Raw genomic sequence first — 72,089 nt, 5'->3', positions numbered from 1 at the left:
GCGTGGGGCACGCGTTTGCGTGGTGGGGTTTGTGCTTTTAGCGCGGTTCCAGCCCCACTCCATCACAACTTGCTGCCATACACCCGTTTTACGTCGATTTTTAGGGTCACGCGTTCGCGTGGGTGACGCGGACGCGTGGGAGGCGTAATTTCCAAATGACGCGGCCGCGTGGTTGATGCGGATGCGTGGGCATGTTTGTGCCAAAGGCATGCCTTCAGCCACGCTCTCGCGTGACTCTCCGTTTAATTCTCTTTTCTTCAAAACGTACTGGTGACACGGATGCGTCAGCGACGCTGCCGCGTTGTGTGCGTGTTTTTTTTTTTGTAGAATGCAAAATGCAATGCTAATGTGGATGTTATGAATAATTCCAGGTTCAATGAAATAAAATGAAACTTAAAAACAAACAAAGAAAATAAAATTAAAATTGAAAAAGGAACGATCATACCATGGTGGGTTGTCTCCCACCTAGCACTTTCAATTAAAGTCCTTAAGTTGGACATTTGGGAAGTCCTTTGTTATGGTGGCTTGTGCTTGTACTGATCTTTCAATCTCCACCAATGTTTGCAATTCCAGTATCCTCCGGGATCCCAAACTAGGCGCAGAAAGCCTTCAAGCAAGTTAAAGCAAGTGACAAGGCCCCAAGAGTGTTGATTGCCAAAATGAATTCCGGGGTCCCAAACCTTGCTTTTGCCCCCGTCTTCTTGTTGATCATTAGTGTTCCAACCGGGTGGTAGGCAATCTGAATTCTTACTAAAGCAGCCAAACAACTCTCTAGACCCATTCAGTTGAGCTTTACACTAACCTTTGCATTTAAACTTTGAGCTTTCCACCATATTGAATCTTGCATGACGACTCCTACCACTAACCATCTCCCTCTTACTCTTAAAGCCATAAAGAGCTCTAAGCTAACTATCTGTTTCAAGCAAAGCATATTCAAGTGAGCTAATTAAGCTTAGAGATGAGAGATTTACCCATTTGAATGAAGGGATGGATGGTGATGGCTTTGGGAAAGAGGTCTCCAGCAACTGTGGTAAGGTGATTTCCAGCTCCATTCCCTTGTGCTCTTCCTTGACAACTTCCACCTCTTTGCGAGCTTCTTCAATTCCAACCTCTTCCTCTTGGTATCTTTCTTCCAAATCAAACTCTTCTTTATGGCTTACCAAGGGCATGGGAGGTTATGCTTCCTCTTCTTTAATCTCCATCTCTTGATCAACCTCCGCAAAATCTTCAGCCATGATATGCCTTGGAGGTTGTATACCCTCTTCAACATCAAATTCAAACTTCTCGGTGGAATCCTGTACAGTTCTCGATTCCCATAGAGGTTCAGCATCTCCTAAATCTTCAACCATTTCTTCCTCTGCAACAATTATGGCTTTCTCCACTTGTTCCATTACAAAGCCATATTTCTCATTGTCCACCGAAGTTTCTAGTGTCTCCTTCATGCGACGCTCTTCTTTTGATTCTCCACATGCAGCCATGGGAGTACTTTGAGTGCTCAGATGTTGAGAAGCTAATTTATTTACTACCTCGGTTAAGGCAGTCGAGAGTTCCAATACTTCCCTTTGCATCTTCGCTTGCCCTTGAAGAAGACCACGAAGGATGTCATCTATTGGAGATTGGGGTGGATATGAGGGTTCATTATTTTGGAGAAAGGGTTCATAATAGGAAGGTGGTTCTTCTTGATAAGGATATGGAGATGGTGAATATTGAGGTGGTGGTTCTGGGTGTGGTTCTTATGGTGGTTGGTGTGGTGGATATAGGTTAGGGTCATATGGTGGTGTTTGGTGATAAGGGGCTTGTGAGTATGGTGGTCCAGAGTTGTGTTGAGGAGATGGTTCATAAGCATATGGCGACACTTGTTGGTAACTACAAGGGGGTCCACCATAGTCATCGTTTTGGTATGCATCACAGAATGGTTGTTGGTTATAGTGCATTGGAGGGGGTTGTTGCCAAGAGGGTTGATCAAATCCTTATGGCTCTTCCCATCTTTGATTCTTCCAACTTTGATGCCTATTTTCATTATAGTTTCCATTCCTTACAACAACATTGGAACCAAACTTAAAGCGATGGGGGTGAGAACTCAGAATAGCAAATAAAAATTAAAAACGAAAATAAAAACAAATTCAAATTAAAAGGTTATTGAAATTTAAATTTTGAATTTTGAATTTTTGAATTTTTAATTTTGAATTTTTAAATTTTGAATTTTGAATTTTTGAATTTTGAATTTTTGAATTTTGAAATTTGAAATTTAAAATTTAAAATATTGAAATTTAAAATTTGATTTTGAAATAAGATAAAGTTTTGAAAAAGATATGATTTTTGAAAAGGATTTGAATTTTGAAATTTAAAACTAAGATAAGATAAGATAAAAATTTTAAAATAGAAATCTGAAATTTTTTTTTTTGAAAATTTCGAAAATTCAATTAAAATAAAGAGAAAAGATATTTTTGAATTAAATGAGGAAAGAGAAAAATAATAAAATGACACCAAACTTAAAATTTTTATATCAAAACGAAGAAAACAACTAAGAACAACTTGAAGGTCAAGATGAACATGAAGAACAAATTTTCGAAAAATTTTCAATAACTAAATAAAAACCAATAACCTCTTAATTTATGAAAAAGAAAAAATAAAAACAAAAATAAAAACAAATAAACAAGCAAAAAGTAAATATTTACAATAAGCAATAATAAGGAACACGTTTGCAATTCCCTGGCAACGGCGCCATTTTGACGATCGGATTTTCTATCGGTAAAGAAATTCACAAATATATTATCGCATTGTAAGTATAGTTTCTAAACCAACAGAGAATCCTTTCGTGCAAAAGTTTTGGTTGTCACAAGTAACAAACCCCTTTGAAATTGATAACCGAAGTATTTAAACCTCGGGTCGTCTTCTCAAGGAATTGCAGGGAGGTGTTCTTATTATTGGTTATGAGTCTTGTAAATTGGGGGTTTTTAAAATAAGGAACAGGTAATTTAATTGACAAGAAAAATAAAACAATAATAATAAAATCTCTTGGCAAGGTATTAGAACTGGAAATCCTATCCTAGTTATCCTTATCGATGGTGATGACAATTGAGTTTTAATCCCACTTAGTTAACCTTTACTAAAGCAAAGGAAAGTCAAGTGGACTAATTAGTTTGATCCTCAAGTCCTAGTCGATCCCTGTGGGAAGACTAGTTTTAGAGCGATCTAGATCAATTAGTAATCTGCCGATTTCAACTACTGCTGAGTTTGACAACTCAAGTGTTACCAATTACTTAACCAAATCTAAAGGAAGAAAATATCTAAATTAAATTGAAAACATCATTAATAGAATAAAGCAATCATAAATCTGAAATACCTCAAATTACGTTTAAACATAAATTCAAATCTAACATGGAAAGGTTTATAAGCTAAATTGAAAAGATAAATATCAATTAAAGTAATAAAATAAAAGTAGAAAAATAAATTAAAGGAACATTGAACCTGTGATGAAGAAGAAATAATCCTAAATCCTAAAACTAAATCCTAAGAGAGAGGAGAGAGCCTCTCTCTCTCTAAAACTACATCTAAAAAATGAAAAGTGAATAATGGAAGACATCTGCATGAATGGATGCATTCTCCCACTTTATAGCCTCTAATTTGAGTTTTCTGGGCCAAAAACTGGGTCAAAAATAGCCCAGAAATCACCCCCAGTGATTTCTGGTACGTACAGGTTGCAGGAAAGTGACGCGGAAGCGTCATCCACGCGTTTGCGCGGATTGGGTTTTCTGCCAGATCACGTGTCCATGTGATCTACGCGTTCACGTCGCCTGGCTTCGGGGCAACTATGGTAAATTATATATCGTTGTGAATCCCCAGATGTTAGCTTTCCACGCAACTAGAACCGCGTCATTTAGACCTTTATAGCTCAAGTTATGGTCGATTTAGTACCAAGAGGTTAGGTTGGACAGCTTTAGCAGTTCCTTCAGTTTCTTGTGTTCCTTCCACTTTTGCATGCTTCCTTTTCATCCTCTAAGCCATTCCTGCCCTGTAATCCCTGAAATCACTTAACACACATATCAAGGCATCGAATGGTAATAAGAGAGGATCAAAATTAATAAAATTAAGGTCAAAGAAACATGTTTTCAATCATAGCACAAAATCAGGAAGGAAAACGTAAAACATGCGATTTCTATGAATAAGTGGGTAAGGACTTGATAAAATCCATGCAATGGAGCACAAGATAAATCGTAAAATAGTGGTTTATCAATCACCATCCTTGTCTACAAACCATATTTTGATAATTATGAGAGGCCAACCTATTAAGTTTACTTCCAAAAGCGTTAAGTACGTAATTTCTACTCCTAGGCTTGAAGTACGTCAAATAGGCTTGATCACATCAACCCATAAGTCCCAACCTATCTACTAATTAGATTAGTAGTGGGTTGGTATCAATGAGTATCAAATTGATCACCAAGGGTTCTCAAATCACCAATTCACTGAAACCCAATGACTCAAGGTCACTCAATTCCCTTAGCCTATGCCAAGAGCAAAGAAAACTACTCAAGAACTAAAGAAAACATTATATCAAACACTTAGTGTGCAAGAAAAGTAAACATCATAAAATGAAAGAATTAAAGGAACCCATAACTAACAAAAGCAAGAAATCAACAATAGCAACTAAGATCAACATAAAAGAACATGGAAACATAAAAATTGTATTAAAGAAAATTGAGATCCAACAAGGTTCATGAACATAAAAGCAACAAATTAAAGGAAATGATCAAGAGAAATTAAGAAGATTAAAATGTAATAACAAGGAATTAACAAGGGAAAACTAAATCAAAATAAGAATTGAAAGTGGATTTAAGAAAATTAATCCTAAACTATCCTAAATTCTAGAGAGATGAGAGAGCTTCTCTCTCTAGAATTCTACCTAAAACATGATGAAAATTAAACTATGACTAGTTGGTTCATTCCCCCTCCAATCCTTGGGTTCAATAGCATTAGAAATGAGTTGGATTGGGCCCAAAATGCTTCAGAAATCGCTGGCCACGATTTCACTTTTAGTGAACCACGTGCTCAATCGGCGCGCACGCATACATGGCGCGTGGGCATCCCTTGAACCGCCTCATTTGGACCTCTGTAGCTCAAGTTATGGTTGTTTGAGTGTGAAGAGGTCAGGCATGACAGCTTTACGGTTCCTTCATTTCTTCATGAGTTCTCCCACTTTGCATGCTTTTCTCCTCACTTCTTCCATCCAATACTTGCCTTCTAAACCTGAAATCACTTAACAAACATATCAAGGCATCAAATGGAATTAAAGTGGTAAATTTAGCTATTTTAAGGCCTAAAAAGCATGTTTTCATGTTTAAGCACAAATCAAGGGAGAATTGCAAAACCATGCTATTTCATTGAATAAATGTGGGAAAAGGTGCTAAAATCCCCCAAATTAAGCACAAGATAAACCACAAAATTGGGGTTTATCAAATGCATAGCTCTATAAGGAGAAAACTAAGATATGGCATGACAAGAAGATTGCCATCAGAGTTTTTGAGCTGGGTTAGAAAGTGCTTCTGTTCAATTCAAGGCTTAAACTCTTTCCCGAAAAGCTGAAATCCTGATGGTCAGGACCGTTTGTGGTAACTAGAGCATCACTGTATGGTCATGTGGAAATTCAGGAAGACAATTCTGACAGAAGGTTTACAGTTAATGGCCAGAGGTTAAAGCACTATGTTGGAGGCGAGATTGATTACCAAAGGTCCACTCATCTGCTAAACTAGCAGAACAGACCGTCAAGCTAGTGACGTTAAAGAAGCGCTTGTCTAGAGGCAATCGGATGTTTTCGTATCCTTTAGTTTGATTTCTGATGACTTGCATCATCTACCTCTTTCTCTTATCTAAAAGGGTCATAGAAATAGTGCAATCTCATTCAATTAATGCAATTTCATGAACTAAATGATGAATTCTATGGTACATTGCTTTGAAACGAGTTTTTTATGAATATCAGGTGAAAAGAGCAACAAAAGAAAAAGGAAACAAGAAGGAGCAGCTGGGCGTGTGTGTTGGGCGTGCCACTTGGTGCAAACGCCAATGATTTGAATGAGAGTGGCACACCAGTTAGCAAGTCCAGAGAACAAAGTGAAAGAAATTCAATGGGCATGGCACGCCAGCTAAGGGCATGGCATGCCAGTTATCAAACCCAGAGAAGAAGTCCATGAAGCTTTCAATGGGCCTGGTACGCCAAGGCTAGGCGTGGCACGCCAGGGAGATGAAGCACAATGGGCGTGGCACACCAAGGCCAGGCGTGGCACGCCAAGTGTATTTTCCAGAGGAGAAGGCTGAAGAGTTCATAGAGGGCATGGCACGCCAACACTGGGCGTGCCACACTAGTTCAACATTCCAGAGGAGGATGATCATACTTTTCTGAGGGCGTGGCACGCCGATTCTGGGCGTGCCACGCCAGTTCAAATATCCAAAGAGGAAGAAGAAGGAGATCACACTGGGCGTGCTACTTGAGCTCGAAGGTGTGGCACGCCAGGCTAGCTGTATGAGAAGGGCGTGCCACTTAGGAGCCAGGCGTGGCACGCCAAGCCAAGCTGAGGAGTAGTATAAATAGCCCCTTTTTGTAATTTTCCTTTTCTAGTAATAGGAGTAGTATAAATACCCCCTGAGAGTACTGAAGGGGGGTTAAAAAGGAGAGTAACTGATTAGTTTTAGTTACACACTTCACTTCATCTTCTTCCATCTCTTGTACTTTTCTCTAAGCTATGAGTAGCTAAACTTCCTCTCATTGGTAGAGGGAGCTCTGTTGTACTTGATAGATTAATGATAGTGAATTTCTTCTTCTCTTCATCTTCTCTTTGATTTTCTAGAAGGAATTTCGTTCTTCATGCTTAGTGTTCAATCATCTTGGAAAAGAGGTTGAATGCAAAATAGATTTCATGGGAACCTTGGAAAAGAAAACATGAAACCATGCTTGAAATCCCTTCTCACACTTGAGTAGATCTGGGTTTGGGGATTGGATATGGTGACATAAAATCCACCCATTATTTGGATCTATGAGGATGTGTGGTATAATTAGGGACTCTTCATAAGCAATTAGACTAAGGAATTGGCTGATTATCAAGATTTGAGAGATTAAATCACCAAGGAATTGGGGTTCAATCAATCATGATTGCAAGAGGTCAATGAGTTGCATGATTAAAGATGAGATGATCTAGATCTAATCCAAAGAGAGCAATATCTCCTAATCCCAATGAATTTCCCATATTCTTATCTTACCCATTCTTTAATTTCTGCTATTACCCATTTCCCATTTACAATTCAGTCATTTATGTTCTAGCACTTTACATTCTTGTTATTTATTTTTCTGCACTTTATTGCTTTTCTTTACCTTTAAGTCATTTACATTTATGCTAATTTAGAATTCTGCATTTAACAATCTCTATTGCTTAGCTTGACTAATTCACCCATTGATTAAAGTTGCTCAATCTACCAATCTCTGTGGGATTCGACCCTACTCATAGTGGGTTATTACTTGACGATACTTTGGTGCGCTTGCCAAGGAACGGATTCATTATATAGTGAGGGAATTCCAGTCATCAAGTTTTATAGCGCCGTTGCCGGGGATTGGTTTGAAATTGACAATGACTAAATTGATGGGTAATTATATTAAGCATTTTTTTAATTTACATTGTTAATTCCTTTAATTTCAATTTCTTATTCTCTTCATTCCTTTAGCATTTGTGTTTCCAGTTGTTCGTTGTATATATTTCCATTTTAGCATACTAATTCAATAACTATTTGATCAATTGTACCAATCAATCTAACCATAAGTCCTGACAAGAGTGATTCCTTCACTTGCCCTTTGCTTGCTTGTTTGCTGAATGTATGACAGGTAAAGGAGGAGAAACTTCATCCTCTTTTGATAGTGAACCTGGGAGAACCTTCCTTAGACTAAGGAGGGGAGCAAGAGGTAAAGGAATGGTTGGAGAGGAAGTAGTGGAGGAAGATCTAGACGTTACTATGGAGGAGGAAGTGCATAATCATGTTGGAGAAGGTGCTGGTAACCATGTTGGGCAGTAGAGAAGAGTTCTAGGCTCTTATATCAACCCAAACACAGGAAATTGCGGAAGTAGCATTCTAAAACCAACCATTCATGCTAACAACTTCGAGTTCAAGCCTCAACTCATCACCCTTGTTCAAAATAATTGCTCATTTGGAGGAAGTGCACAGGAAGATCCCAACTAACATCTAACCACATTTTTGAGGATCTGTGATACAGTGAAGGCTAATGGTGTCCACCCGGATACCTATAAGCTGCTGTTGTTCCCCTTTTCTCTTAGGGATAAAGCATCTAAGTGGTTGGAATTATTTCCTAAGAAAAGTTTGATAACTTGGGAAGAAGTGCTAAATAAGTTCTTGGCAGGATTCTACCTTTCCCAAAGAGTTAATAGGTTGAGAGCTGAGGTGCAAATCTTTAGACAACAAGATGGAGAGACTTTCTATGAAGCTTGGGAGAGATACAAAGAGTCGACAAGAAAATGCCCTCCGGACATGTTCAATGAATGGGTCCAGCTGCACATATTCTATGAAGTTTTGTCACAAGAATCAAAGAAGGAACTAGATCACTCTTCAGGAGGCTCTCTCAACAAGAAGAAGACAATTGAAGAGGCCATAGACATAATAGAAACTGTGGCCAACAATGAGTACTTCTATGCTTCTGATAGAAACTCAAAGAGGGGAGTAATGGAGCTCAACTCTATGGATGCTCTGTTGGCTCAAAACAAGGTGACCACAGCTCAACTAGCAGTTCTAACCAAGCAAATTGAGAAGAATAAAGTCTCAGCCATCCATGCTCAAGCACCTATGCAAGAAGGAGATAGCCCAGAGGATGAATGTGAATAGGTGCAAGCCAGTTATGTGAACAATTCCTCAAGACAACCATATGACCTCAATGCTAAAACTTACAACCCAAGTTGGAAGAACCACCCAAACTTTGGGTAGGGAAACCAATACCAATACAACAACCTCAGCCATCAATCAAACAACCATAGACCCTACCAAATTCACATAATGCCCCCTACCAATCCAATCAATAACCACACAACAACCACTCTCAAGATGTATCATCCTCAGCCCTACAATCATGTGATAACAGTAACAACTTTGCAAGATTGGAGGCTACAATGTCACAATTGGCAAGGAGTATTGCCACTGTTGCAGAGAGACAATTACAAGCTGAAAAGAAGATAGATTCAATCCAAGAGGAGGCTAGATCTAACATAAAGAACCAAGGGGTAGCAATCTCAAAATTGGAATCACAATTAGGATATCTATCCAAGCAAATATCAACGCCTACAAACACATTCCTAAGTGATACCATGACCAATCCTAGAGGGGAATGCAAGGCCATCACACTAAGAAGTGGAAAGGTGGTGAAGGAGAGACCCTCAAGCCATAATTTTCAAGAAGAAGAAGTTGCAAATGACTCAGAAATCAGGCAAGAACAAGAGATACATACTCTAGCCCCACCAAAGCAAGTCTTAAAGTCGTATGTACCAAAAGCACCCTACCCACAAAGGCTGAGAAAAAATAGGAAAGACAGCTAGTTTTCTAGGTTTTTTGAGATCTTTAAGAGGCTTCAAATCAACATCCCTTTTGCTGAGGCACTAGAGTAAATGCCACTTTATGCCAAGTTCTTAAAAGATCTAATGACAAAGAAGAGAAACTAGAGAAAAAAGGAAACTGTAGTGCTCATTGAAGAATGTAGTACCATCATACAAAATAAGCTCCCCAAAAGATGAAAGATCCTAGGAGCTTCTAAATCCCCTGCATCATAGGGATATTAGCATTGAAAAAGCACTATGTGATCTGGGGGCCAGCATCAATCTTATGTCCTTAGCCATGATGAAAAGAATGAGAATTGAAGAGGCCAAACCAACAAGAATGGCTCTTCAATTAGCTGATAGAACATTTAAATTTCCTCATGGGGTGGTGGAAGACTTGTTGGTGAAAGTGGGAGAATTCATATTTCCAGCATAATTTTTTGTGCTTGATATGGAGGAAGAGGCCAATGCATCAATCATATTAGGAAGACCATTCTTAGCTACAGTTGGGGCCATAATTGATGTGCAAAAGGGAGAGTGGGTCCGAAGGCTACATGAAGAAAAGATGGTGTTCAATGTTTTCACTGCAATGACCTACCCCAAGGAATCCATTAGAGAATGTATGATGGTGGACACAATGGAAAAGATAGTTCAAGGAGTCATAGAAGAAGATCAATGTGAAGAAGTAATGGAGCAAGATCCTCAAACATTAGGTGGTGAACTACCACAAGAAATCATAGAAGGCTCAATCATGTTAGACAAGGCAAGCAAGACGGAAGTGGAAGCACCAAAGTTGGAGTTGAAGACCCTGCCCCCAAACCTGAAGTATGTGATGAATGGATTTTTTTGACGGTATAGAATTTCACAAATGAATTCTTGTTGCAAGTATAGTTTCTAAACCAACAATAATCCTTTCATACAAAAATTTGTTTGTCATAAGTAACAAACCCCTAAAATTAATAACCGAAGTATTCAAACCTCGGGTCCTTCTCCCTAGGAATTGCAATAAAGTGTTCTTGTTATTGTTTATGAAGTATCTTTGGGGTTTTTGAGACAAGAGAGAAGAATTGTAAATGGCAAAGGAAATAAACTAACAACTAGAAAAGCTCTTGGCAAGGAATTGTGATGAGAATTGTCTATTTCTCCCACTTAGTTAACCTCTAGCCATGGAAGAAAGTCAAGTGGATGGATTAACTTGGTTCCACAAGTCCTAGCCTAATCATGATGAAAGACTAGCTTTAGTGGCATTCAAGTCAATTAGCAACTTCTAATTATTAATAAACATAGGAATTAGACAACTCAAGAGTCACTAATTACTCTACCAAAGCCAAGAGGAGAAAAATCTATTCTACAATCTAACCAAACATTTTATCAAATACTTGGAATGCATAAAAGGAAAGTGAATCTATACTACTCAATTGCAAGGAATTAAATAACAACAAATGAATCATAAATTGCATTAAAAGAGAAATAGAAGAAACAAAAATGAGTCAACATAAAAGTAAAGAATTACAAGAATTAAATGCTAAACTAGAGAGAGGAAAGGTAGAAGAAGAAGAATTGCAAAAGGAAAAGTAAATTAAAGTATGAAATTAACCTAGATCTAAGGAATCCTAATCTAGATCTAACCTAATCCTAATTCTAGAGAGAAGTGGAAACTAACTTTCCCTCCAAAACTAAACTAAAACTAAACTATGTGTTCCCAAAAGTTGTGATTCACCTTCAGTCCTTGGGTTAAATAGCATCAGAGATAAGTTGGATTTGGGCCTGGGAAGCCCAAAAATCGCCCCCAGCAGATTCACTTTAAGTGGGTCACGTGCGAACACCTTGCGCGTATGCATCGCTTGGCAATTTTCCATCTACGCGTACGCATTATGTGCGCGTACGCGTCGCATACGACCTCATCATTTCACGCGTGCACGTCTGCTGCGTGTGTGCGTGGAGTGAATTTCTCCGAATCCTTGATTTCCCATGGTTTCTCCACTTTGCATGCTTTTCTCTTCATTCCTTTGATCCATTCCTAGCCTTTTCAACCTGAAATCACTAACACACACATCAAGGAATCTAGTGGAATCAAAGGTGAATTAAAATTAGTAATTAAAGGTCGAAAAAGCATGTTCTCACACTTAAGCACAAACTAGGAGACAATCATGAAACCATGCTGTTTCATTGAATAAATGTGGGTAAAAGGTCATAAAATCCCCTAAATTCAGCATAGGATGCACACCAAATAGCGGTGCATCAAATCTCCCCACGCTTAAACCAAGCATGTCCTCATGCTTAAATAAAGAGAAAGACAAAGGGTATCATCATTTATTAAAATATAAACTAACTAAATGCAATCTATCTATATGAATGCAACTACTTGGTCAAAATAAGTCAATTCCCAAGAGAACATACATAGGCACAAGGGCTAAGGAAATAGCAAATCTAATCCACAATTTGAATTGAGTTATCAAATATTTTTATAAACTTGCAAGAAAAGTGATGATTATAGGTGAAAACATGTAATTGAGCAATCGAACCATCACCGGATGTGTATCTGCTCTAGTCTCTCAAGTGTTTAGGGTCGATTCACTCAATTCTCTCCTAATCACGCTTTCCAAGATTTGTTTTTCATCTAACAATAAACAAATATTTCATGCATGCATACAATTATCATAAGGTCTTTTCATAGGTTGTAATGGGGCTAGGGTCAAGGTAGGATTGTATATGGTCAAGTGGACTTGAAATTTGAATCTTTGATAAGCTTAGACTTCCCACCTAACCTATGACAACCTATACAATTTAAGTACTAATCTAACTACCCATTTTTCACTTTTTCACATACTCATGCATTTCCTTTTTATTTCACAACTCATATGCATTGATTTTATTGAGCTTCACTTTGGGGTATTTTATCCCCTTTTTATTTATTTCTTTTTCTTTTTCTTTCTTTTTCTATTTTTTTCTTTTCTTGTCCATATTATTTTTCTTTTTCTTTTGTTTTTTTCTCATTTTTCTTTCTTTCAAACTATATACAAGAACATTAATGCATAAGGTCTATACATTTAATCAATACATGAGCATGTACCCAATTCCCAATATTTTCAACAAAAATATAAAACTACCCTTTTTCTCAACCAATGTCCCAAGTTTTCCCACACTTGAATGATACACACTCACTAGCCTAAGCTAATCAAAGATCCAAATTAAGGACATTTATTATTTTTCGCTTCAAGGTTTGTAATGTGCTAAATTAAAGAACAAGTGGGTTGATCGTAGGCTCAAAGTGGCTAACAATGGAAGATACAAGGTAAGGCTACTTGGGCATGTGAGCTAAATGAAATGATGGCCTCAATCATATAAATGCATGAATACACAAAATAATGGACATAAAGAATCAAACAAACCAAAGATTACAATCATAGGAAGAGAACAATGCACACAAGAAGGAAAATAAGTGGTTATATGATGTAACCACGCAATTAGGCTCAAAACTCACAAGCTTGTGTTCTTAGCTCAACCACAATATATAATTCAAGCAAGTTCAATGAAAGATTTTTACTCAAATCAATTGAGGTGCCCTATAGATAAAATCCTTGGAAATTTTCATTATTTTGACTAAGCTTATTATATATACATGCAAAATTAAGAAAATGCACTAAAATCCTAAAAGACCTAAAAAATGAAATGAAATGCAAAAAGTGTTGGGATTAGAAATTTGTCACCCAAGAACGCCGACTGGTCAAACGACCTCCCCACACTTAAAAGTTTGCACCGTTCTCGGTGCATCCAAAGATGAGCAAGGGGGTACGATGACTCTCTGGATTGCTACCTTCAGCTGGTAGGTCAACCGGTGCTGTGTGTTCTTTCTCTGCTTCCGTGTTAGCTTATAATGACTCTATCCTGAAAATAGAAGACCGGATAGTAAGAAAAGTAAATGTAAAAGCAAGGAAGCATACATCGTTGGAATGAAGTAAATCACTAGAATGGAGTGAGTGACCCAATGTGTGACATTAATGAAACAAGTGTGTAAGTTCTAAGACCCAATGGATTTTTTGACGGTATAGAATTTCACAAATAAATTCTCGTTGCAAGTTTAGTTTCTAAACCAACAATAATCCTTTCATACAAAAATTTGTTTGTCACAAGTAACAAACCCCTAAAATTAATAACCGAAGTATTCAAACCTCGGGTCGTTCTCCCTAGGAATTGCAATAAAGTGTTATTGTTATTGGTTATGAAGTATCTTTGGGGTTTTTGAGATAAGAGACAAGAATTGTAAATGGCAAAGGAAATAAACTATCAACTAGAAAAGCTCTTGGCAAGGAATGAGAACTAGAAGTCCTATCCTAGTTATCCTTCTCAATTGTGATGAGAATTGTCCATTGCTCCCACTTAGTTAACTTCTAGCCATGGAGGAAAGTCAAGTGGATGGATTAGCTTGGTTCCACAAGTCCTAGCCTAATCATGATGAAAGACTAGCTTTAGTGGCATTCAAGTCAATTAGCAACTTCTAATTATCAATCAACAAAGGAATTAGATAACTCAAGAGTCACTAATTACTCTTCCAAAGCCAAGAGGAGAAAAATCTATTCTATAATCCAACCAAACATTTTATCAAACACTTGGAATGCATAAAAGGAAAGTGAATCTATACTACTCAATTGCAAGGAATTAAATAACAACAAATGAATCATAAATTGCATTAAAAGAGAAATAGAAGAAACAAAAATGCATCAACATAAAAGTAAAGAATTACAAGAATTAAATGCTAAACTAGAGAGAAGAAAGGTAGAAGAAGAAGAATTGCAAAAGGAAAAGTGAATCAAAGCATGAAATTAACCTAGATCTAAGGAATCCTAATCTAGATCTAACCTAATCCTAATTCTAGAGAGAAGTGAGAGCTTCTCTCTCTAGAAACTAACTTTCCCTCTAAAACTAAACTAAAACTAAACTATGTGTTCCCAAAAGTTGTGATTTCTCTTCAGTCCTTGGATTAAATAGCATCAGAGATGAGTTGGATTTGGGCCTGGGAAGCCCAGAAATTGCCCCAGCGGATTCACTTTAAGTGGGTCACGTCCGAACACTGATGAGTGAGAATTGTTGTGATGGTATAGAATTTCTCAAAATTAATTCTCGTTGCAAGTATAGTTCTACACCAACAAACAATCCTCCCAATCAAAAATTTTGGTTTTGTCACAAGTACAAACCTCAATGAGAATTAACCGAAGTATTTAGACTCTGGGTCATCTCACAAGGAATTGCAATGAAGTGGTCAATTATTGGCTATGAAGGTGCAAGGGGGGTTTGATTTATAAAGGTGCAAGGAAATAAAAATGAGCCAGAAAAGTAAAGAAAGCAATTAATAAAGAGAGACATTCATGGCAAGGATTGAGATCATAGGTTTTCCATCCTAGTCACTAATAACAATAATTAACAAGAATTTATCCTATTTCATTATCTCCAATGTTGGAAGAAGGTGTAAATTATCTTCCATGAGAGAAAGTCAAACAAGACTAGCTAACCTCAATCCAAAATTGCTAATCAACTTACTAATAGAATTAGCAAGAGATTAGAGTCAATGGAAATCATATTAACTAACAACTCTAGATCACCAACATAGGTTGGGTTTTCATGACTCAATATTGCCTAATTACTCTTTCCAAGCCAAGAATGCTCAAGATCTATTCTAACATCCTTCCAAGCTTTTTGTCAAACACTTGGAAGGAATACAAGGAAAGCATAATAAATTGCAAGAAAAATAAAATCTAACAACTACCAATTGCAAGAAAAGTAAATCAACAACTCAAATCATCAATAAAAGAGACATCAAACATCAAATTGCATTAAATGTAAACCAAATCCAACATGAGCATTCATGAAAACAAAAGAGGCATAAAAGTAAAATTAACATCACAAACTAAGAGAATTAAGGTGTAGAAGCAAGAATTCATAAAGGAAACAAGACGAGAACATGAAATTGGACCTAGATCTAAGAGAAATTAACCTAATCCTAACCTAATTCTAGAGAGAAGAGGGAGCTTCTATCTCTAGAAACTAAACTAAAGGCTCATCATGACTAACTAAGTGCTCCCCCTTTGCTTAAGATTCAATTCTACATGAAATACCCTCAGAAACAAGTTGGATTTGGGCCTAGGCAGCTCAGAAATTGCCCCCAGCATTTTGCCTTTAAGTGAGTCACGTGCGAGCATCGACGGGTATGCGTGGGTCACGCGTGCGCATCTCTTGGCAATTTTCCCATCCATGCGTATGCGTCATGTGCGCGTACGCGTCGCCATGCAACTTCACTTCCACGCGTGCACGTCCGCTGCGCGTGCGCGTGGGTTGATGTACTCCAAATCCTTGTTTCCTCATGAATTCTCCCTTTTGCATACTTTTCTCTTTAATTCTTCCATCTAATAATTTTCTTATGGACCTGAAATCACTCAACAAACACATCAAGGCATCGAATGGAATTAAAGTGAATTAAAATCACCAATTTAGGGCCTAAAAAGCATGTTTTTACACTTAAGCACAATTGAAGGGAGAATTACAAAACCATGCTATTTCATTGAATAAATGTTGGAAAAGGTGATAAAATCCCCTAAAATAAGCATAAGATAAACCACAAAATTGGGGTTTATCAAACACCGACGCATACGCGCACGTCACGCGTACGCGTCGTTTGGCAATTTTCCATCTACACGTATGCGTCATGTGCGCGTACGCGTCGCCATGCGACCTCATCATTTCTCGTGTGCGCGTCTGCTGTGCGTGTGCGTGGAGTGAATTTCTCCCAATCCTTGATTTCCCATGGTTTCTCCACTTTGCATGCTTTTCTCTTCATTCCATTGATCAATTCCTAGCCTTTTCAACCTGAAATCACTAACAGACACATCAAGGCATCTAGTGGAATTAAAGGTGAATTAAAATTAGTAATTAAGTGCCTAAAAAGCATGTTCTCACACTTAAGCACAAACTCAGAGACAATCATAAAACCATGCTATTTCATTGAATAAATATGGATAAAAGGTCATAAAATCCCTTAAATTCAGCATAGGATGCACCACCAAATAGCGGTGCATCAGTATGCTTACTTGGGAAGCAACAATACATATCCAGTAATCATCAACTCAAGCTTGAGTGAAGAAGAAGAAGAGAAGCTCATTAATGTGTTGAGACAACACAGGGATGCCATATGGTGGACACTTCTAGATTTAAAGGGAATTAGCCCTTCAATGTGCATGCATAAAATCCTTCTTGAGGAGGATGCAAAGCCCTGAATACAACCACAAAGAAGGCTGAACCCCTCAATGCAAGAAGTGGTGGAAAAAGAAGTCTTGAAACTATGGCAAGCAGGGGTGATTTACCCCATCTCAGACAACCGTTGGGTGAGCCCTGTTCAAGTAGTTCCCAAGAAAGGAGGAATCACAGTTGTGCCAAATAAAAGAAATGACTTGATACCAACAAGAACAGTGATTGGATGGCGGATGTGTATAGACTACCAGAAGCTCAATGAAGCCACTAGGAAGGACCATTTCCCTCTACCATTCATGGATCAAATGTTGGAGAGGCTTACTGGACATGAATACTACTGTTTCTTGGATGGATACTCAGGCTACAATCAGATTATAGTGGACCCTAAAGACCAAGAGAAGACTTATTTCACTTGCCTTTATGGTGTTTTTGCATATAGACGTATTCCCTTTGGTTTGTGCAATGCACCTGCTATATTCTAAAGGTGCATGCTGTTCATTTTTTCTGATATGATTGAGAGGTTTATTGAGGTTTTCATGGATGATTTTTTAGTGTTTGGTGACTCCTTTCCTAATTGCTTACACCATCTTACCTTGGTGCTCAAGAGATGCCAAGAGACTAACCTAGTTTTAAATTGGGAGAAGTGTCATTTTATGGTCACCGAAGGGGTGGTCCTTGGTCACAAAATCTCCAAAAAAGGCATGGAGGTGGACAGGGCCAAGGTGGAAGTGATTTAGAAATTACCCCCACCTTACAATGTCAAAGTGATGAGCGGATAATTTATACGCTTTCTGGCATTATTTTTAGATAGTTTTTAGTATAATTTAGTTAGTTCTTAGTATATTTTTATTAGTTTTTAAGCAAAATTCACATTTCTGGACTTTACTATGAGTTTGTGTGTTTTTCTGTGATTTCAGTTATTTTCTGGCTGAAATTGAGGGACCTGAGCAAAAATCTGATTCAGAGGCTGAAGAAGGACTGCAGATGCTGTTGGATTCTGACCTCCCTGCAGTCAAACTAGATTTTCTGGAGCTATAAGAGTCCCCATGGCGTGCTCTCAATTGCGTTGGAAAGTAGACATCCAGGGCTTTCCAGCAATATATAATGGTCCATACTTTGTTCGAGTTTAGACGATGCAAACTGACGTTAAATGCCAGTTCTCTGCCCTATTCTGGCGTTAAACGCCAGAAACAGGTTACAAGTTGGAGTTAAATGCCCAAAACAGGTTACAACTTGGCGTTTAACTCCAGAAACAGCCTAGGGACGTGTAAAGCTCAAGTCTCAGCCCCAGCACACACCAAGTAGGCCCCGGAAGTAGATTTCCGCACTATCTATCGTAGTTTACTCATTTTCTGTAAACCTAGGTTACTAGTTTAGTATTTAAACAACTTTTAGAGATTTATTTTGTACCTGATGATATTTTCACATTTTACATTGTATCTCTACGGCATGAGTCTCTAAACTCCATGATTGGGGGTGAGGAGCTCTGCTGTGTCTCGATGAATTAATACAATTACTTCTGTTTTCTATTCAATCACACTTGTTTCTGTTCTAAGATACTCGCTTGTACTTAACCGTGATGAATGTGATAATCCGTGACACTCATCATCATTCTCAACCTATGAATGCGTACCTGACAACCACTTCTATTCTACCTTAGATTGAGTGTGTATCTCTTAGCCTCTTGGTTCATGATCAGAGTCTTCGTGGTATAGGCTAGGATTATTGGCGGCCATTCCTGAGATCCGAAAAGTCTAAACCTTGTTTGTGGTATTTCGAGTAGGATCTGGGATGGGATGACTGTGTCGAGCTTCAAACTCACGAGTGCTGGGCGTAGTGACAAACGCAAAAGGATCAATGGATCCTATTCCAAACATGAGTGAGAACCGACAGATGATTAGCCGTGCGGTGACAGTGCATTCGGACCATTTTCACTGAGAGGATGGATGGTAGCCATTGACAACAGTGATCCACCAACATACAGCTTGCCATGGAAGGAGCCTTGCGTGCATGAAGAAGAAGACAGTAGGAAAGTAGAGATTCAGAAGATAGAGCATCTCCAAAACCTCAATCTGTTCTCCATTACTGTATAACAAGTAACCTTTATTTCATGTTATTTAGTTTTCATAAACAAAAGTAATTTTTATTATTAATCTCCTGACTAAGATTTACAAGATAACCATAGATTGCTTCAAGCCAACAATCTCCGTGGGATCGACCCTTACTCACGTAAGGTATTACTTGGACGACCCAGTGTACTTGCTGGTTAGTGGTACGAGTTGTGAAAAGTGTGATTTACAATTCGTGCACTAGGTTTTTGGCGCTGTTGCCGGGGATTGTTCGAGTTTCAACAATTGACGGTTCACCTTGTTGCTTAGATTAGGAAAATTTTGTCTTTTGGGTCATAGTCTTTTATTTTCGTTTCAAAAATTTTCCAAAAATTTATCATTTTTCTTTATTAATCTTTAGAGTTTTTCTGTTTAAGTTTAGTTTTATATTTTAAGTTTGGTGTCAATTGCATGTTTTTATTTTCTTTTAAATTTTCGAATTTGTTTTCATTGTTCTTTCTTAATCTTCAAGTTGTTCTTATTTATTTTCCTTGTTTGATCTGTAGTTTTTCTTGTTTTGTGATTTTTCTTGTTTTTATTGTGCATTTTTGAATTATTAATATCCAAAATATAAAAAAAATTTATACATTAAATATTTTTTTTTAAAAAAAAACACTTTAAATTTATAACTCAATTGGCTAGAGCGTTGTGTTTATGTTCTTGGTAATTGGGAATCTTCCTTTTAAAACTTTTTCAAAAATAATTTTTCTTTGATTAAATCTCATGTCAAACTTTTAAGTTTGGTGTTCTCTTGTTATTTTTTATTTTCGAAAACTCATTTTTAGTTTTCTAAAAGTTTTAAGTTTGGTGTTCTTTTTATGTTCTTGTGAGTCTTCAAAGTGTTCTTGAGGCTTCTTTGTGTTTCGATCTTAAAATCTTTAAGTTTGGTGTTCCTTGGTGTTTTCCCTCCAAAACTTTCGAAAAACAAAGAGCATTAGACCTAAAAATTTTAAGTCTTGTGTCATTTTTTTGTTTTTCTCTTTCCTCATTAAATTCAAAAATATCTTTTCTCTTTATTTTAAATTGAATTTTCAAAAATTACTTTTAAAAATTCAGATTTTTATTTTAAAAATAAAATCTTTTCAAAATTCAAAATCTTTTTCAAAAATCATATCCAAAGTTTTTCAAATCTTCTCAATTAAGCAATTATTTTTCTCTTGGTTTTTGAAATTTACATTTTAATTTCTAATTATTTTATTCTATTTTATCTTATTATTTTTATTTATCTTAGTAATTTGGTTTGTTCTACTTCAATAAAATAAAAACAAAAATATATTTTCTTTGCAATTCATATCAATTCCATTTTATCCATCATGGATCTAAGTGGAAATGAACAGTCCAGGAGGACTCTGGGATCATATGCTAATCCCACTACTGCTGCATATGGGAGTAGTATCTGTATACCTTCCATCAAAGCAGGCAGTTTTGAGCTAAATCCTCAGCTCATTGTCATGGTGCAGCAAAACTGCCAGTATTCCGGTCTTCCACAGGAAGAACCTACTGAGTTTCTGGCATAATTCATGCAAATTGCTGACAAAGTACGTGACAAAGAGGTAGATCAGGATGTATACAGACTGTTACTATTTTCGTTTGCTGTAAAAGATCAAGCTAAAAGGTGGTTAAATAACCAACCCACAGCAAGCATAAGAACATGGAAACAGTTATCAGACAAATTCCTGAATCAATATTTTCCTCCAAAAAGGATGACACACCTAAGGCTAGACATCCAAGGCTTTAAACAAGAGGATGATGAATCCCTTTATAATGCCTGAGAGAGGTACAGAGGGATGCTAAGGAAATGTCCCTCTGAAATGTTTTCTGAGTGGGTGCAATTAGACATCTTCTACTATGGGCTTACAGAAAGAGCTCAGATATCTCTAGACCACTCAGCTGGTGGATCTATACACATGAGAAAAACTATTGAAGAGGCTCAAGAGCTTATTGATATAGTTGCTAGAAATAAGCATCTATACATAAGTAGTGGGTCCTCCATAAAAGAAGAAGCCAAAGCAGTGTCTACTGAACTTGGTCCTCCAGAACAAGTTGCTGAACTCAATCAACAATTGTGTTTTCTAACAAAACAGCTAGCAAAATTCAAGGAGATGCTACAAGACACTAAAAATGCTAATAAAAATATGGAAGCACAATTGAATCAGACGAAACAGCAGTTATCAAAGCAGATAACAGAAGAGTGCCAGGCAGTTCAATTAAGAAGTGGAAAAACATTAAATACCTCACTTCAGAGCAGTAGAAAGCAAAAAAAAGAACAACTGACAGAGGATGAGCAAAATATCATCCAAAATCCCTCTGAGGACAGTAAGAGCCCAGAGAGGAACAACTCTGGCGTTCAAACTCCAGAAACAGGCAAGGAGCTGGCGTCAAACGCCCAATAGAAGCTCAGTTCTGGCGTTCAAACGCCATAAACAGGTAAGAAGTTGGCGTCCAACGCCAATCAAGCTTCTAACCCTAGCATTCAAACGCTAGTGAGGGATCAGACACACACAAGTGCTAATAACAACCCCTCTAAAAAGGCTTCTCCAACCACCTCTGTAGGAAATAAACCTGCAGCAACCAAGGTTGAGGAATACAAAGCCAAGATGTCTTATCCTCAAAAACTCTGCCAAGAGAAGCAGGATAAGCAATTTTCCCGCTTTGCAGACTATCTCAGGACTCTTGAAATAAAGATTCTGTTTGCAGAGGCACTTGAGCAAATACCCTCTTATGCCAAGTTCACGAAAGAGATCTTGATTCATAAGAAGGATTGGAGAGAAACTAAAAGAGTTCTCCTCACTGAAGAATGTAGTGCAGTCATTCTGAAAAGCTTCCCAAAAAAGCTTAAAGATCCTGGGAGCTTTATGATACCATGCATATTAGAGGATAATTGCACCAAGACAGTTTTATGTGATCTTGGGACAAGCATCAACCTAATACCTGCATCCACTATCAGAAAGCTTGGTTTAACTAAAGAAGTCAAACCAATCCGGATATTTCTCCAACTTGCTGATGGCTCCATCAAATACCCATCAGGCGTGATTGAAGACATGATTGTCAGGGTTGGGCCATTCGCCTTCCCCACTGACTTTGTAGTGCTGAAAATGGAGGAGCACAAGAGTGCTACTCTCATTCTAGAAAGACCCTTCCTAGCAACTGGACGAATTCTCATTGATGTCCAAAAGGGGGAAGTAACCCTGAGAGTCAATGAGGATGAGTTTGAGTTGAATGCTGTCAAAGCCATGCAGCATCCAGACACACCAAAAGACTGCATGAAAATTGATCTTATTGACTCTTTGGTAGAGGAGATCAACATGGCTGAGAGTCTCGAATCAGAGCTGGAAGACATCTTTAAAGATGTTCAGCCTGATCTGGAGGATTCAGAGGAATTGAAAGAGCCTCTAAAACTTCCTCAGGAAGAGGAAAAACCTCCTAAACCCGAGCTCAAACCATTACCACCATCCCTGAAATATGCATTTCTGGGAGAAGGTGACACTTTTCCGGTGATCATAAGCTCTGCTTTAAATCCCCTGGAAGAGGAAGCGCTACTTCAAGTGCTAAGGACACACAAGACAGCTCTTGGGTGGTCCATAAGTGATCTTAAGGGCATCAGCCCAGCAAGATGCATGCGCAAGATCCTATTGGAGGACGATGCTAAGCCAGTGGTTCAACCACAGAGGCGGCTGATAAACCCATATTTTATGATATATTTTGTGCCTAATTTAAGTGATTTATTCAATCCTTCACACACTTATTCATGTTAATTGCATGGTTTTACTTTTCCTTCCTTATTATGTGAGATATGTGAAAAACATGTTTCCTATGATTTAATAATAATTATTTTAATTAACCTTTATTACCATTCGATGCCGTGATTTGTGTGTTGAGTAGTTTCAGATCTTCTAAGGCAGGAACGACTTAAAGGATGGAAAGGAAACATACAAAAATGGAAGGAAAGCACAAAATGGAGTTTTTTGAAGAAACTGGCAGCGACGCGAACGCATGAACGACGCGGCCGCATGTCCAGCGCGAAGAGAGAGCAACGCGAATGTGTGAATGACGCGAACGTGCGCCTTGAGCAGAACGCAGATGACGCGGACGCATGACCGAAGCGAACGCGTGATAAGGAAAACTCCAGATGACGCGACTGCGTGACCCACGCGGACGCGTGACAGAGGCCACGCAATAGAAATTACAGAAAATGCTCCCAGCAATTTCTGAAGCCCTTTTTGGCCCAGATCCAAGTACAGAAAGCACAGATTAGAGGTTATAAAGTGGGGAAATGCATCCATTCAAAGGAGAGTCTCCAATTATTTACTTTTGATGATTTAGATGTAGTTTTTAGAGAGAGGTTCTCTCATCTCTCTCTTAGGATTAGGATTTAGGATTTTTCTTGCTTTCATGATTGTCCCTTTTTATCAGGTTCAACTTTCCTTTTTATTATCTTCTCAATTTAATTTATGAACTTTTCTATGTTACAGATAATTCTCTTAATTAATGTTATTTGAGGTATTTCAGTTTATGATTGCTCTCTTTTGTTTATGTTACTGTTACTTCCAACCTGAAGATATTTTTATTCGAGTAGATTTACTTTTCCCCTTTTGGTCTTGGTTAAGAAATCAGTAACTCAGGAGTATCAAACTCAACGTGATCGATAATTGTTATCTTTGCTAATTGAATTGAACTTCAATAATTCCAGTCCTTTCTTAGGAATTGACTAGAACATGAAGATCAGACTAATTAATCCACTTGATCTTCCCTTGCTTTAGTAAAGGCTAACTAAGTGTGATTAAGATTCAATTCTCATCTTCATTGATAAGGATAACTAGGATAGGACTTCCAATTTCTCATAACTTGCCAAAAGTGTGTTTTACAGTTATTTATTTATTTTACTTGTCATTCAAATTACTTGTTCCTTACTTTCAAAACCCCCAATTTACAATCTTCATAACCAATAGTAAGAACATACCTCCCTGCAGTTCCTTGAGAAGACGACCCGAGGTTTAAATACTTGGTTATTAATTTTAAAGGGGTTTGTTACTTGTGACAACCAAAACATTTGTACAAAGGGATTTCTGTCGGTTTAGAAACTATATCTACAATGCGACTATTTTTTTATAAAATTCTTTACCAGCAAAAATCCTAACGTCAAAATGGCGCCGTTGCTGGGGATTGTCAAACGTGTGCCTTATTGTTGGTTATTGTAAATATTTTATTTTGCCTGGTTATTGATTTTATTTTTGCTTTTTAATTTTTATTAGCTACTATGAATTCTCACCCCTCTCGCTTTGAGTTTGGTTCTAATATAGTTGAAAGGAGTGAAAGCTATAACAGAAATATTCATCAAGGTCAGAGAAATCAAAGATGGATGGAGCCAAGAGGATTTGATCAACCCTTTAGGCAAAAACACCCTCCAAGATATCATGGACAAAGACCATTCTACAATGCATACCAAGCTGATAGATATGGTGGACCACCCTGTAACTACCAACAAGCCCCACCCTGTGCTTATAGACCACCCTCTCAACTTTGAACCACCACACTCACAAGTTCCTTTTCACCATTCACCACCATATGATCCTTATTTACCCCAATCCCAATCCGATTACTCCCAAACACCACCACTTCCCTACGTACCATGTCCAAATCCATCACCTCCAGAATCACAGGCTCGCCTCAAGGAAATAGTAGATCCACTTCAAACAACCCTTCATCAACTGGAGCAAGCAATAAGTCAATTATCTTCTAGACGTTCGGGCATTCAAGGACCTCCCACAACCCCATGTGGACAATCTAATGAAGAGCGTAGCATGAAGGAGATACTAGAAACTCCAGTGGACAAAACAGAGCATGACTTCGTACTGGAACAAGTAGAGAAAGCTGTCATTATAAATGAAGAAGAATTGGTTGAAGACTTAGGAGACGCTGAACTTCCATGGGAATCCAGAGTTGTGGAAAATTCTGTCAAGGACGTTACAATTGATGCTAAGGAGGATAGTGCACAACCCCCAAGGCAAGTCTTTTATGAAGAACTATACGGAATAATCCAAGAAGCAAATCTCCTTGATGATGATAGTCACAAGTCAAGTTCTCCTAGTAATGAACTTGCATCCGCAAGTGAATTCTCTGAGATTGAAGAACCTTATCCAAGTGAATACGAAGAAGATGCGGAGGTAGATTTCTCTCAACCTCTAGCTTACGACTTGAGTGATGAGGAAGACATAGAAGACTTTGATCAGGACGATGTTGCATTTGAAGAATTCTGCAAGGAAGTGGAGAAATTCACAGAAGAGCACAAGGGAGTAGAACTTACAGAACCACTGGAAACACCTACCCCAAGGCCATTACCACCTAATACAAGCTTCAAGTGGGTACAATCCTTAACCTTTATCTTTACTTTTCCACTTGAATATGGTTTGCTTCAAACAGATGGCCAGCTTAGAGATCTCTGCGGCTTTAAGAGTAAGAGGGAAATGGCTTGCACTCAGAGCTGGTGCACAAGGTTCAATAAGGTTCCATGCTTCAACTCGAAGTGCACAGATTGGCATCATGTTCAATCGAATGGATCTCGGAAAACGTTTGGTTATCCTAGTGAAAATCTAATTTCTAAACTACCCAGATGGAAAAATATAGATCAAGACGAAGGCGGATTTAAAAGCAAAGTTTGGGATCCTGGAATCTCTTCTGACATTCGTCACCCCGGGAGCCTGAGAATCTGTTTGAAGCTGCTCAGAAGCTTTACATGCCTAGTTTGGGACCCCGGAGGTTGTTGGCATTCCAAACATTGGTGGAGATTTCTGGACGAGTTTAAGCATAAGCCACCATAACAGGAAGCTCATCTAATGTCCAACTTAAGGATTTTAACTAAAAGTGCTAGGTGGGAGACAACCCACCATGGTATGGTCGTTTCTTTTTCAGTTTTATTTCGTGTTATTTTTTTTTATTCTTTTTTCAATTGAACCTGAATATTATTCATTAGCATTGCATACTGCATAATTGCATAATTGCATATAAAGAAAAGAGGGCGTGCGACACGACCGCATTGCTCATGTGATCACGTCAGTTGCGAAAACCACCTCCCACGCGTCTGCAATATTCACGCGGCCGCGTGATCTGAAAATCGGCGTAAAGATCCAACGCCCAGAAAGATGGGCTGGAATCGTGCGGCTGTTGTGCATTTCACATAAAACGACCCACGCGGTCGCGTTCCTGACGCGATCGCGTCACTTGCATAACACCCATCCCACGTGATAGCGTGAGCGATGCATCCGCGTCACGCGGATATCATGGCACCCCAGTGGAGACAGAGAGTTGCGCTGAAACGACGCTGGAATTGTGCGTTTCGCACAATTTCCGGCGACGCGGTCGCATGCCCCATGCGACCGCATCATTCATCATTTTTCCAATCCATGCGGTCGCATCACTCACGCGATCGTGTCAACCCCCATTCCACCCCAGCCACGCGATCGCGTGCCCCACGCGATCGCGTGGATTCAAATTCATTAACCCCTCCAGTGATGCGAAACCCTACCCTGTCGTGCCCCCTAACCCCTTTCTTCTTCCTCTTCTCTGCAACCCCCCTCTCCACCCCTCGCCACCCACAACCACCACCACCGGCCGCACCACCGTAGACCACCCAGCCACGACCGCGACGCCGCGCCCCTTTTTCCTTCCCTCTCTTTCTTCTTCTTCTCTTCTCTTCTTCCCTCCACCACCACTGCCCCCTCCGCAACCACCACCCCCACCGCGCCACCATCACCACCACGTAACCCACCACCAACACCCTCACCCCTTCCCTTCCTTCCCCCTTAACACCTACCCCTCCCATTACCCCTACTCGAAAACCCCCTGCCTCCGAATAGCCACCACCGCCGTGCCAACCGCCCCTCAACCGCCGCGTCAGCCACCACCACAACCACCCCCTACCATCTCTCTGCCCTACTTTCATTCATACGCCTACCAGGTTCCGCCAAACGCCACTCTTTCAATTCGTAGTTAATTGCATATTTTTCCGTTTATGTTCAAAATTAGGCTAGTTAGATATGCATGTTGTAGTGGATTCTAGGTGGTTAGGTAGCCTAGGATGTGGTTAGTGGATCTAGGCCTGATTAATTGCGCTATTCTTGCTACTTGTTTTATAATTTTCGCAATTCTGCTGTTGTTGTGATCTAAGTATTGTTCATATGATATTCTTACTGTTCATGCTGCTATTGCGACTGCTCTTTCATGTTCATATTATTTATATCTATTTGCAGTTTATTTTAATTTATATGAACTATTCTGCTTGCTGTTTATTTTTCGGGAACATCCAATTTTAGCCGGAATGCTGCCCAATTTTCTGTAAATTGTTTTTATTCTCATTCATGTATTGGTTTTGGCATTTTCAATTTTGCTTTCCTTAGCTTTCACCAAACTAATTCCTGAATGCACGGGCCAGCATTCCTATTCCTTTTGTTTCCCCGATTAATAAATCACATTATTGATGATTTGATTTCAAATTTTCGTTATTGATATATCTATATGAATCATCAACAACTTGATTTCCTTGCTTAAATATGAGTTGTGTGTTTCTTCAAATTGTCAAATTCTTGTTACTTAGAAACCAATCATCTTGCCACTTACTCTGACTTTCTTTTTACTAACTCACTGATTTTTTATTTCTAACCTCTTTTTTAATTTAACACCACTTTTCACTTTCTAACAACCCCCCTCTGCTTTTTGACTCACTCTTTACATTTACTTTTTAACTCAAGGCATGTTTATGGTTTTTCCTAATTAACATGAATTCTATTTATATTGCATTTTGGATTGAAATTTCTCATCTCATCTTTTTAATTCCGAACCAATCTAACATGCACAATTCTTCAACTCATTTCATTATTCTACTGCTCCTTTGCCACTATGTGCTTATTTTGTTATTTGCCTACTTGTTTTTCTATTTTTCAGGATGTCTGACACCCAAAGAAAAGGAAAAGGAAAGGCAACAACTGGCAAACGGAAAAGAGGAGAATCCTCTATGTCCATCTTGGACATCATGCATGATGACTCCTAGCGGGAGAAACACTTTACCCCGCAGGAGAAGGCTGACCAACTACTCCCTGCCACTAATCCCATTAAGTTTGCAAACAGATACTGCGAGCTGAAGTATCCGGTGTTTTCATCCTCCAAGAACCTGTACCTGGAGCGGACTCTAAAAATTCCGGAAGAACTCCAGCAATACACCGCCGATCAAATCAAACAAAGAGGCTGGTTCTTCCTGGAGAGAAACTTGACAAAGGTCATTGCTTCTTGGGTAAGAGAGTTTTACTGCAATTACTTCAAAACTTCCCTAGATGCAGTGAACCTAAGAGGGAAGCAGATACTGGTCACTGAAGAGGCCATTGAAGATATTCTGCAGCTTCAGCCTAAATCCGATCAGCTTGATAGTTACCAAAAGGCTGAGGAGGACATGCGCTTTATGAGGTTTGACTGGGATGCGGTCAAGGCAAGGATAGCCCTTGACCCGACTGTCCCATGGGTCATGGGTCAGAACACCACCATGCCTAAGGGAATCAAGCGGATATACTTAAATGATGAGGCTCGGCTCTGGCACCAGATCCTGAGCAACTTTATTATGCCGAGTACTCATGAGACGGAGCTACCTGCCGCTATAATCACTCTCCTCTGGTGTGTCATGGAGGGTAAGGACCTGTACCTGCCACGATTCATCCGGTACTACATGGCCAGGGTCCATGTCAGAGGCATTCTCCCCTTTCCATATCTGATTACCCAGCTCGGCCGTCGAGCTGACGTGCCTTGGGAGGATGCTGATGAGAAGCCACCTGCTGCAGAATGCAAGAAGATTATCCCTCACAGCAGTAACTTTCTGGCTTTGGGCAACAGACCTCCATTCCTCACTGCCTCTGATGAGACAGCCACGCCTTCAGCTGGCCCCTCTTCATCTACTGCTACCCCAGCTACCACCACTGCACCTCCACCTGCCTCAGAGCCAGTTTATCACCTCATGCACCACCTATTTCAGTAGCTAGACCAGATGGAGCGCCGCAATCGGCACCGATATGAGAGATCTGAGCGTCGCAGCAAGCGACGCTATGAGCACCTAAAGCTGCTAATACGATCTGGCGGTGACATCCCCTCCGAGCCTGACACACCATCAGAGCCATCTGAGGAGGAGGCGAATGATCATGAGGCGGAGACCCATCCACAGAGAGAGGGTGAGCAGGCAGGCCCGGAGCAGGCTGCATCACAGCAGGAGGAGCCGCATCAGATTCAGACTACAGACCCAGAGGTTCCTATAAAGTCAGCACCTCCTCTGCAGCAGGCAGATCCTCAGACCACCACCACAGAGACTCCAGCCACCCATCCTTCCAGTGATGACACTCCTTCACATCCTGCTTGAGTGAGCATCGAGGACGATGCTTTATTTTAAGTGTGGGGAGGTTGCCATCTCTAGCGTATTTTTCTTGGTGAACCACTACAGACTCTTTTTATTTTATTTTGTTATTTTTCTGTATTTTGATCTTTATTTTTATTTCTTAGTACTTATATATTGCTCTTTTCATGTATTTCTACTCTATTTCTGCATGTTGCACTTTAGTTTAAATTTTACCCAGTTAGTTTAGTTACAATTCTAACTTATTAGTTATAGAATAGGTGGATTAATTAGTATAGTTTACCCTTTTAGTATATGATAGTTTAGTTTAAATTGAAAATAAAAAGGAAGTAAACTAGAGACTTTAACATAAACAATCCACACACCTTGTATATATAGCATTACATTATAGTTAGTTAACAACATTTCATCAAGGAGAAACACTAAAACCTTAAAGCCACCCTAAGATTTACATTGAGAATAATGGGAACTCTTAATTTTTACTTGCATGACATATATAACTGAGATATGATTTTTGAGCTAGAGAACACACAGCCTGTGAGTTTTGAGCTTAATTGTATGGTTACATTCAAACCATAATATTTTATTCCTGTGTGTTCTGCCCTTTTTTTTTATTCTGATGTTCTTTATTTTTTGTTTTAATTTATATGTCCAATTATAGAATATAGATACATACCAAGAAAGTGATTGAGGCCATTGTTTGATTCTAGCTCACTTATCCCAAATTAGCTTACCTTTTACATCACCCTTGTTAGCCCCCGTGAGCTTTTAATCCCCTCTTGTTCTATAAACCACATTACTAGCCTTAAGCAGAAAAACAAAATAAAATCCCAAGTTGAATCCTTGGTTAGCTTAAGATAGAAATTGTGTATTGTTTAAGTGTGGGGAACCTTATGGGAACATGGATGATAAAAACAAAGGTAGAAAGTTAAAAAGAATAAAGACATTTCAAAATAAAAGTTTTGGGAAGCATCCTCGTGTGAAATCAAAACAATTGAATTACCATGTGCACTAAAAAATTTTTTTTTTCTATTTAAATAAAGGGGATACAAGTTTCCCAATTGAAAAATAAAAAAAGAATCAATGCACATGGGATAAAAGTTAAAGTTAATCTATGAGCTTGCAATACAAAGTGAAAAAAAAATTGGGTAAATAGGTAAAGAAGCTTTGCTTTATAAATATATATGTTAGGTGAGATCTTAGACTAATCAAGGATTCACTTATTAGCTCACTTAGCCTTATACATACACTCTTACCTTTACCTTGGCCCCATTACAACCTTAAATAAAGACCTCATGATTTTTTGTATGTCTGTATTCTATAATTATTGATTGGTTAGATGAAGAATAAAGTTATAGAAAGTAAGGATAAAAAGAAGAATGGAGTGATTAACCCAATAAACACTGAGTGACTAGAGAGTAAACACAAAATCCAGTGAGGGTTCAATAGCTCATCAACATATATCTCTGCTTAAATTGTTAATTGTCTTGCAAGTTTATAAATTATTTTTCTTTCCCATCTCAATTGTAAAAGTGCTTTAACATGATCAAAGGTTTGGCTATGCATATCTGACTCCTTGAGAATGTGAATTAGTTCAACTACATGTAAGTTTTATATACAAGTGAATGACAATTAGAATTTCATGATTCATTTAGGTAGTTGCATTTAGAATAGATTGCATTGCATTTGATTCCACCACTTTAACTTTAACCTTACTCTTTATCTTGGATTCAGCATGAGGACATGGTATTGTTTAAGTGTGGGGAGGTTGATAAACCCATATTTTATGATATCTTTTATGCCTAATTTAAGTGATTTATTTAATCCTTCACTCACTTATTCATGTTAATTGCATGGTTTTACTTTCCCTTCCTTATTATGTGAGATATGTGAAAAACATATTTCCTATACTTTAAGAATAATTATTTTAATTACCCTTTATTACCATTTGATGCCGTGATTTGTGTGTTGAGTAGTTTCAGATCTTCTAAGGCAAGAATGACCTAAAGGATGGAAAGGAAACATACAAAAATTGAAGGAAAGCACAAAATGGAGATTTTTTAAGAAACTGGCAGCGACGCGAATGCGTAAACGACGCGGCCACATGTCCAGCGCGAAGAGAGCGCGATGCGAACGCATGAGTGACGCGAACGCGCGCCTTGAACAGAACGCAGATGACGCGGATGCATGATCAAAGCGAACGCGTGATAAGGAAAACTCCAGATGACGCGACCGCGTGACCCACGCGGACGCGTGATAGAGGCCACGCACCAGAAATTACAGAAAATGCTCCCAGCGATTTCTGAAGCCCTTTTTGGCCCAGATCCAAGTACAGAAAGCACAGATTAGAGGTTATAAAGTGGGGGAATACATCCATTCAAAGGAGAGTCTCCAATTATTTACTTTTGATGATTTAGATGTAGTTTTTAGAGAGAGGTTCTCTCCTCTCTCTCTTAGGATTAGGATTTAGGATTTTTCTTTCTTTCATGATTGTCCCTTTTTATCAGGTTCAACTTTCCTTTTTATTATCTTCTCAATTTAATTTATGAACTTTTCTATGTTACAGATAATTCTCTTAATTAATGTTATTTGAGGTATTTCAGTTTATGATTGCTCTCTTTTGTTTATGTTACTGTTACTTCCAACCTGAAGATATTTTTAATCGAGTTGATTTACTTTTCCCCTTTTGGTCTTGGTTAAGAAATCAGTAACTCAGGAGTATCAAACTCAACGTGATCAATAATTGTTATCTTTGCTAATTGAGTTGAACTTCAATAATTCCAGTCCTTTCTTAGGAATTGACTAGAACCTGAAGATCAGACTAATTAATCCACTTGATCTTCCCTTGCTTTAGTAAAGGCTAACTAAGTGGGATTAAGATTCAATTCTCGTCTCCATTGATAAGGATAACTAGGATAGGACTTCCAATTTCTCATACCTTGCCAAAAGTGTGTTTTATAGTTATTTATTTATTTTACTTGTCATTCAAATTACTTGTTTCTTACTTTCAAAACCCCCAATTTACAATCTTCATAACCAATAGTAAGAACATACCTCCCTGCAGTTCCTTGAGAAGATGACCCGAGGTTTAAATACTTTGGTTATTAATTTTAAAGGGGTTTGTTACTTGTGACAACTAAAACGTTTGTATGAAGGGATTTCTGTCGGTTTAGAAACTATATCTACAACGCGACTATTTTTTATAAAATTCTATACCAGCAAAAATCCTAACGCCAGCGGCTAAATCCAGCCATGAAGGAAGTGGTGCAGAAAGAGGTCACCAAGTTACTGGAGGCTGGGATTATTTATCCTATTTCTGATAGCCCCTGGGTGAGCCCTATCCAAGTTGTCCCTAAAAAGGGAGGCATGACAGTGGTTCATAATGAAAAAAAATGAACTGGTTCCTACAAGAACAATTACAGGGTGGCGCATGTTTATTGACTACAGAAGGCTCAATACAGCCACCAGAAAGGATCATTTTCCGTTACCATTCATAGACCAGATGCTAGAAAGACTAGTAGGTCATGATTATTACTGCTTTTTGGATGGCTATTCAGGCTACAACCAAATTGCAGTAGATCCCTAGGATCAAGAGAAAACAGTATTCACATGTCCATCTGGAGTATTTGCCTACAGAAGGATGCCATTTGGGCTGTGTAATGCACCTGCAACCTTTCAGAGATGCATGCTCTATTTTCTCTGATATGGTGGAAAATTTTCTGGAAGTCTTCATGGATGACTTCTCAGTATATGGAGACTCATTTAGCTCCTGTCTTGATCACCTGACACTGGTTCTGAAAAGATGCCAAGAGACTAACCTGGTTTTAAACTGGAAAAAATGTCACTTTATGGTGACTGAAGGGATTGTCCTTGGGCACAAGATTTCGAACAAGGGAATAGAGGTGGATCAAGCTAAGGTAGAGGTAATTGAAAAATTACCACCACCTGCCAATGTTAAGGTAATCAGAAGCTTTCTGGGGCATGCAGGATTCTATAGGAGGTTTATAAAGGATTTTTCAAAAATTGCAAAACCTCTGAGCAACCTGCTAGCTGCTGACATGCCATTTGTGTTTGACACAGAGTGTCTGCAGGTGTTTGAAACTCTGAAAGCTAAGCTGGTCACAGCACCAGTTATTTCTGCACCAGACTGGACATTACCATTCGAACTAATGTGTGATTCCAGTGACCATGCCATTGGTGCAGTATTGGAGCAGAGGCATGACAAGCTTCTGCATGTCATTTATTATGCTAGCCGTGTTTTAAATGATGCACAGAAAAATTACACAACCACAGAAAAAGAATTGCTTGCAGTGGTTTATGCCATTGACAAGTTTAGATCATACTTAGTAGGATCAAAAGTGATTGTGTACACTGACCATGCTGCTCTTAAATATCTACTTACAAAGCAGGATTCAAAACCCAGGCTCATAAGATGGCTGTTGCTTCTGCAAGAGTTTGATATAGAAATAAGATACAGAAAAGGGACAGAAAACCAAGTGGCTGATCATCTGTCCCGGATAGAACCAGTAGAAGGGGCGTCCTTTTCCTCTATTGAGATCTCTGAAACCTTTCCGGATGAGCATTTGTTCGCCATTCAGGAAACACCATGGTTTGCAAACATTGCAAACTATAAAGCTGCAAGGTTCATACCCAAGGAGTACACCAGGCAACAAAAGAAAAAATTAATTACTGATGCAAAGTACTACTTGTGGGATGAACCCTATCTCTTTAAGAGATGTGCAGACGAAATAATCCGAAGGTGTGTGCCTAGAGAAGAAGCATAGAAGATCCTATGGCATTGCCATGGGTCACAATATGGAGGCCACTTCGGAGGTGAGCGAACAGCCACCATGGTCCTCCAATGTGGCTTCTACTGGCCTACCCTCTATAGAGATTCCCGAGAGTTTGTACGTAACTGTGACAGTTGCAAGAGAGTTGGTAATTTGCCTCATGGTTACGCCATGCCTCAACAAGGAATCTTGGAGATTGAGTTGTTTGATGTATGGGGTATTGACTTTATGAGGCCTTTCCCACCATCATACTCAAACACTTATGTTCTGGTGGCAGTCGACTATGTATCCAAATGGGTAGTGGCTATTGCCATACCCACTAATGATACTAAGACAGTGCTGAAGTTCCTCCAGAAACATATCTTCAGCAGGTTTGGTGTCCCTAGAGCACTAATTAGTGATGGGGGCACTCACTTCTGCAACAAACAGCTTTACTCTGCTATGGTCCAGTATGGAATTAGTCACAAAGTGGCAACTCCATATCATCCACAGACAAACGGGCAAGCTGAAGTCTCTAATAGAGAATTAAAAAGAATCCTGGAACGGACTGTAAGTACCCGTAGACAGGATTGGGCAAGAAGCTTGGATGATGCTTGTGGGCTTACAGAACAGCATTCAAGACTCCTATAGGGACCTCTCCATACCAGCTTGTGTATAGTAAGGCCTGCCATCTGCCCGTAGAACTGGAGCACAAGGCCTACTGGGCAACCAGATTCCTAAACTTTGATGCCAAATTAGCCGGAGAAAAAAGATTGCTCCAGCTGAATGAGCTAGAAGAATTCAGACTCACTGCTTTCGAAAATGCCAAGCTTTACAAAGAGAAAGGAAAAAGGTGGCATGACAGAAAGCTATCATCTAGAGTCTTTGAACCAGGATAGAAGGTTCTGCTGTTTAACTCTAGGCTCAGGCTATTCCCCGGGAAACTGAAATCCCGATGGAGGGGACCATATGTGATTACAAGTGTGTCACCATATGGCTATGTGGAGCTTCAAGACATTGATTCTAATAAGAAGTTCATTGTTAATGGACAGAGAATCAAGCATTATCTTGAAAGCAATGTTGAGCAAGAGTGCTCAAGGCTGAGGCTAGATTAAAAGCTCAGCAAGGTCCAGCTAACGACAATAAAGAAACGCTTGCTGGGAGGCAACCTAGTGATGCGCAGAAATCGTGACAGTTCCATTCCTTGGTAACTGCGATGAAAACTTTATATGCACGTTCATAATCTTAATTCTTTGTCACAAGTTCGCACAGCTGACCAGCAAGTACACTGGGTCGTCCAAGTAATAAACCTTACGTGAGTAAGGGTCGATCCCACGAAGATTGTCGGCTTGAAGCAAGCTATGGTCACCCAGTAAATCTCAGTCAGGCTTATTCAAAAGGTTATAGAGTTTTAATAATTAAAAGATAAATAAAACATAAAATAGGATAGAGATACTTATGTAATTCATTGGTGAGAATTTTAGATAAGCGTATAGAGATGCTTTCGTTCCTCTGAACCTCTGCTTTCCTGCTGTCTTCATCCAATCATTCCTACTCCCTTCCATGGCAAGCTTTATGTAGGGCATCACCGTTGTCAATGGCTACATCCCATCCTCTCTGTGAAAATGGTCCAATGCACTTTCACTTCATGTCTAATCATCTGGCGGTTCTCGATCATACTGGAATAGGATTTACTATCCTTTTGCGTCTGTCACTACGCCCAGCACTCGCGAGTTTGAAGCTCGTCATAGCCATCCCTTCCCAGATCCTACTCGGAATACCACAGACAAGGTTTAGACTTTCCGGATCTCAAGAATGGCCATCCATGGATTCTAACTTATACCACGAAGATTCTAATATCTCGGACTCGGTCCTCTTTATTAGATATCTAAGAGATACTCATTCTAGCTTATTTGTATGTAGAACGGAAGTGTTTGTCAGGCACGCGTTCATAGGTGAGAATGATGATGAGCGTCACATAATCATCACATTCATCATGTTCTTGGGTGCGAATGGATATTTTAGAGAAGGAATAAGCTTGAATTGAATAGAAAAATAGTAGTACTTTGTATTAATTCATGAGGAACAGCAGAGCTCCACACATTAATCTATGGTGTGTAGAAACTCTACCGTTAAAAATACATAAGTGATAAGGTCCAGGCATGGCCGAGAGGCCAGCCTCCAAACGTGATCTAAGGATGAAACTAAAGATGTTCCAAAGATGTAAATACAATAGTAAAAAGTCCTATTTATGCTAAACTAGTTACGAGGGTTTACAGAAATTAGTAAATGATGTAGAAATCCACTTCTGGGGTCCACTTGGTGTGTGCTTGGGCTGAGCATTGGGCTTTACACATGTAGAGGCTTCTCTTGGAGTTGAACGCGAGTTTGTAACCTGTTTCTGGCGTTTAACTCCAGAATGCAGCGTGGAACTGGCGTTCAACGCCAGTTTACGTTGTCTATCCTTAATCAAAGTATAGACTATTATATATTGCTGGAAAGCCCTGGATGTCCACTTTCCAACGCAATTGAGAGCGTGCCATTTGGAGTTTTGTAGCTCTAGAAAATCCACTTTGAGTGCAGGGAGGTCAGAATCCAACAGCATCTGCAGTCCTTCTTCAACCTCTGAATCTGATTTTTGCTCAGGTCTCTCAATTTCAGCCAGAAAATACCTGAAATCACAGAAAAACACACAAACTCATAGTAAAGTCCAGAAATGTGAATCTTAATTAATAACTAATAAAAATATACTAAAAACTAACTAAATCATACTGAAAACTATGTAGAAACAATGCCAAAAAGCGTATAAATTATCCGCTCATCACCTAGCCATTAGCAAAGCTTTTTATTTATTTATTTATTTTTAATTATACAAGTTTAAATAATCTTCAAGGTAAAGAATCAATTGCATAAGTTCACAGGGTTACAGAAGGATTCAGAATACAAAACAGGGAGAAGGAGCTCACTGGCAAGAAAACGCCAGTAAGAGGTATATTTGGGCGTTAAATGCCCAAAAGAAGCATTTACTGGGCGTTTAATGCCAGTAAAGATACCTTTCTGGGCGTTAAACGCCAGAATGGCCACCATTCTGGGCGTTTAACGATATACCTGCAGCATCCTGGGCGTTCAGAAAAACGCCCAGTGACGAAAGATTTCTGGTGTTTAACGCCAGCCAGAAGCAACAGTTGGGCGTTAAACGCCCAAAAGAGGCTACAGATGGGCGTTAAACGGCCAAAACAAGCAGCAGTTGGGCGTTTAACGCCAGGATTGTGGATGGAAGGAAGTTTTTGTTCCCAACTTGATTTTTTTCAAAATTTCATATTACCACCCATTTTTCTTGCATAAACATGTTCCCATACTTTCATTTTTCAAACTTTTCCAAAACAATTTTTAAAATATCTTAATCCTAAAATTAAATCTTTCTTAATTCTTCGTCAACCTCTTCTCAAATCTTTTTCAAAACAAATCTATCTTTTTCAAATTTTTTCCAAACTCATCAATATCTTTTTCAAATCTTCACAATATTTTTAGAACAAATCTATCTTTTTCAAATATCTTTCATATCTTCTCAATTTTAAATTACATCTTTTCCTATCTTACTTATCTTTTCCAAATCACATTTTCTATCATATCTTTTTAAAAGATTTTCGAAAACCCAGCCCCTCCCCTTTAAATCCTCGTTCGGCCTCCCCCCTCTCATCCACAAATTTGAACTTGGCTCTCCCTCTATCCCTCTCCTTTCTTTTCTTTTGCTTGAGGACAAGCAAACCTCTAAGTTTGGTGTATTTATCCGTGATCAGTAAGCCAATACCCACCAAGATCATGGCTCCTAAGGGAAAACAAACCAACTCAAGAGGCAAGAAAGAGAATATTCCAAAACCACTTTGGAATCAAGGGAAGTTCTTAACCAAAGAACATTCAGACCATTACTACAAAATAATAGGTCTAATGTCAGTGATCCCGAAAGTTAAATTCGATCTGAAAGAAGACGAATATCCAGAGATCCAAAAGCAAATTCGAAACAAGAGCTGGAAAGTCCTAGCTAATCCTGAAACAAAGGTGGGAAGAAATATGGTTCAGGAATTCTACTCTAATCTGTGGCAGATAGACAGGCAGAGAATAGCTAGAACCGCATTCTATGACTATCGAACTCTGGTCAGAGGGAAGATTGTTCACACCCACCCTGACAAAATAAGGAATATCTTCAATCTGCCTCAACTGCAAGATGACCCAGACTCCTTTAATAGGAGAATGATGAGACCAAATCAGAGCTTGGACAAAATCCTAGAGGACATATGCCTCCCTGGAGCCAAATGGACAACCAACACAAAGGGTGTCCCAAACCAACTCAAAAGAAGAGATCTCAAACCAGTCGCCAGAGGCTGGCTGGACTTTATTGGGCGCTCTATACTGCCCACTAGCAACTGCTCTGAAGTCACCATCAAAAGAGCAGTGATGATTCATCGCATTATGCTGGAAAAAGAAGTGGAAGTTCATCAGCTGATTTCTTGTGAGCTTTACAAAATTGCAAACAAGAACTCCAAAGATGCCAAATTGGCTTATCCAAGCTTGATCTCTCTGTTATGTAAAGATGCTGGGGTAAAAATGGGAGTAGATGAGTATATCTCAGTTGAGCAACCAATCACCAAAAAGTCAATGGAAGGACAAGTGCAGGACGACCCCATCAAGAGGAGAGCACAGGAGTTCCTCCCGGAAATTCCTCAATTTAAATACTGGGGGCGCCTAAAAGCATCTATCACCAAGTTACAAGAAGCTATGGATCAACTGAAGGAAGAACAGCAAAATCAAAACAGCATGCTCTGCAAACTGCTTAGGGAACAAGAAGAGCAAGGGCGTGAACTGAAGGAACTGAAGCGCAAGAAGCTATCTCTTGAAGGGCCAAGCACCCCACAGACTAAAGAGGCATCTACCTCCCAAAATAAAGGTTGTTAAGTCCTAACTCTGTGATAACCTTTTATCCATTTTAAGAGTACATGAGTATTAGAATTAGAGTCATTTATCTTTATGTCTTTAATTTCCTTTCTCTTATTACTAAGTGTCTGCTTTTATGCCTAATTCATATTATTTCCATTAAATAATAAATAAAGATTGGAGTTTTTGCCTTAAATTTATGAATATCCTATGAATCCATCACTTTTCTTAAATGAAAAATGCCTTTAATCATAAAAGAACAAGAAGTACATAAATTTCGAATTCATCCTTGAAATTAGTTTAATTATTTTGATGTGGTGACAATACTTTCTGTTTTTTGAATGAATACTTGAACAGTGCATATGTATTTTGATATTGTTGTTTATGAATGTTAAATATGTTGGCTTTTGAAAGAATGATGAAAAGGAGAAATGTTATTGATAATCTGAAAAATTATAAAATTGATTCTTGAAGCAAGAAAAAGCAGTGAATACAAAAGCTTGCAAAAAAAAAAAAGAGAAAAAATGGCAAAAAAAAAGGGGGAGAAAGAAAAAGAATAAGCAAGCAAAAAAGCCAATAGCCCTTAAAACCAAAAGGCAAGGGTAAAAAGGATCCAAGGCATTGAGCATTAATGGATAGGAGGGCCCAAAGGAATAAAATCCTGGCCTAAGCGGCTAAACCAAGCTGTCCCTAACCATGTGCTTGTGGCGTGAAGGTGTCAAGTGAAAACTTGAGACTGAGCGGTTAAAGTCGAGGTCTAAAGCAAAAAGAAGAGTGTGCTTAAGAACCCTGGACACCTCTAATTGGGGACTCTAGCAAAGCTGAGTCTCAATCTGAAAAGGTTCACCCAGTTATGTGTCTGTGGCATTTATGTATCCGGTGGTAATACAGGAAAACAAAGTGCTTAGGGCCACGGCCAAGACTCATAAAGTAGATGTGTTCAAGAATCAACATACTAAACTAGGAGAATCAATAACGCTATCTGAATTCTGAGTTCCTATAGATGCCAATCATTCTGAACTTCAAAGGATAATGTGAGATGCCAAAACTGTTCAGAGGCAAAAAGCTACTAGTCCCGCTCATCTGATTGGAGCTAAGTTTCATTGATATTTTGGAATTTATAGTATATTCTCATCTTTTTATCCTAGTTTGATTTTTAGTTGCTTGGGGACAAGCAACAATTTAAGTTTGTTGTTGTGATGAGCGGATAATTTATACGCTTTTTGGCATTGTTCTTAGATAGTTTTTAGTATGACTTAGTTAGTTCTTAGTATATTTTTATTAGTTTTTAAGCAAAATTCACATTTCTAGACTTTACTATTAGCTAAAGATATTTGATGAGCGGATATTTTATACGCTTTTTGGGGGTAATTTCATGTAGTTTTTAGTTTGTTTTAATTAGTTTTTAGTATATTTTTATTAGTTTCTAGGAAAAATTCATATTTCTGGACTTTACTATGAGTTTGTGTATTTTTCTGTGATTTCAGGTATTTTCTGGCTGAAATTGAGGGACCTGAGCAAAAACCTGATTCAGAGGCTGAAGAAGGATTGTAGATGCTGTTGGATTCTGACCTCCCTGCACTCAAAGTGGATTTTCTGGAGCTACAAGAGTCCCAATGGCGCGCTCTCAATTGCGTTGGAAAGTAGACATCCAGGGCTTTCTAGAAATGTATAATAGTCCATACTTTGCCCGAGTTTAGATGATGCAAACTGGCGTTAAATGCCAGTTCTCTGCCCTATTCTGGCGTTAAACGCCAGAAACAGGTTACAAGTTGGAGTTAAACGCCCAAAACAGGTTACAACCTGGCGTTTAACTCCAAAAACAGCCTAGGGATGTGTAAAGATCAAGTCTCAACCCCAGCACACATCAAGTGGGCCCGGAAGTGGATTTCCGCACTATGTATCGTAGTTTACTCATTTTCTGTAAACCTAGGTTACTAGTTTAGTATTTAAACAACTTTTAGAGATTTATTTTGTACCTGATGACATTTTCATGTTTTACATTGTATCTCTACGGCATGAGTCTCTAAACTCCATGATTGCGGGTGAGGAGCTCTGCTGTGTCTCGATGAATTAATACAATTACTTCTGTTTTCTATTCAATCACGCTTGTTTCTGTTCTAAGATACTCGCTTGTACTTAACCGTGATGAATGTGATGATCCGTGACACTCATCATCATTCTCAACCTATGAATATGTGCCTGACAACCACTTCTGTTCTACCTTAGATTGAGTGTGTATCTCTTAGCCTCTTGGTTCATGATCAGAGTCTTCGTGGTATAGGCTAGGATTGTTGGCGGCCATTCCTCAGATCCGGAAAGTCTAAACCTTGTCTGTGGTATTCTGAGTAGGATCTGGGATGGGATGACTGTGACAAGCTTCAAACTCACGAGTGCTGGGCGTATTGACAGACGCAAATGGATCAATGGATCCTATTCCAAACATGAGTGAGAACCGACAGATAATTAGCCGTGCGGTGACAGCGCATTTGGGCCATTTTCACTGAGAGGATGGATGGTAGCCATTGACAATGGTAATCCACCAACATACAGCTTGCCATGGAAGGATCCTTGCGTGCATGAAGAAGAAGACAGTAGGAAAGTAGAGATTCAGAAGACAGAGCATCTACAAAACCTCAATCTGTTCTCCATTACTGCATAACAAGTAAACAAAAGTAATTTTTATTATTAATCTCCTGACTAAGATTTACAAGATAAACATAGATTACTTCAAGCCAACAATCTCCGTGGGATCGACCCTTACTCACGTAAGGTATTACTTAGACGACCCAGTGCACTTGCTGGTTAGTGGTACGAGTTGTGAAAAGTGTGATTTACAATTCGTGCACCACAAAGCAATTAGGAGTTTCTTGGGACATGCTGGGTTTTATAGAAGGTTCATTAGAGACTTTTCAAAAATTGCCAAACCTTTGAGTAACTTGCTTGTCTCTAATGTACCTTTTATCTTTGATAGAGAATGTATGCTAGCCTTTGAGGAGCTTAAAAGCAAACTCTTCTCTGCACCTATTATAGCACCACCTAGCTGGGATTTACCCTTTGAATTGATGTGTGATGCATCAGACTTTGCTATTGGTGCTGTCTTAGGACAAAGGGAAGACAAGCTAGTGCCTGTCATCTATTATGCTAGCAAGGTTCTTAACGAAGCCCAAAGAAACTACACCACAACAGAAAAAGAACTCCTTGCTATAGTCTTTGCATTTGATAAATTTAGATCATATCTCATTGGTTCTAAAGTCATTGTGTTTACTGACCATGCAACTCTTAAATACTTGCTAACCAAGCAAGAATCCAAGTCTAGACTGATAAGATAGATTTTGTTACTCCAAGAGTTTAATATTGAGATTAAAGATAGAAGTAGGGTAGAGAACAAGGTGGCTGACCACCTATCAAGAATCCTACATGAAGGGGATGAAGCACATAGCCCTGGGGTAAATGAGTGTTTTCTGGATGAACAATTGATGATGATTCAAGAAGCTCAATGGTTCGCAGATATAGCAAACTTCAAGGCCATAGGGGAGTTACCTTCCAACATCAATAAGCATATGAGAAGAAAGCTCATCGATGATGCCAAGAACTATATTTGGGATGAGCCTTACCTCTTCAAGAAGTGTGATGATGGGATTCTAAGAAGATGTATTTCTCATGAGGAGGGACAACAGGTCCTTTGGCATTGCCATGGATCCACATATGGAGGAAATTTTACTGGAGAAAGGACTGCAGCCAAGGTGTTGCAATGTGGATTCTTTTGGCCTACAATATTCAAAGATGCAAAGGAGTTTGTGACAAGGTACAATGAATGTCAAAGAGCTGGCAACTTACCCAAGAAAAATGAAATGCCACAAAGATTCATCATGGAGTTGGAGTTGTTTGATGTATGGGGTATCGATTTCATGGGACCATTCGCAACCTCATACTGAAACAATTACTTATTGGTGGCTATGGACTATGTGTCCAAATGGGTAGAGGCCATAGCTACATCAACAAATGACAACAAAGTGGTGATAAACTTCTTGAGGAAGAACATATTTAGCCGGTTTGGGGTTCCAAGAGCTCTTATAAGTGATGGAGGAACTCACTTTTACAACAAGCACCTTGAGACACTCCTCCTCAAATATGGTGTTAAGCACAAGGTAGCCACCTCTTACCATCCACAAACCAATGGTCAAGCTAAAATTTCAAATAGAGAGCTCAAGAGAATCCTAGAGAAGACTGTTGAGAACTCAAGAAAAGACTGGTCCAAGAAGCTAGATGATGCATTATGGGCTTATAGGAGAGCTTTTAAGATACCCATTGGCATGTCTCCATACCAATTGGTATTTGAAAAGGCTTGTCATCTACCAATAGAGCTTGAACATAGAGCATTTTAGGCTCTAAAGATGTTGAACTTTGATAATCAAGCTGCTGAGGAAAGAAGATTGTTGTAGCTCAATGAGTTAGATAAATTCAGATCTCAAGCTTTTGAAAATGCCAAGATTTACAAGGAGAAAGTAAAGAAATGGCATGATCAAAAGCTAGCAAGAAGGGAGTTTGTAGAAGGTCAAAAATTGCTATTGTACAACTCAAGGCTCAAGTTTTTCCGAGGAAAGTGGAAGTTAAGATGGTCTGGCCCAACTACAGTCATCATGGCTTCCCCTTATGGTCATGTGGAACTTATGGATGACAAAACAGAGAGGACTTTCACTATCAATGGTCACAGACTTAAGCACTACTTGGGGGAATCATTGGATGAGCAAAGAGTGAACTATAACCTCAGCTGAAGAGGAAAGATCGTCAAGCTAATGACGTTAAAGAAGCGCTAGTTGGGAGGCACCCCAACAATCATATCCTTTTAATTTCATGCTTTCTAGAGTAGTTTATGTTTAGTCACTTAGATTGTTTAATTTTCAATTTCAGTTGTTAGTTAATTAGTTGATAGTTTCCTTGCTTTGAATGTTACAAGTTTTTCTAGCTTGCTGGCAATACAACCTTGCATGCTATTCTATATGAGGTTGATTAATTGGGATGAGAAACTAGCTAAAAAGCTAAGTTTGGTGTGGCCACTAACCCACTTAATTTGAGCTTACATCAAAATAATTGAATAAATATTGGGAGTAAGCCCAAAAATTAAGTTTGGTGTGGCCACCTCCATAAGAAGATCCATACGTACATCTTAATGGATTTATGTTTGAAGGCAATTAGTAAGTTAGTGGGTGCATAAAATAGTCACTTTATTGTGTACATATGAAATGGAAGTGGAAGAGTGTGAAAAAATTAAATTTATTCCACTCATAATGTACACAATAAAGTCCAATCATAAGACCAATTACTATATGCAACGAATTTAAGTTTGGTGTCCAAAAGACACCCATTAAATACCTTTTAACTGGAAGAATATGAAGTAATTTTTCTAATCACTAATGAGGGTTTATGACTGGATTTTCAGGAGAGAAGTGGGGCGCACATGACTTTGATCACTCATCAAGTCAAGGAGTCAAAGTGTACTTCACACTTTGGAACTCAAAATTCAGAAGAAAGCTGAACAGTTGGGGTTTGGCGCCTCTCCCCACGCTGGGCGCCACTCCCAAGTGTGAAAGCTTTAAAACTTTTCACCTAATTTACACCTTCTAGATTCCCCCCTCTTCTATATAATGCACTCACCCAACCCTCTTCTTCACACTTCAAACTCCTCTCATACAACACCTTTACTCTCTCATCTCTTTCTTGACTTCCTTTCCTTCTTACCTTCTTTCCATCTTTCTTTCTTATTTCTTGATTGGGATAATCAAGTCCTAAGTTTGGTGTTGGAGCAAACCTTCAATTTCTTTTCTTCCTTTTTCCTTTATTCTTCAACTTTTCATCACCCTTTCAACTCCTTTAACCACATCCAAATGGCACCACCAAAGGCCGCTGGATCAAAGAAAAGAAAGACTAAGGAAGCTAGCTCTGGTTCATCAAGCTATAATGAGTTCAAGTTCTTCTCATTCTTCCACCAAAACCATTTTTATGGGTGAGTGAGTAAGAGGCAAATTACTCCTGAGGTTGGCTTCTAACTAGGAATGGATGAACACAGGGAGATCACCATTGAGATCAACAATAGAGGCTGGGCTATTCTTTGCAACCCACCAAAGAAAGTGGTGGAGAGCCTAGTAAGGGAATTTTATACCAATGCTGTCCCTCAACCTGGGCAAAAGTATGACTACCAAAGCTATGTGAGGGGGAAGAACATTGATTATAGCCTTACAAACTTGGAAAGGATGCTAGAGGTGAGGCGAACAAGCTTAACCCGGAGCTCTAAAGAAAGGGTAAAGCAACTTGATCCTGGATTTGACGAGATTCTGAATAAGATTTGTGTCCTCAATGTACAATGGATCAATGACAAAGATGGAAGGCCAAACCAGTTGAGAAGGAGAGATTTGTGCCCTCAAGCTAGAGGGTGGCTAGACTTTGTGAGAAGATCCCTCAACCCCACCTCCAACACTTTGGAGGTAACATTGGAAAGGGTTGTGTTAATCTACAGCATCATGAAAGGAGAAAATATCAATGTGGTGGAAATGATTGCAACCAACATTCACAGGGTGCTGAAGAGCACCAAGGATAGCACAAGACTTACATTCCCAAGCATCATTTAAAGGCTCTGTGATGAGACTGGAGTGGAGAAAGTAATTGATGAAATATTGGTGGAGCAGAACAAACCAATCACAGCCAAAAATATAGAGAAGGTGGTGGCCATTAACCCACTACAAAGAGCAAGGGAGCAGAGGGCTCATGTGCCAAGACCACAGGAGCCACCACAACAAGAAGAAGCTTATGTCCAAGCACCATTCCCACAACTACCAGCACCATATCCACAATTCCCTAAAGGTTTTAATTGGAAGGAAATGTAGGGAAACATTCACCAAATGCAAGGAAATATCAACAACTTAAGAGAAGATGTAACTCAACTTAGGGAGCATCAAAAACAATGGGACCAAATGCAAGAGAGTATCCAGCAACTCCAAGGAAGTATGGAGTACATGAAGGAGCAGCAAGGACAATTTTACTGGGGATAGATGCAAAGCAGCTACAACAAGATCATCGAGCAACAACAAGAGCAACAGAGGAACCTTCTGAATTTAGGGCCCTTTACGAAGTAGGACCATATCAAGAAGGAAATATGATCGCTATGCACAAGCGAAGCTGAATCACTTGTGTAACGCAGTAGCCAATATGAACCCCAAATACCCAACATTCATGCAAGCAATGGAAGAGCTCAGTGCAAGGCAAGAGGAAATTGTGGACAAGTATATAGAGAGGGAGACGACTTATACGATGAGGTTGGGCTTTTGGAAGCCAAAGGATACCTCTGCACAAGAAGGAGCCTCCACAAAGAAGAATGGTGATGAGTCCTCCAAAAAGAAGGATAACGGGGAAGGTCATATGCATTGAAGCTGCTCAAAGAATACAAGGTTGTTAAGTCCCATGATTGAGTTCTATCTTCTGAATTTCTGCTTTATAGTTGCATTAATATGTTAGTTGTTGTTTAGTTTCTATGTTTTAGAATATTTCTATGAGTCTTTTGAATTTCTGTTTTCAATTTAGAAAGAAAATGCCCTTGTTTGTCAAGTTTTCATCACATCAATAATAAAAGTAGTTTGTTTTCATAGAAATCAATGATGAGTTGTTACAAAAACAAGAGAAAGAGACTAAGACCCAAGTGAGATAATTCAAGATTAAGAGATGAGGAACAAGTATAGAATCATGATTGAACATCTAAAAGTGAATAAACCATAATGAATAATTAGACATAGAGAATATAACAAGTAAATGCTAAGGATGACCCTTGAATATCCATAGAACCAAGAAGTAGTAAGCAAAAGACCCAAGGCTCTGAGCATCAACTACTAGGATAAAAGAAAGAAACAAATAGCTCAAAAAGCCAAGATTCTAGTAGATGCTTGTGGTAAAGATGTGTCAAGAAGAGAGACCTGAGCAAGTAAATTCTTAGGGATGTTTCAACACTTAGTACCCTAAAACCAACTGGTTTGGGAGTGCTAATTGAAAGCTTAACCTAAAGGGTCATCTTGAGACAAAACATTTAAAGTCATGGTCAACCAAAGAAACAAAAGAGGATAGAAAAGAAAAGAAAAACAATAACAAATCTTACTACATCAAGGTGACAATCAATAGAAAGGGGCTCTCAAGACAAGCACTTAAAAAGAATCCTCAAAGGTTTAAGAGTTCATTGTGGTATTGACATAATAAAGATCATGCATGAGTTGATACTTAGCCTTTATCTTTAATTGTGTACACACTCTTGTAAGGGTCAAGTCTCAATCCATTAAGAATAATTCACATTGATTTACTTGGGGACAAGCAAAACTTAAGTTTGATGTTGTGATGACTTGCATAATCTACCTCTTTCTCTTATCTAAAAAGGCCATAGAAATAGTGCAATATCATTCAATTAATGCAATTTCATGAACTAAATGATGAATTCTATGGTACAAGAAGGAGCAGCTGAGCGTGTGTTCTCGGCATGCCACTTGGTGCAAATGCCAATGATTTGAATGGGCGTGGCACGCCAGCCAAGGGGCGTGGCACGCCAGTTAGCAAGTCCAGAGAACAAAGTAAAAGAAGTTCAATGGGCATGGCATGCCAGCTGAGGGCATGGCACGCCAGTTATCAAACCCAGAGAAGAAGTCCATGAAGCTTTCAATGGGCGTGGCATGCCAGGGAGATTAATGCACGCAAATTTGTCTCTCAACAACTTTTTCTTAGCAAGTTTACCGAATTGTCGTCAAGTAAAAACTCACAATAGCGTGAGGTCGAATCCCACAGGGATTGATTGATTGAGCAACTTTAATTGAAGGAGTGTTCTAGTTGAACTAAACAGAATTGAATTGAGGATTGCATAATTTAATTTGGCAGAAAACTTAAAGAGCAAGAAATGTAAATGACTGAATTTAAATGCAGAAATTAAATTGCAGAAAGTAGAATTACAGGGAAATAAACTGCAGAAACTTAAATTGCAAGAAATTAAATGGAATGGGGATTGATTATCATAAATGTAAACTGCAGGAAATTAAAGAATGGGAAAGATCAGAGTGAGGAATTCATTGGGCTTAGGAGATATTGCATTCTCTGGATCAAGTTCATTCTTATCTCTTCCTCAATCAATGCATTCATTGATCTCCTTGGCAATCTTAAGTGATTGGATCCCAATTCCTTGGCAATCAAATCTCTCTAAGTTTGAACAATTGCCCAATTCCTTGATTTAATTGCTCATTGGAAGAGATGGAGTTTGGTCACTGATTATACCACACACCTTCATAGATCAAAGTATTGGTAGGATTACATGTCACTATATCCATCCAACCCCCAACCTAATCCAATGTGAGAAAGATTTCAAGCATGGTTCTGTGCTTTCTCTTCCAAGCCTATCACAGAACCCAAGTACATTCAATTTCTCTTCCAAGACAATTGAATACTTGAATGAGGAACGAAATCTTTCTAGAAGATCAAGAGAAAAGACAGAGAAAGAAGAATGAAAATTAATATTGATCCATTGAATTACAACAGAGTTCCTGATGAATGAATTTTTGACGGTTTAGAATTTCACAAATGAAATCTCGTTGCAAGTATAGTTTCTAAACCAACAAATAATCCTTTCATACAAAAGATTGTTTTTCACAAGTACAAACCCCTAAAAGTATAAACCGAAGTATTTAAACCTCGGGTCGTCTCTCAAAGGAATTACAGGGTAGTGTTCTTGTTATTGGCTATGGACATGTATATTTTGGGGTTTTGAATAGGGAACAAGAAAAGTAAATGATAAAGGAAATCAAATGACGAAAAGGTCTTGGCAAGGTTTGGTGGTCAAGGATCTCTATCCTTATCACTAAACACAATATGATAATTGCAAGGATCAATACCATTAAGTCATCCTCTAACAAATAAAGGAATGTCAAATGAGCTATATCAATCCAAGTCCATAAGTCCTAGCTATTTAATAATTGAATTAATGAGAGCTAGAGTCAATGGCTATCAACTATCAATCACTTGGACATTAGTAACTCAAGAATTCCTAAGTTACCTTCTCAAGCCAAGAACATAAAATTCTACTCTAACATCCTTTCAAGCATTTTGACAAACACTTGGAAGGTATGAAAGAAAAGCATAGTAAATTGACAACAAGAATGAAATCAAACAACAATTATTGCAAGGAATTAACAACAACAATAAAAAAGAACATTATTGACATGAATTACCTCAAATTGAATTGAAAGAAAATAAGAGGAACAAGAGTAGATCAACAACAAAGTATGGAAACAACATAGAAGAAATTACAACAAGAGAATAGAAGAACAAGATGTAACAACAAAGAATTGAAAGGTAGAAGTAGATGAAAGCATGAATTAAAACCTAGATCTAAGCTTATTATCCTAAACCTAATCCTAATTCTAGAGAGAAGTGAGAGCTTCTCTCTCTAAGGCTAACTAAAACTAATCCTAATGATTCCTAATGATTCAAGATGTGAATGATGATGCATTCCCCTTCAATCCTTGGTCCTTTTAAGTGTTTTAGCACCAAAGTTTGTTTAGATTGGGCCCTGATGCCAGGACATTTTGGCCAGTTTCACTGACTTTTTCTCTACTATTTTAGGGTAGTTTCATGCATTTTCTTAGTAAATAAGCAAGTTTTTGGTAGATATACACTTACACCTTGATTCAAGCAAACATTGTGAACTTTGCATGATTTCATGAGAGTTTTGCATGAATTTAATGATAAAATGGATGATGTATGATCTCATGATTAAGAACCAAGCTTTGATGCACTTTATTTGCTTGATTTCAGGACAAAGGAAGCAAGGAAGAGCCACATTAGTAGCCACGTTAGTTTAATTAACGTGACCACTAACATGGAATGGGAGTAAGTTTGCAGCATTAATGGAAAAAGTGATCACCAATAATGCCTTCGAAAGCCATCATAGCCCACGTTAGTTGCCACGTTAATTACATTAACGTGGGAGCTAACATGGAGGAAAAGGGGAGCTCCAACATTAGTGGTAAAAGTGAATACCACTAATGTTCCAAAAGGGCACAATTAGCCACGTTAAGAGTCACATTAATTACATTAACGTGAACTCTAACGTGGGAGGAGCAAGGAATTGCCAACGTTAGTGACACTCACCTTTGTCACTAACGTTGGACTAAGCCAATATTGCCCACATTAGTGGTCACGTTAAGACCACTAATGTGAAGGGTAACGTGGAGCAAGGAATGATAGGCCAACGTTAGTGACACTCACTGATGCCAGGGCATCTTGGCTAGTTTTACTAGCCATTTTTTGTATGCTTTAGGGTGGTTTCATGCATTTTTCTAGGAAATAAGCAAGTATTTGGATGAAAATGCATTCACACCATGATTCAAGCAAACATTGTGAATTTTGAATGATTTCATGAGAATTATGCATGAATTGAATGATAAAATGGATGATGCATGATCCCATGATTAAGAGCAAGACTTTGATGCACTTTGTTTGATTGATTTCAGGTAACAAGAAGCAGAGAAGAGCCACGTTGGTGGCTACGTTAGTGCCACTAACTTGGCCACTAACATGGAAGGAAGGAAAGTTAGAACGTTAGTGGGAACGTTAATGGCATGAAGAAGGAGCAGCGTTAGTGGCAAAAGTGAGTGCCAATAACGCTAGCGAAGGTGCAAGAAAACCCACGTTAGTCTCCACGTTAGTTACATTAACGTGGGAACTAACGTGGAAGGAAAGGGAGATGCCAACGTTAGTGGAAAAGGTGATCTCCACTAACGTTTGCGAAGCGAAAAGACCCACGTTAGCTTCCACGTTAAATACATTAACGTGGGAACTAACGTGGAAGGAAAGGGAGATGCCAACGTTAGTGGAAAAGGTGATCTCCACTAACGTTTGCGAAGCAAAAAGACCCACGTTAGCTTCCACGTTAACTACATTAACGTGGTAGTTAACGTGGGCAAAAGTCTCACCCAGCAGCCTAACCATGCCTTCTTCAAACAAGAATAATTTGAGCCACAAAGCTCCAAATGAGGTGATTTCAGTGGCATTGGAAAGTAGGATTCCAGAGCTTTCCAAGCATATATGGCACTACATGGTGGACACTAAATTTGAGGGAGAAAACCTGCCCTGAAAGTGCAAAGATGAACATGGTATCAACCTGTAGTAAGGCCAGCTGACCTCTTCACCTTCCAAGAAGTGTAACTCAAGCTGTAGATTTCCAAATGATGCACTTCCAAAGGCGTTGGAAAGTAGACATCCAGGACTTTCCAACAATATATAATAGTATGGGGTGGACATTAAGTTTGAGCTCCATAACCTGGCAATTTTTAGCCCCTGATCGCGGATGTTATTGGCACTCACGTTTGCCAATAACGCCAGCCACTATGCCAGCAACCCTGTCCCCTTCAAAGGAGCATAACTTGAGTTATAGAGGTCCAATTGAGATGATTCCAGTTTTGTTAGAAAGCTGACATTCAGAGCTTTCCAACGATATATAATAATCTATAGTGCACATGAAATTAGAGCACAAACAAGAGGCATCTTTTAAGCCCCAAAAACACCAACTGGGTAGCAAGTGTGACGATAGCCACACTAACTTCAGCACTAACGTCACACTTGTAGCGTTAGTGTGGCTAACGTTAGCACTGACATTGGTACCTGGACCTCAACTTGATTCTCTTTCAAGGACCACCCAACCTCAAGGAAGCAAGCCCACAAGTGTCAACCAATCAAGGCCACAAGAAGCATCTAGAAAAGGAATTTTCATTTAATTGTAAATTGCTTTTTAATTTTATTTTGTAATTTAGAAAAGTCTATATAAGGGCCTTAGCTTTTACATTCAAAGGGGATTCTGGAATGGGGGATTGAAGAGGAGTCTTCGGACTCCCTCCCCTCACACACTTTTCCTTCTCTTTCTTTTCTTTGTACTTTTCATTCATAAATTTTGAAGTTTCAATTTTAGTTTTAATCCTCATCTTTACTTTTCTGTACTTTCTTTCTTTTCCATTTTTAGAGCTATGAACAACTAAACCCCTTTCATTGGGTTAGGAAGCTCTGTTGTAATTTGATGGATCAATACTAATTTTCATTACTCTTCTTCTAACTTTTCTCTTGATTTTACTAGAAAGCTTTCAATCTTCATCCAATTGGGTAGTTATCTTGGAAAAGAAGCTATTCATACTTGGATCTCTTCTGAACCTTGGAAGAGGAATGAAGAGATCATGCTAGAAATACTTTCTCATGTTGGACCAAATTGAGTTTGGTTGGGTATGGTCACTAAAATCCTACCAACACTTGATTTGGGAATGCATGTGGTATAATCAGTGACCATACTTCATCTCTTCTCATGAGCAATTGACCAAGGAATTGGCTATTGATCAAGATTTGAGAGATTGAATTACCAAGGAATTGGAATTCGATCACTTAAGATTGCCAAGGAGATCAATGAATGCATTGATTGAGGAAGAGATGAAAATGAACTTGATCCGGAGAATGCAACATCTCCTAAGCCCAATGAATCCCCATTTCTGATCTTACCCATTCTCTTTAATTTTTGCAATTTACTTTCATGAGCATCTTCCCCATTCCCATTTACAATTCTGCAATTTACTTTCCATCATTTAATTTCAGCTCTTTACTTCCAGCATTTACATTTTCTGCTATTTACTTTTCCGCCATTTGATTTTCTGTTTCGCTCAACTAGAACATTCCTCTAATTAAAGTTGCTTGACCAATCAATTCCTGTGGAATTCGACCTCACTCTATTGTGAGTTTTTACTTGACGATAATTCGGTATACTAGCTGAAGGAAAATTGTTGAGAGACAAGTTTCTGTGCTATCACTCACCTTTGTCACTAACGTTGGAGATGGCAATCACCACCACGTTAGTGGTCATGTTAATGCAATTAATGTGAGGCACTAACATGGGAAGAAGGGGTGTTTTGAAGCATTAGTAACGAAGGTAAGTGTCACTAACGCTCTCGAAGCTTGGGCATACCCACGTTAGGGGCCACGTTAGTTACACTAACGTAGATCACTAACGTGGGGAAAAGAAGCAAGGAGCAACGTTATAGGAAAAAGGTGAATGCCAATAACATTTGCGAAGGACCAAGGGCCAACGTTAGTGGTCAAGTTAGTGCCACTAACGTTGAAGTTAACGTGGGTTAATTAGGTTTGGAGCTTTAGTGAAAGAGGTTATCGTCACTAACGTTTTCGAACCCAAATTTACACTTAACGTTAACGCCATTAACGTCCTAACTAACTTGCTACCATGCCTGATTCACTTTCTCTCTGCAAGCAAAGCTAAGCCCAATGAAGACTGTAAATGCTTCAACTAAAGATCAAAGGCCCATATCCAAGACTTGAAGAGCCAACTAGAAGATCGGAAGAGTAGTATATATAGGAGGAGTTTTGAACTAGTGAAGGAGCTTGGCATTTTAGAGAACTACACTCTGTATATTTTACTTTCTCTGCAACTTCTAGTTTTAATTTCAGAATGTACTTTTCATTTTTGCGTTCCATTTCCAGAGTTATGAACAACTAAACCCCTTTTCATTGGGTTAGGGAGCTCTGTTGTAATTTGATGGATCAATAATAGTTTTCATTATTCTTCTTCTTTCTTTTCTCTTGATTTTACTAGAAAGCTTTCGTTCTTCATCCAATTGGTTAGCTATCTTGGAAGAGAAGCTTTCCATAATTGGATCTCCTCAGAACCTTGGAAGAGGGATGAGGAGATCGTGCTAGAAATGCTTTCTCATGCTGGACCAAATTGGGATTTGGATGGATATAGTGACATATAATCCTACCAACACTTTGATTTGGGAATGCATGTGGTATAATCAGTGACCAAACTTCATCTCTTCCCATGAGCAATTAAATCAAGGAATTGGGAAATTGTTCAAGCTTAGAGAGATTGGGTTGCCAAGGAATTGGGATCCAATCACTTAAGATTGCCAAGGAGATCAATGAATGCATTGATTGAGGAAGAGATGAGAATGAATTTGATCCGGAGAATACAACATCTCCTGAGCCCAATGAATCCCCCATTTTTTATCTTACCCATTCTCTTTATTTTCTTCCACTTACTTTTATGCTCATCTTCCCAATTTCTCATTTAAGATTTTACAATTTACTTTCCGCCATTTACATTCTGCCCTTTATTTCCAGCATTTACATTTTCTGTTATTTACTTTTTTGCCATTTAATTTTCTGCAATTCCTCAAATCAATTTCTTCTTAGCTCAACTAGAACATTCCTCTAATTAAAGTTGCTTGACCAATCAATCCCTGTGGGATTCGACCTCACTCTATTGTGAGTTTTTACTTGACGACAATTTGGTATACTTGTCGAGGGAAATTTGTTGAGAGACAAGTTTCCGTGCTGCCCCACAGCCTCCGAGAATTCGCTGGGCATGTTTTCACTAAAAAAATTACGTGCCAGCACCGACGCGTACTGATGAGCGGATAATTTATACACTTTTTGGCATTATTTTTACATAGTTTTTAGTATGTTTTAGTTACTTGTTATTATATTTTTATTAGTTTTTATTCAAAAATCATATTTCTGGACTTTACTATGAGTTTGTGTGTTTTTCTATAATTTCAAGAATTTTCTGGCTGAAATTGAGGGGCCTGAGCAAAAGTTTGATTCAGAGGCTGAGAAAGGACTGCGGATGCTGTTGGATTTTGACCCTCCTGCACTTGAAGTAGATTTTCTAGAGCTACAGAATCTCAATTGGTAAACTCTCAATTGTGTTGGAAAGTAGACATCTTGGGCTTTCCAGAAATGTATAATATTCCATACTTTGCTCGAGATTTGCTGGCCCAAACTGGCGTTTAAACGCTAGCAAGAGACCCTTTTCTGGCGTAAAATGCCGTAACTAGCACCAAAACTAGAATTAAACGCCCAAACTGGTATCCAAGCTGGCGTTTAACTCTATAAAAGGCCTATGTATGATGACAAGTCATCTTATAATAGTTTTACAATAATTTTTCATTAGTTTCATTAGGTTTTATGTACTTTCTTGCACAATAAGTAAGTAATTGGAGTGATTTTCATGATTTTGTTGAACCAATCAAACATCATTCATTCTACACAAAATCATAGGTTTTATACTAGAAATAATTGATTTATTACATGATGCAAAGATCTAGTGATTTTAGTGGGAGTTTGATTAGTTGTTTGGTTGCTTGTAGGTGAAGAAATGGTGGAAAAAGGAAATTTTGGCACACTTTTGAAGTTTGAGCATGCTTTGGACCTTAGGCCACGCTTTAAAAAGCGTGGCCCATAAAAATAAAGCGTGGCGCTCAACCAAGGCTCACAAGGGTCATCGCTCAAACAAAGAAACGTAGCACTCCCTTTCTCTCACTTTATCGTGACACCAGGAGCTAACCAAGCAAGGCAAGGTACAGCAAGGAGTAGCGCTGAAGAATTGCAACGCAGCGCCCAAAAAAGGAGCCAAACTCGTGCATGCATCAAGGCAAGGGGGTAGCGCTAAAAAATTTGAGCGTAGAGCTCCCTTTTGCTCACTTTTTCGAGCTTGGAACCAAGGAAAGCCAAGCATGCACAAAGCAAAACACAAGGAGTATCGCTCAAAAACTCAAGCGTAGCGCTCTCTTTTGCTACCTTTTTCGTGCCTCAACCAAGGAAAGAAAAGCTCACCCAAGGCTCAGCATAATGTAGCGCTCTCTTTTGATACCTTTTTCGTGCCTCAACCAAGGAACGCTCACTTAGTGAACGCTATGGACAAGGACCAATTGCAACCAAGGTTCACCAACCAAGAGTGAAAGTAACGCTCACTATACCAAACGGAGCACTCCCCTGGAAGGTTTCCACACACCTTGACCCAACTTGAACCAAAGCCAAACCGGACCCATCCTTCTTCAAATCCATTTTTCATTCAAGGCCAACTTTGAAAAGCCCACTCCAAGCTTTGAAGACCAAAATAGAAAGTGTATAAATAGGATTAAGTTTGATTTGTAAAAGGACCTTTAGCTCATTTTTAGTTTTCACTTTTAATTTTCATTTATTTTGAATTTGGGGATTTGGGAATTGGATCTAGTTTTCTTTCTGCATTTTCATTTCTTCTGCAACTTCTACTTTTCTATTTTGGATCTTAAATTGAGATTGAAGGGCTCTATTGATTATAATTCTGAGAATCATCTCCTACTCTTCTTCTCAATTGATCTAAGGATTAGATCTTAATCTTCTCTTCTGTTTTCATCTTCGTTTTCTTCTGTAATTTCATTTCTGTTTGATCAAGGGAGTAATTGAGATCTAGATCTGATTGCTAATCTCATTGCTCTTCTTCGATCTTCAATTTCTCTTTTAGAATTCCACAATTGATTTAAGTTTCTTGCCAATTTGTTTCTTCAAGAAATTTTACATTTCTGTTCTTGCTATTGAGATCCAGATTTGATTTTTTGCATCTCATAGCTCTCTAATTTACTTTAATTTGCAATTTCTTGTTCAATTCCAAACCCCAGCACCCAAATCCCTTTTCCTCTTCAAGAAATTTACATTTCTCAGCAATTTAGATTCTGCAATTTACATTTCTTGCACTTTAAGTTTTAGCTATTTACTTTTCTTGCAATTTAAGTTTTAGTTCATTTACTTTCTTGCACTCTAAGTCTCATGCAATTTAATCTTTTTGCACCTTTAGATTTAGTCAATTTACTTTCTGCACTCTATTTTTCTGCTCAATTTACATTCTACACTTCTATTTACTTGCAGTTTAGCTTCTGTCAATCAAAATCATTCAAATCATCAAATATTCGCTTAAATAAATTCATCATCTAACTAAAATTACTTAATCCGTCAATCCCTATGGGATTGACCTCACTCTTGTGAGTAATTACTACTTGATGCGATCCAGTACGCTTGTCGATGAGTTTTGTGTAGAAATCTAATTTCCAGCCATCAAGTTTTTGGCACCGTTACCGGGGATTGATTTAGATTGACAATGATTAAGTAAGGTGATAATCTAGATTAAGCATTTTCTTTTTCTTTTTACTAAGCACACTAACTGTTTGAATTTTTGTTTAAACTAACCTTAACATAACTCTAGGAATAGAGTGGATTGTTTGTTATTTCTGGTGTTGTGTGTGTGACAGAAGCAAGGAGAGAGGTCTCTACCTCTGGTGATATTGATGAAAGAACTCTTCGAAGGTTAAGAAGAGAGGCAAGAGGAAAAGGGATTATTGGTGAAGAGGAATCAGAAGGAGAGGATCAAGTGATGGAGGAGAACGTCCCAGTTCACACTGATGGTGTGGCCAACAACAATGGTCAACCTCAGAGAAGAGTCTTAGCCCCATACACTATTCCCAACCCAAAGAATTGTGGGAGTAGCATCCTAACTCCCAATGTCAATGCCAATAACTTTGAACTCAAGCCTCATTTAATTACCCTGGTTCAAAACAATTGTCAATATGGAGGAAGTGCTGCTGAGGATCCAAACCAACACCTCTCTGTGTTTTTGAGAATCTGTGACACTGTCAAAACTAATGTGGTCAATCCTAACATCTATAAGCTTCTTTTATTCCCATTTTTACTGAGAGACAAAGCCACACATTGGTTAGAAACTTTCCCTAAGGAGAGCATTACCAGCTGGGATGATTTGGTTAGCAAATTCTTAGCCAAATTCTATCCACCTCAAAGAGTCATCAAGCTAAAAATTGATGTGCAAACCTTCAGACAGCAAGAAGGAGAGTCATTATATGAAGCTTGGGAGAGGTACAAGGCTCTTATTAGAAAATGTCCAGAGGAAATATTTAGTGAATGGGTGGAGCTGTAGATCTTCTATGAAGGCTTGTCCTTACCTTCAAGGAAAGCTTTGGATTATTCCTCAGGAGGATCTTTGCAAATGATGAAAACTGCTCAAGAGGCACATGATCTCATAGACATGGTGGCCAACAATGAGTATTTCTATTCCTTTCAAAGGCAAGCAGCTCCAAAGAGAGGTGTATTTGAGCTTGAAGGAGTTGATACTATATTAGCTCAGAACAAACTCATGCACCAGCAGCTCCAACAACAAATTAAAACAATGTCAAAGAGAATGGATGGATTGCAACTTGTAGCAGTGAGCACTACCAACCAACCATCAATGGTATGGGGACAGCAAGAGGAAAGTTATGAGGAGCAGCAGCCTGAACAAGTGTAATACATGCATAATCAGAGTTCTGGATCAAATGACTTCCATGGAGACACTTATAATTCATCCTAGAAAAATTACCCCAACCTGAAATGGGGAGAGAACTAAAACCAGCAACCTTGGCAGAGAAATTCAAACCAAAATAATTCCAGAAACACAAACCATCAAAACCATCAAAACACTAACCAAAATTCATACAGAAAACCACAAAATAATTAACCCCAATCCAACTATTATCCACCCAACAACTCATTCACAAACTAAAACAACTATCATTCACCTTCAACATCCCATAATCAACCATAACCACCCCAAGAATATCATAGGATCTCCAACTTGGAGATATTGATGGAGAAGATGATGAAACATCAAGAGCTAGCCAACAAGAACCATGAAGCTTTACTGAGGAATTTAGAGAGGAAAATCGGTCAATTATCAAAGCAAACAGTTGCTGAGAGGCCAACCAATGCATTACCAAGTGACACCATTCCCAACTCCAAGGAAGAATGCAAGGCCATCCAACTAAGGAGTTGAAAAATCTTGGTAAACGATAAGAAGCCAGCTGAGAAAGAAACCAACAAGAAGCCTGTGGAGAGTGATAAGGCCAATAGCAAGAAAAAAAAGACACTCAAAGAAAAGCAAGACCAAGAGAAGCTCAAGGAGAAAGAGGAACCTCAAGCTTCAAAGAAAAAAAAGAAAGTTATGGAGGAACAGTCACAAGAACAGAAGACAATGGTGAAGACATACACTCCCTCCATTCCATATCCTCAAAGGTTTAACAGAGAGATCAAAGACCAACAGTTTCCTAAGTTCCTAGAGGTGTTTAAAAAGTTGGAGATCAATATTCTACTTGCTGAAGCTCTAGAGCAAATGCCTTTATATGCAAAATTTCTCAAAGATCTCATCAACAAGAAAAAGAGTTAGAATGAGAAGGAGACAGTCATTCTAACACAAGAATGCAGTGCTGTCATCCAAAGAAGTCTTCCTCCAAAGCACAAAGATCCAGGAAGCTTCATCCTATCCTACACTATAGGCAACAGAACATTGTATAAGGCTCTCTGTGACTTAGGAGCTAGCATCAATTTAATGCCCCTCTCATTAATGAAGAAGCTTGCAATAGAGGAAGTCAAGCCTACCAGGATGTCACACCAAATGGCTGATAAATCATTCAAAATACCAAATGGGGTTGTGGAAAATTTATTAGTGAAGATTGAAGAGTTCATTTTCCCTGCTGACTTTGTGATCTTAGACATGGAAGAAGAGGGACACAGTTCAATCATATTTGGACAGCCTTTCTTAGCAACAGCAAGAGCCATCATTGATGTGGAGAAAGGGGAGATGACCCTCAGGGTGCATGATGAAAAGATGATCATCAATGTCTTCAAAGCCATACAATATCCTCTAGAGAAGGAAAAGCACATGAGAGTGGAAATGATAGAAGAAGTGGAGGAGGAGCTACTGGAATATGACAACCAGGAGGATCAAGAAGATGAAATAGAGGTGGAACAAGAGTTTATAGAAGAGGAAGTAGTAGAGATTTCCTTTGAAAGCAAGGCAGAGGAGAAGCCAGAACAAGAGTTAAAACCTCTGCCCCCTCATCTCAAATATGTGTTTCTTGGAGAAGCAGAGGCCCTGCCAGTGATCATAAACTCATCCTTAAACATAGAAGAGAAAACAAAGCTGATTGAAGTGTTGAAAGTTCACAAGACTGCTTTGGATTGGATAATTGATGATATCAAGGGCATAAACCCTGCCATTTGTATGCATAAAATTCTATTGGAGGAAGATCCAAAGCCTGTAGTTCAACCCCAAAGAAGACTTAACCCAACCATGAAGGAGGTGGTTCAAAAAGAAGTGATGAATCTATGAAATACTGGGATAATCTTTCCAATCTCTGACATCTCATGGGTGAGTCCGGTTCAAGTTGTACCAAAGAAGGGAGGAATGACAGTCATCTACAATGAGAAGAATGAGTTAATTTCCACTAGGACAGTGACTGAGTGGAGGATGTGCATAGATTATAGAAGACTGAATGATGCTACAAAGAAAGATCACTTTCCTCTCCCATTCATTGACCAGATGCTGGAAAGATTGGCTGGCCATGCCTATTATTGCTTCCTAGATGGGTACTCTGGGTACAATCAAATAGTGGTGGATCCCAAGGATCAAGAAAAGACTTCCTTCACCTGTCTATTTGGAGTTTTGCTTACAAAAGGATGCCCTTTGGTCTTGTAATGCTCCTGCAACTTTTCAAAGGTGTATGCTTTCTATATTCTCTGACATGGTGGAAAAATTTTTAGAAGTCTTTATGGATGATTTTTCTGTCTTTGGCAATTCATCTAACACTTGCTTGCATCATTTAACTCTTGTTTTGAAAAGATGCCAAGAAACTAACTTGGTATTGAATTAGGAGAAATGCCATTTCATGGTTCCTAAAGGGATAGTTCTTGGGCATAAGGTTTCAAACAAAGGTATAGAAGTTGATAAAGCTAAAATAGAATCATTGAAAAGCTTCCTATACCTGTTAATGTGAAAGTAGTAAGGAGTTTTCTTGGACATGCTGGTTTTTACAGGAGGTTCATCAAAGATTTTTCAAAAATAGCAAAACCATTGAGCAATTTGCTAATGATTGATAGTTCTTTCATCTTTGATGACAATTGCAAGCATGCCTTTGAAACTTTAAAGAGAAAATTCATTACAGCACCAATCATCACACCTCCTGATTAAGAGTTACCTTTTGAACTTATGTGTGATGCAAGTGACTTTGTAATTGGTGCTGTATTGGGGTAAAAGAAAGACAAGCTGCACCATGTTATATATTATGCTAGCAAGGTGTTGAATGAAGCACAGAAAAATTATACCACCACTGAGAAAGAGCTTTTGGCAATTGTATATGCATTTGACAAATTTAGACAATACTTGATTGGTTCAATGGTTATAGTGTATACTGATCATGCTGCTCTCAAATATCTAATGTATAAACAAGATTCAAAGCCAAGGCATATTAGGTGGGTGTTGCTGCTACAAGAATTTGATATTGAAGTGAGAGATAGGAAGGGGAATGAGAACCAAGTAGCAGACCACTTGTCAAAACTACCACAAGAGGTTAATCAAGCTCCACACTCAGTGAATGAAAGCTTTCCAGATGAACCTCCATGGTTTGCAGACATTGCAAACTACAAGGTTGGAAGGAAGATCCCTCAAGAATTCACCAAGCAACAAGTGAAGAAGTTACTCAATGAAGCCAAGAAGTTCTTATGGGATGAACCATTCTTATTCAAGAGGTGTCCAGATGGAATGATTAGGAAATGTGTTCCTAAGAGTGAGATGAGAGACATATTATGGCATTGTCATGGTTCAGCTTATGGTGGACATTTTGGACCAAAAAGAACAGTAGCCAAAGTACTTCAAAGTGGATTTTATTGGCCAACCATCTTCAAGGATGCTAGAGAGTTTGTTCATCAATGCAATGAGTGTAGAGAGCTGGAGGATTAACAAGAAGGAATGAGATGCCTCAGAACTACATCTTGGAGGTAGAACTCTTTGATCTCTGGGGAATAGATTTTATGGGCCCCTTTCCACCATTATACTCTTTCAAATACATACTTGTGGCAGTAGAGTATGTCTCAAAGTGGGTGGAAGCCATAGCAACAACCACATGTGATGACAAATTGTCCTTCAATTTCTTAAGAAGCACATTTTTACTAGATATGGAGTGCCTAAGGGTCTTGTCAGTGATGGTGGTGGCTATTTTTGCAACAAACAGATGGAGAAACTACTTCACAAATATGGGGTGATTCATAAAGTAGCTACACCATACCATCCACAGATCAATGGCCAGGCAGAGCTTGCAAATAGGGAGTTGAAGAGGATTTTGGAGAAAACAGTGGGGATTACAATAAAGGATTGGGCCAGAAAACTAGAAGATGCTCTCTGGGCATATAGGATAGCCTTCAAAACTCCTATTGGAAGGTCACCTTTTCAATTGTTGTATGGCAAGTCCTGCCACCTTCTTGTTTAGCTTGAACACAAAGCTTTCTGGGCCACAAAACTCCTCAACCTTAATTTTCAAGCAGCAGGAGAGAAGTGGTTATTACAATTAAATGAGTTGGATGAGTTTAGACTCGAAGCCTATGAAAATGCTAAGATATACAAGGAAAAAGCTAAAAGATGGCATGACAAAAAGATCTCAAAGAAGGAATTCAAACCAAGACAGCAAGTACTCTTGTACAACTCCAGACTCAAAGTGTTTCCTGGCAAACTCAAGTCTAAATGGACTGGTCCCTTCTTGGTGACAAAGGTTCTTCCCTATGGAAGCCTTGAACTGCTAAATGAAGCAACAAAGAGCAATTTCACAGCAAATGGTCACAGGGTAAAGCATTATTTTGGAGGCCATTGGGATAAAGAGAGGGAGAACCAGAAATTAAGCTGAGCAAGAATGAAGGATGTCAAGCTAGTGAGATTAAAAGAGCGCTTGTTGGTAGGCAACCCAACCAAATGTAGTTTTCTTCTCTTAACTATTTCAATAAGAAGGTTAAGTAGTTTTATCTGTCTTGCAAGGAGCTAAGTTTGGTGTTACACACCAAAACAATTTAAGGGTGAATGAAAGATGCTAAGTTTGGTGTTCCACCAAAAATCTCATTTAAAAACACATCTCACCCTCTGCATAACTGGTTACTAGCTCCAAGCGATTAGGAAAACAACTAAACCACTGTCTGTTTTCTAGTTTTTAGCTTCATTGCTCTCAACAAAAGCATGCACAAGGTTTCATGTAACTGATGAATCATAAATAGTAGCAAGGAACTAAGTTTGGTGTTCCCTCACCAAAGTAAGTTTAAGTTCATGCTAACCATTTGCTTAAGTGCTTGGAAAAGCAAGCAACTTCAATAATTATGCAGAAAAAAAAGACACTCAGCCTCTTCAAAGAATCATCACCAAGGAAAATGCAAAAGTAAAAGACGATGATGACAAAAGGGAAGCTGTAAGACACTCCTGAGAGGTTGTATTGTCACAAAAGTCACTTTACTTTGAAATGTCCTGCATGAAAAGTTGCTGGTTGCCTTGATGTTTAGTTCAAATAATGCAAATTTTAATGTCGGCACTAGTATGAATGCTTAGTATCACTCATCTGCTTTAAATTCATGTTTTGCCTCCCTTTATGCATCAATAAGAGAAAATGTAGGAAAAGAAAGTGATTGTCCAATGTTGTAGAAATTAGAATTGAAATTTGTGGTGGTAAATGCTTGATTAAGATGATAAGTGATAAACCATTATTTTATGGTTTATATTGTGTTTAATTGTGTGGTTTTATCAAATCTTTACCCACTCATTCATCAAATTAGCATGTATTTACAATTCCTTCCCAAAATTACTCCATGGTTGAAAACTTGCTCCCTAGAGACTTTTAATTATGTATTTTAATTCTCCTTTATTCCATTCGATGCCGTGATCTGTGTGTTAAGTGTTTCAGGCTTTATAGGGCATGAATGACTTGGAGATTGGAAAGGAGGCTTGCAAAAATGGAAGGAACACAAGAAATTGAGGAGATGACCAGCGAGAAGTGACGCGGACGCATGGCTCACGCGACCGCGCGAAATAGGGGAAATTTCAGTGACGCGTTCGCGTGCCTGACGCGAACGCATGGATTGGAAACTGCACAAGTGACGCGAATGCGTGGACGACGCGCACGCATGGCAAGGCAAAATGCTGGATGACGCGAACGCGTGGATGACGCGCTCACATGACATGCGCGATCTGCAGAATTTGCAGAATTCGCTGGGGGCGATTTTGGGCCCTGTTTTGACCCTGTTTTCCACCCAGAAAAGCATATTAGAGCCAGGGAACATGCAGTGACAAACAACAACATTCATTCGGCATAATTTTAGTTTTCGATCTGAATTTACCCCTCCTCTAGGTTTTCTCTCTACACATTCATAGTTCTTAGGATTTTGATTTTATTGCTTTTTGGATTGGGATATAGAGAAGAGTTATTACCTCCATCAAGACTTCATCATTCTAGTTTATTTCCTTACTTGTCACTTACTCTTTCATATCCTTAATTTATTCAGAGTTACTATTAGATTATTTTTAGAATTTATTAATACAAGAACTATTTTTATTTTAAATTAATCCTTTTGATTATTATTTATCATGTCTTTCCTTATCTCCCTTTCTTATTTCGTGAATTTTACAATCATAATGAGCGAGTAGTTCCATAACTTGTTTGGGAGTTAAATGAATGGAGAACCTTGAGTTGGAATGCTCAAGAGTAAAATTATAGTTGGGTTTAGTGTTGGGTCGCCCTCTAATCACTGACACTAGTCCTTCCCAAGGGAGAGGATTAGAACTTGTGAATAGAAACTGACTTCCAACTTTCTTAACTTTCCTTTATCTGGTAAAGGATAACTGAGCAAACAACCTTCAATTATCAATTTGATCTTGGGAAAACTCCAACAAGGATAGGACTTCCGACTAATCTACTCCCGGTCAAGGTTTTTATTTAAATTACACAAATTCTCTGATTTAATTTTCTGTCTATCAAACTCAACCCCTTTTGGGAAACATCTGATTAATAAAATAGCACATCTTTCTGCAACTCGTTGGGAGACGACCTGGGATTCATACTCCCAGTATTTTAATTCTAATTTTGTGACAACCCTTCTAAATTGATAAGCGGATTTTTGGTTGGTTAAGAACTATACTTGCAACGTATCTCTTATAATAATTTCTTAACTCACCAATTTCTGCCACATCAATTTTTGGCGCCGTTGCCAGGGTGTTGCAATAGAGTGCTAAGTTATTGATTGGAATTTATTTATTTGCATTTTATTTTATTTTATTTTTGCTACTATGAGCTGTATGTTTCTTTCATTAAATGACGTGTTCACTTCCTGATCCAAGCTTGCCAGTATTTGATCCTGAGATTGAAAGAACTATTTCACGTATAAGGCAAGCTCGGCGTCGGTTAGTCCTCCCTGAGGACAAATCTGAAACGTTACGTAAGGGAGAAACAAGCTCCCGTTCTACTTATTCGGTTGATTTACATGCAGGTGACATGGCAGCACCTAGGAGAGTTACTATCCAGGAGGCTGGAGCCCCTGATTTTACAATGCAACCGTTTCAAGTGCATCACCCAGCGGTGGCTACAGATTTTGAAATAAAGACTGCACTACTCAACTTGATGCCTAAGTTTCATGGCTTACCTGCTCAAGAGCCTATCAAGCACCTTAGGGATTTCCAAGCAGCCTGTTCTACTATCAGGTGTGATGGTGCAGATGAGACTTCTATTCTGTTAAAAGCCTTCCCATTCTCTCTTGAGGGAAAGGCGAGAGAGTGGTACTACACTCAACCCGCAGCAACTGTTTCTGACTGGGATACGCTTAGAAGAGAATTTTTGGAAAAATTCTTTCTAGCTGAAGTTACTGATAAACTAAGGAAAGACATTTCCATGATTGTTCAGGACGAATCTGAGAGTCTCTACGAATACTGGGAGCGCTTCAACAATCTTCTGGAAGCATGCCCCCACCATATGATTGACAAGATAGTGTTGCTCGGCTATGTCACACAGGGCATGAGGCCTCAAGATAAAACCACATTGGAAAGTGCTAGCAATGGGTCTATGAAAAGGTACAAAACCACTGATGAGGCATGGCAATTGATCAGCGACTTAGCTGAATCTACTCAGAATCGCAGGCAGAAACAAAGCCGGTCAAAAGCTATTGCAGAGGTATCTTCTAGCAAGGAGACTATTGTTCTGACTCAAAGTATATGTGAAATGACCAACTTACTGAAGCAGATGCAGTTGAATCAACAACAAGCGTAGCAAAGCCAACAGTTAGTCCCACAAAGAGTGTGCGGGATCTGTGCTGATTATAGCCATTATACTGATGAATGTTCGCAGCTCCAGCAGGAAGACAACACTGTGGCAGCCACTCATAACTTCTATGACTGCCCCAACCAAGGATACAATCAAGGTGGCAGCTACAACCATGGATGGCAGGACAATTCCAACCAAGGTTGGAGAGATAATTCTAACCAGAGTTTGAGGGATAACAATAACAGAGGAGGCAGAGACAATCAAGGAAATCAGAGGTGAAATAATAACAACAACAGGCAGTAGAACCAGAACCAGCCCTACAGAGCACCTCACCTGAGGCAATCCCAAGGGGCACAGCAGAACCAACAACAAGTTTCGCAGATCACTCAATCTAATTCCTCTCTGAGTGACGAGGCGCATCAATCCATTGCGCAAGGACAAAGGAACGTGGAAAGTTCCCTTAATGGCCTAGCATCCGCTATACAAGCTCTCATCTCTCTGCTGGGATCATCCAACACTTCAAACACTCAACATGCAAGCTCCAGTGGATTCCTTCTCAACCCTTACCCAATCCAAAGGGTGGCATCAATGCCATCACCCTATGGTCCAGAACCACATTGTAAGAGAAGAATCAGGAGGAGCCAATCCCATCAGAACACGCCTCAGCTGAAGAGGTGGTGGAAGTAGAGGATGCTGAAGAGGACGAGGATGCACAAGATATGGGTGAAGAAGAAGAAGCTCAACCACAGAAAGAAGCACCAAAGGATGCAGACGCTGCAGAAAACGTCCTTCCTATTCCATTTCCACAAATTGCAAGGAAACCCAGGAAGCAGATGGTACTTGATCCAAAAATGGTAGAAATATTAAAAAAGGTTGAGGTATCTGTTCCCCTTTTTGATGTTATTCAGCAGGTACCTAAATACGCAAAGTTTCTAAAAGATTTATGTATACATAAAGACAAAATTAATGAATTAGAAACTATTCCTTTAGGTAGTTCTATATCTGCTTTAATGGGAGGTATACCTGAAAAGTGTAGTGATCCAGGTCCATGCATGGTTAACTGTATTATTGGAGGTGTGATATTTTCTGACTGCATGTGTGATTTAGGAGCATGTGTTAGTATAATGCCTTTGTCTATATATGATACTTTGAGGCTCCCTCCCTTAAAAAGGTCGGCAGCTCGTTTTGTATTAGCAGATAAAAGCATTACTAGAATGGTTGGAATTGCTGAAGATGTATTAGTGAGCATTAAGGGGCTCACATTCCCCATTGACTTCTATATCTTGGAAATGCCCCCTAATGACTCAGGAAGGCCATCATCAATCCTGCTTGGAAGACCATTCCTGAAGACTTCAAAGTTCAAGCTGGACGCATTTTCTGGAACTTATTCATTTGAAAAAGATGGCAGAATAGTGAAATTCAGTTTAAATGGAGCTATAGAGCACCCTCCAGATGATCTTTTTATCTCCCAGTGTGACATCATAGATAAAACCATGGCTGAAGTTCACCAGGAGGAATTAGAAGAGAAGTACACAGGGCAAGGTCCAAGTGTGGGGACACTTTCAGAGGACAATGAGGGCACTTTGCCATTATCACCAGCTCCGGATGATCCAGAGCCTGGCCATGAACAGAAATTAGAACTAAAGCCCCTCCCTCCACACCTCAAGTATGCTTACCTTGAGGACAAGCAGAAGTTTCCGGTTATTATTGCAAGGGAACTCACTTCCCAACAAGAAGAACAGCTACTCAGTGTGCTGAGGAAACACAAGAAAGCAATTAGATGGAGCCTGGCGGATATAGTAGGCATCAACCCTCAAGTTTGTGAGCATAGAATATTCCTAGAAGAGGGAAAAAAGCCTGTCCGTCAACCTCAGAGAAGACTGAATCCCACCATCTTAGAAGTTGTCAAGAAAGAAGTGACCAGGCTACTTGAAGCAGATATTATTTACCCCATCTCAGATAGCGAATGGGTCAGTCTAGTACAAGTGGTGCCCAAGAAGTCTGGAATCACAACAATAAGAAATGAGTATGGAGAGCTTCTGACAACTAGAGTGCAGAATTCATGGAGAGTTTGCATTGACTATAGGCGTCTTAACCAAGCCACTCGCAAGGATCATTACCCCTTGCCATTCATTGATCAGATGCTTGATCGCCTGTCAGGTAAATCCCATTATTATTTTTTAGATAGTTATATAGGCTATTTTCAAATCCATATAGCTCCTGAAGATCAGGAAAAGACTACTTTTACATGTCCTTTTGACACTTATGCTTATAAGAGAATGCCCTTTGGCTTGTGCAATGCACCAGCTACTTTCCAAAGGTGCATGATGAGTCTTTTTTTTTACCTTATTGAGGACTGTATGGAGGTTTTTATGGATGATTTTAGCGTTTATGGTGATTCATTTAGCCTTTGCTTGGATAGTTTATCTAGAGTATTAGATAGATGTGTCAGTACAAACCTTGTATTGAATTTTGAAAAATGTCACTTTATGGTTAAACAAGGGATTGTACTAGGACATATTGTGTCTAATACTGGCATCTCTGTAGATCCAGCAAAGGTGGATGTTATTTCCAGTTTACCTTACCCCTCCTCTGTGAGGGAAGTCCGTTCGTTCCTTGGCCATGCAGGTTTTTACGGAGATTCATTAAGGACTTCAGTAAGGTAGCACTACCCTTATCCAGACTACTGCAGAAAGATACTGAGTTCGAGTTCAGTGAGGATTGCAAACAAGCATTTGATAAACTGAAGACCACCCTGACTCAAGCCCCAATTGTGAGAGGACCAGACTGGAGCTAGCCATTTGAAATTATGTGCGATGCATCCAACCATGCAGTGGGAGCAGCGCTGGCTCAGCGTGAAGGTAAGGATCCTTTTCTAATTGCTTATACGTCTAAGACTTTAGACACTGCTTAGTCTAATTACACTACTACTGAGAAAGAGCTTCTTGCTATTGTTTTTGCTCTGGATAAATTCCGAGCCTATTTACTTGGTACTAAAGTAGTAGTGTATTTAGACCACGCAGCTCTAAAGTATTTATTAGCTAAAAAGGAGTCCAAACCAAGGCTTATACGTTGGATACTGCTACTACAAGAGTTTGATTTAGAAATTAAGGATAGGAGTGGTAACCAGAATCTAGTGGCAGACCACTTGAGTCGCCTTGAGCACATTAAGGATACCTCCACTCCTATAAATGATAATTTCCCATTCGACAACTTACAAGCAGTGTCTGAATTAGTCTCTTGGTATGCACCTGTAGCTAATTATCTAGTTAGCCGCACTTTTCCTCCAAACTTTACTAAGCACCAAAGGGACAAACTGAGAAGCGAGTCCAAATATTATATATGGGATGACCCATATTTATGGAGATGTGGCGCTGACCAGGTAATTAATCGGTGTGTACCTCAATCAGAATTCCAATCCATTTTAGAGGCCTGCCATTCATCTGAGAGTGGAGGACATTTTGGCCCTCAAAGAACAGCTAGAAAAATTTTAGACTGTGGATTCTGGTGGCCTACTCTTTTTGAAGACACTGCTGAATTTTGTAAATCTTGTTCCCCATGCCAAAGGTTTGGCAATATATCCAAGCGGGATGAGATGCCTCAACAGACTATGCTTTTCTGTGAAATTATTGATGTTTGGGGCATTGACTTCACGGGTCCATTTCCAAATTCTAATGGTCATTTCTATATATTGTTAGTTGTAGATTACGTTTCTAAATGGGTGGAAGCAATTTCTACCCGTACTGATGATACTAACACTGTTGTTTCTTTTGTTAGAACCCACATTATTTGTCGCTTTGGATCACCACGAGCAATCGTGAGCGATCAAGGCACCCATTTCTGTAACAGGAAACTAACAGGATTACTGAAGAAGCATGGGACAGTTCATAAAGTGGCAACAACCTACCATCCTCAGACTAATGGGCAAGCTGAGGTGTCTAACAGAGAGATAAAGAGTATATTGCAGAAGATAGTCAAACCTAATAGAAGGGACTGGAGCACCAGGATACAAGATGCACTCTGGGCATACAGAACATCATACAAGACACCCATTGGGATGAGTTCCTTCCGCTTAGATTATGGAAAAGCCTGTCACCTCCCAGTTGAGGTAGAGCACAAAGCCTTTTGGGCAGTAAAGGAGTGCAATATGGATTTTGAGAAGGCCGGAACTGAAAGGAAGTTGCAACTGCAAGAATTAGAAAGCCTTCGCCTAGAAGCTTAAGAGAACTCAAGACTGTACAAGGAAAAGATGAAGGCTGTGCATGATAAGCACATCAAGAGGAGAGAGTTCCAACCTAGGGACTTTGTCCTCCTTTACAACTCTAGACTGAGGCTCATGCCAGGAAAGTTAAGATCAAGATGGGAAGGTCCATATAGAGTAGAGAAGGCTGAGTTTCCACCTGAGTCATCCTTCAAGCTCTGAATTCATCAAAGTTAATGGACATCGGTTAAAGCTATATCATGGTGAGAAGGAGACGAAAACCAAGGAGCTAGAGATCTTCCTCCTAGAGGATCTACCCACAGTAGAAGACTGAGCTAGTGGAGCGTCCAACTTAAGGACGTTAAAGCAAAGTGCTGGGTGGGAGACAACCCACCATGGTATGATCGTTTCTTTCTTTTATTTCTTTATTTCCTTTCTCAATAACTCTTCTCAGTACTAGTGCCTATAGTTTACATCTTCATTTGCATTTTGCATAAAAAAAAGGGCACGCGACGCAACAGCGTCACCGATGCATCCGCGTCGCAGGTGTGTAAGAAAGAAAAATAAATCGAACAGAAAGTCACGCGAGAGCGTGGCTGGAGGCGTGCCTTAGGCACAAATTGATCCACGCGACCGCATCGTTGACACGTCCGTGTCATATTGGAAAAATTCCTCCCACGCGTCCGCGTCACCCACGCAGACGCGTGACCTGAAAATCAACGTAAGAAAGGGTGCATGGCCGAAAGTTGTGCTGGAGTGGGGCTGGACTGGCACTAGACGCACAAGCCTTACCACGCGAAAGTTGTGCCCCACGCGTCTGCGTCGTCTTCCAATATTGGCCACCCACGCGATCGCATCCACCACGCGAACGCGTCACCCTGGAATTTGGCAAAACTAAGTTTCGAACAGAGAGTTGTACGAGTGCGAGGCTGCCTTCACGCCAGTAGCACCGAACAAGTCACGCGTTCGCATGACCAACGTGACCATGTCAATTCATATAAGCGCCATCCGCGCGAACGCGTACCCCACGCGTCTGCGTCGCCTGCGCTGCACAACTTATCCTAATCTGCCAAAATATCTTATCTTTCTCTTCCCCATATCCTACTTTTTCTTTTCCCTCCTTATTTCTTTCTTACCTTTTCTTCTTCTTCCTTCTTTCTCACTTTCTACTTTCTCTCTCTCACCACCATTATCAAGGTTTTTTCCTTTCTTCTACCCTCCTTCCTTTTCTATTCTTCTTCTTATTTTGTGTTTTCTTCTTCTGTTTTTTTTTCTTTTTACTGTTATTATCCATGTTTTCTTTTTCTTTTTTTCTTTTAATTGGTGTTGGAAATTTATTTGGGTCATTGTTTCTTATTATATGCTTGTGGATTGTTGCAAAATTGTTTGGCAATTATATATTAATTTTTAAGGGTTGCTTGCATGTTCAATTTATTATCTTCATTAGCTTATTTACCATGCATGCTATGTGTTTGTGAAAACGCCCGTATGGCATTGTGCACTGTTTTTCGATATCTTTTATCCTACTACTCTAAAATGCTTGCTTTTCACAAAAACCTTTTTCGTATCATATTAATTCAATATAATTGTCATTACAAACAGGTTATTAGTTTGAAAGGTTTGGTAATCTAACTTGGACATTGAATGCTTGATCTATGCTACTCATGCCTTTGCCTGCATGCCAATAAACACCTTGCATTTAATTGTCATCATATGCACTTGCTATATTTCCATAGTTGATCTCTCACATGTAGTCATGACCATGTGTTAATATCATTCATCTTTTAATGTGCATTAATTACCACATTTCCCGTTCTCTTCCTTGCTCAAACCCTTGACATTTTAACATACTTTCTATTTTCTTTCTTTTAGGATGGCCACTGGTGCA

General features: G+C 39.0%; 1 protein-coding gene and 1 non-coding gene across 2 annotated transcripts; one reads left to right on the top strand and one right to left on the bottom strand.

Moving 5' to 3' along the window:
• Positions 1-59,285: 59,285 nt before the first annotated feature.
• LOC140178608 (uncharacterized) lies at positions 59,286-62,205 on the top strand. The gene is made up of 3 exons (XM_072215808.1): positions 59,286-59,943; positions 61,351-61,586; positions 62,014-62,205. Exons 1-3 carry the CDS (start codon positions 59,286-59,288, stop codon positions 62,203-62,205), a joined length of 1,086 nt encoding a protein of 361 aa, XP_072071909.1.
• Positions 62,206-65,610: 3,405 nt separating this feature from the next.
• Positions 65,611-65,718, bottom strand: LOC112746000 (small nucleolar RNA R71). The gene has a single exon (XR_003173901.1). It is a non-coding gene; the product is annotated as a small nucleolar RNA R71 (small nucleolar RNA).
• Positions 65,719-72,089: the final 6,371 nt, after the last annotated feature.

Source organism: Arachis hypogaea, chromosome 14 (assembly GCF_003086295.3).
Source record: "Arachis hypogaea cultivar Tifrunner chromosome 14, arahy.Tifrunner.gnm2.J5K5, whole genome shotgun sequence".
NCBI classification, from domain to species: domain Eukaryota; kingdom Viridiplantae; phylum Streptophyta; class Magnoliopsida; order Fabales; family Fabaceae; genus Arachis; species Arachis hypogaea.
Note: the sequence above shows the minus strand (reverse complement) of the source record. Positions and strands in the feature narration are given on the sequence as shown.

Excerpts from the sequence above, each read along its gene's own strand:
- LOC140178608 (XM_072215808.1), top strand. The coding sequence starts at position 59,286 with ATGAAGAAGCTTGCAATAGAGGAAGTCAAGCCTACCAGGATGTCACAC. Across the intron at positions 59,944-61,350 it reads GGGCATAAACCCTGCCATTT|ACATTGCAAACTACAAGGTT; the intron begins GTATGCATAAAA and ends CATGGTTTGCAG. Across the intron at positions 61,587-62,013 it reads CAAAAAGAACAGTAGCCAAA|ATCAATGGCCAGGCAGAGCT; the intron begins GTACTTCAAAGT and ends TACCATCCACAG.